The 72,089-nt window shown below is 43.0% G+C and overlaps 1 protein-coding gene across 1 annotated transcript; it reads right to left on the bottom strand.

Annotated features, from left to right (window-relative positions):
- Positions 1-15,105: 15,105 nt before the first annotated feature.
- Positions 15,106-50,536, bottom strand: E2F7 (E2F transcription factor 7). Its single transcript, XM_070408765.1, has 12 exons — positions 50,444-50,536; positions 41,091-41,366; positions 37,261-37,429; positions 32,453-32,743; positions 30,661-30,816; positions 29,110-29,244; positions 23,590-23,775; positions 23,032-23,101; positions 20,250-20,766; positions 18,906-19,161; positions 16,589-17,010; positions 15,106-15,276 (listed from the first exon to the last, which is right to left on the bottom strand). Exons 1-12 carry the CDS (start codon positions 50,534-50,536, stop codon positions 15,106-15,108), a joined length of 2,742 nt encoding a protein of 913 aa, XP_070264866.1.
- Between the last annotated feature and the right edge of the window lie 21,553 nt (positions 50,537-72,089).

Raw genomic sequence — 72,089 nt, 5'->3', positions numbered from 1 at the left:
CAGGGGATCAGGCCTAAGCTGGCAGTTAGACATCCCTCTGGCAGCCTGAGAGAGCAAATGCTTCCAAATGCTTCCAAAGCCTCTGCCAGGGATCATGTTTCTGTGATCATTCTTACACACAGTAAGAGCTCAGTAACAATTAGTTTATTCCCTCCCTCCCTCCTGTCCTCCTTGCTTTTCTTTCTCTTTCCATCATCTATTCCTCTATACAGAAAGCACTGCGGAGAAGGCGGGAGAGGCTCCAGCCACCACCTCTGCACTCGCAGTCGTCAGCCTGGCTTGTGGCTGAATGGAGCTCCCCCTGTGGGAGTGCACTGACCACCAGGGGTCAGCCCCCTGGTGGTCAGGGTGTGCTGTAGTGACTGGTTGACCGGTCGTTCTGGTCGATCAATCATAAGGGTCGCTTAGGCTTTTATATATATAGATGAGCTAAGGTAGTAAGTCTTACATCAGTCTGAACCCAATATGAGCAAGAGGCAATGTGCCATGATGATATTAGAGCAGCTGTGGGCAAACTACAGCCCGCGGGCCGGATCCGGCCCATCCCGTTTGAAATAAATAAAGCTAAAAAAAAAAGACCGTACCCTTTTATGTAATGATGTTTACTTTGAATTTATATTAGTTCACACAAACACTCAACCATGCTTTTGTTCCGGCCTTCCGGTCCAGTTTAAGAATCCATTGTGGCCCTTGAGTCAAAAAGTTTGCCCACCCCTGTATTAGAGTCTGACAGAATCTAAATCAGCCATTTACTGTAAGGCATATCATTTAACTTCTATTGGTCTCAGCTTTCCAATCTGGAAAATTAACGTAAAAATTAAAAAAAAAAAAGTTTAGGAATCACTGATGAATGGCTAGCTATTCAAGTTTTCTTTTTCCACTTCCCTTTTGTCAATAACACTTAAAAAAAAAATACACACACACACACACACACACACACACACACCTTGCACCCAACTGAATCTTATAGTTACTCTGTCCTGGGGTATAAAAATCTTCAAAAAATAGGCTTGTGTATTAAGAGAAATTATATTTTGAAGATTGAAAGAAATAACACATGTGAAGCACCTAGCAGATATGCGAAGTACCTAGCATAAGTAGGTGTTCAATAATACCATGATTTTTTGTTGTTGGTGGTAATCCTCACACAAGGTTATTTTTCCATTGATTTTTAGAAAGAGACAGAGAGAGAAACATTGATGTGAGAGAGACACAGCAATTGATCGCCTCCTGTACACGTCCCAATCAGGCCAGGGATTGAGCCTGCAAGGGAGGTACATGCCCTTGACTGGAATTGAACCCGGGAATCTTCAGTCTTTGGACCAATGTTCCAATCACTGAACCAAACTGGCTAGGGCCATGATCTTTTTAATAAGGCAAAGTGAACTCTGTGTTTGGGTATTGTGTCCAGAGTTGCTTGAGAATCCTGCGGATTTTTTTCTTGCATTTATCTACTGGGATGTGACTTGCTTTGCTATTAGCATAAGTCACAAGCATCCTGTTCTGTTTTTCAGGAAAAGGAGGTAATTTGGGCTGCAGCCATGTTCTCATTAGAGAAATTGAGGGTACTTAATGGTTAGTGTTGAAGAACAACAAAGCTCTTTTAGTTGCTTAGCAACTGAAGCTGGGGGTGGGGGTGGGCAGAGACTTTGTAAGCAGCAGAGAAGAGCAAAGCAGAGAGGAGTGTAAAAAATGAATTTAATGTCCGGGTTATTCCCAGGTGAGTGAAAAGAGATTTATATAGCGTTAGTATTTATAGCCTTAGCCTATTTGTTACATGACTGGAAAATTTAATGAAATAGTTTGAAATTCAGCAGTGATAAGTCACAGTGGACATTTATTGTTCTAATGCAATACCTAGACTATTTATTTAACATGTTGATTGCAAATGAAATATGGGAATTATTTAGCAGTCCTCTGGATTTGGAAACCCATCCTGCATAGACACTACTGCCACCGTGTGGACAATGCTGGGAGCCCACTGGGAGCTGAAGGATGAGGGATAGGCATGAGAAGGTCCATTTCTGGGAATAAGAGAGTGGTCTGCAGATGCTTTTACTCATGTCCCTTAGAATAATTAGAAAATTTCTGGTGCATTATTAAGTTGATATATAAAAATTTAAATTCTAAGTTAAATATAATTTCCTTAGTTTGTGAATATTGACATTCTAAAATAAAACTGCTATCTCACTCCTTTAAATGTATGCAATGGAATCCAAATGGAATTTAAAGGATTTAATACATACCATCAGTCATTTTGAAATCACATGTGAATGCTTTTTTAAATTAGTATTTTTTTTTCATAATTCCTTTTCCTCTTTAAACTTATATTGAATTCCACTTCCCCATCAGACTTAAATCCTGATGTTTAATACAGATATCTTAGTTATGTAATTATATAATGTTATACATATAATGCTACATATTACATTTTATGTGTGTATATTCTCTGTAACAAAAATAAAAAATAAATATATAAATTAGGATTTAAATTACAAATTTTTCTGTGATTATAAGGCTGTATTTATCTATACTTTTAAAGCACATAATTGATTGGAAAAAATACCACACAAATATTGCCTGGCTGGTGTGGTTCAGTGGTTGAGCATTGACTCATGAACCAGAAGGTTACCAGTTCAATTCCTGGTCATGGCACATGCCCAGGTTTGGGGCTCAAGGCAGCCTGTTGATGTTTCTCTTTCATCCAAATTTCTATCTCTCTCCCTCTCTCTAAAAATCAATAAAAAGCATTTGAAAAGCACAGATATTTATCAATAATTCTTAAACATTAGAAAGTAGAGCTTTATTTGAAAATCTACCTCCTAGGGCTTTTAAAAATATTAGTTCACTTACCTATGATGAATATTTATTATCACTAGAATGATAGAAGAGTACATATTGATACTATCTATAAATCTATATCATTTTTTCTAATTGTAAGCCTCAAGAAATTTCACTCACAGAAATAAGTAATGAGACTGGAAGAAAATTTTTATTTACTTATTTATTAATATAATTTTTATTGATTTTAGAGAGAGAGGTGGGAGGGATAGAGAGAAACATCAATGGGAGAGAAACATTGATTGGCTGCCTCCTACACAACCCCTACTGGAGATCGAGTCCACAAAGGCCCTGACCGAGAACTGAACTGTGACCTCCTGGTTCATGGGCCAATGCTCAACCACTGAGCCACACTGGCTGGGCTGGAAGAAATTTTATAGGCAACATAACTCAATTCTTTGAATTGTTTCTGAGTTACTTGCCAAATATGACCTAGTACTTTATATATATTTAAAGATCATTGAACAACTGTTTAGTTTTGCTTCAATGGTATTGAGAGCAAAAGAATTGGAAGCTACCTGACCTGCAAAAAGATTTGGTTCCCAGTCATGAGAATCATTTATTTTCTCAGCACAGGTACCAATGTTTAGAACTGTCCCTGTGATGGACATCCCATAGATTTCTATAACCTAAACAGTATACCTGTGCAGCCTTCAATTGTGTAGGAGGTAAGCTCTTCTTTTTCAATGGCTGAAAGAACTTTAAAAAGGGGGACATGGGAGCAAAGTACTATAACAGCACAACACAACATGACAGGTATACCAGCATTAGTCAGCCAGAGATTACCAAGGCTGTCAAGTTTCTCCAGTTTAGTAATTACGACGATGATCAGCTTTAGAAATGAATACAAATGGAATCTGAAGATACAAGGAAAGGATTCCCTCCAACTTATTTTAATATCTACCTGTCCCTTGAGAATTCTTTTTACACCTTAGGTTGAAATCACTTGTTTACCCCCAGAGCCAGTCTATGATGCAGCTTTTCGTAAGTCTGATGCCAATTTGGGTTGTGACAGAGCTGGTTAAGGGAGCATAGTTAAGTTTTCAGCCTGTTGAATTTGCTGTGTGGAAGTAACTTCCTTATTTTGCTATAATGTCTTCTGCATTAAGAAAAAATGGCGCTAGGACAGTGGTCGGCAAACTCATTAGTCAACAGAGCCAAATATCAACAGCACAACGATTGAAATTTCTTTTGAGAGCCAAATTTTTTAAACTTAAACTACATAGGTAGGTACATTGTTATTAACTTAATTAGGGTACTCCTAAGGCTTAGGAAGAGCCACACTCAAGGGGCCAAAAGCTGCATGTGGCTCATGAGCCGCAGTTTGCCGACCACGGTGCTAGGAGTAGTTCATAGTGACTTTGAAAACCCACACTGTGTTGACCCCCCATTTGTCATGCTTTTTAAATGGTGTCAGTTAGGATAGCCTGCATTAGGCTGAGGTAGTCAACAACCGGATCTCGGTGACTTGAGAACAAGCTTTATTTCTGCTCATGCCACATATTCATTGCAGGTTGGCGACATCTCTGCTCCTCGCTTACTGCAGGGCCAGGGCAGCCCCTCTCCAGTACATGTGGTGTCTTGGAAGAGGACAAAGCTGACATGACAACTATGAGCAGTCCCTTAAAGCTTCTGCTCCAAAGCAACGTGCATCACTCCTGTCTACATCTCGTCGGGAAAGGTAAGTGCATGACCTCTGCTGAGTTCCTCTCAGGGAGGATGCACACACTCCCTGCAGGGAGAGGCAGCAGACAGTCTGACCAGTGCTGCAGCTTCCCACACCCGTGACCACCACACATCTTGGAATCACTGATTTATCCCGAACAGAGAATAATCATTTTCTAAAGTTATTATCCTATATAATAATAGAGGAATATGCAAATTAGCTGGGATGCCATAACATCATGACTGAACAGCAGGGACCTGAGGCTGCATGCCCACCCAGAGGGGCTTGCCAGGGGTGGGGCCAGCCAGGTCTGGGTCTCCTGCGTTTTCGAAGCACATGCAGGTGGTGGATGAGGACTTGACTCTAGGTTCTGCAGCGCACCCCAGACTCTGAAAGGAGGGAGATTTTCATATACATTTTAGTAATTTTCTTTTACCTCTGACACTTCTGTTATAGAGAAAGGACAAATAGCAATATTAAAATATTTCCTCTAATTAATTCCCTTTTAATGTGCACGAATTTTGTGCACTGGGCCACTAGTATAAAAATATTTATTTTAATTTTAAAATGACAAAAGATTTCCAACATAGAGAATAGTACAGAGACGGACAACAAAGACACAAGCACCTATATCCCAGAATTAGCAACTGCTAATTTAACATCTGCCATACTGACTTCAGATCCTTTTGTGAAAAAAAGAAATAAAACACTGTAGATGCAATTGAAACACCCTCACCAATCCCATCTCATCCCCTTTTTAAACCCCTACCGTTCTAGGAGTAACCCTGTTCTGATGCTAGTGTGTATTCTTTGTGTCATTCTTTTATGTATTTATTACAAAAGTGCTTTAAAATCTACGTAATATAAAATGTATAACTTTTGACAACTTAATTCAGCATTATACATTTTAGACGTACCCGAGATGATGTATATATATGTGGTATGAATAGATCACAATTTATCCATGTTGTGCTTCTGGCTTGTTTATAGCTTTTGTTGTTACAAAAATGGAACAGTAAACACTTTTATATGTTTGTCTGTGTTTAAGACAGAGTTTCTCTGTGATTTATGCCCTCAGAATGATGGAAATTTACCAGGTGGCCATGCAGGGTTGACACCTAATTGCTTTTGTACATCAAATTGAAGCTTTATAAACAGCAGCTCCAAAGAGGTGGACTTACCAGGATATGGGGCTGTGGCCCAGTCCTGTTACCGACCAGAGGTGGTGGGTCCTGTTGCATAAAGAGAAGCTAGATTCTGAGGCAGGAGGGTCTTTGCCGAACAAAGGTATTCAGGAGGCAGCCCGATGAGGAGATGAGATGAGGAGAAAGCCCAAATTCGTCTCCCGGAATAAAGATTTGAAGCAAATTTTTAAAACAGGGATAAGGAGGACTATGCATATTCAGGAATTCTAATTCAGGGAAGTATTCTGATTGGATAGTCTTGGTACTATGCCGCCTAAGGTGAGGAATATGAAAGAGGCCGAGTGATTTCAATGCGGCGGAGTTTGATGGGTCAGCCTTACACGTGTCCATATCTGGTCTCGGCACCGGATCTTCCTCACTGGTGGGCCTCTCGCTTTTTAAAGGGTGTTGAATGGCTACAGTGGCACCTCTGTTACTCAGGTTCTGTGAATCATGCTCTGATGTGCTCTGGAGGGCAGCTTAGGGTCATTTGGCTGCTATTGCACCTGCTCAAGCTTCTGGGACAGGTTCTGGGTTGGTCTGGTAAGCTCTGGAGCACTGTGAGGTGATCTGGTGTCATCCGCCAAAAAAATAAATGAAAACACTAGAGAGAGAGGAAAAAAACCCCACAAAACACACAAATGCTTAGGGTTTGGTGTCAGTGTGAGGGCCTGCCTTGGTCTTACCTGAAACCATCTTGGCAGAGATAGTGAGAGACAGCCTCGCAAGACTTCCCTAGGCTCCTGCGTTGTGTGCAAAGCATTGGCAAGGTCACCATCCTAAAAACTAGCATTTCTGGGCTGTGCGTGGTGTGGTGAATGAGGCCTGAGAACCCACAGGCTCAGAGACTCCTGTGGTTGGGCGAGGAAGGCCCAGCAGGGGATGCCAGGGAGGGGACGAGGTGTCCATGGAACTCACAGTGGTTGTCAAAGGGATAACAGGGACCAAAGGGAAGGAGGCAAACTGTCCATCTCAGCTGATGTCAATTTGACCAGGTAAGGCCCGAGGCCAGTGTGTCCTTGCCCTGATGCCATGATGGCAGGGAGAGGGTTCGGCTGTTGTAGAGCTGCTGTTGCTAGCTGGCGTCTGTTTCCTGCTTTTCCCAGCCTGACAGAACCACATGGTGTTCAGGTGCCCACCCCTCCCTTACAGAGTCCGTGGGCCTCAGTTCCAGGATCTTCTACATCAGTGGTCGCCAACCTTTCAGACCTCACGGACCACCAGTGGTCCGCGGACCACCGGTTGGTGACCGCTAGTCTACAAGGAATCAAGGTTATCCTATGTCCCTTGCCAGTAATTGGTCCAGAAATGGACATGTGACACAATTTGGGCCAATAAGAACGGAGGAAAGATTTTCTGGGGAACTCTGAGAAGGTCCTTTCTTTTCTGAAAGAACATTCAAAAGGTTCTTTTCTCTCCTCCATTGATCTTGGCTCGTGTGGGGCTGTAATTGCTGCAACCTGTGGATAAAACTGGCCTATGAACTAAGGCAGAACAAAAAGGTCGGAGTGAGAATGAGCTGGAGTCACTGTCCTAGCTCTGTGCTTCAAGTGACGTTAGCCAACAAAGCCTCTTTTTATTTAAGTTTGCTTGAATTATGTTTTTAAATACTTGCTGCTGCAAGTACCACACCTAGAGAATGGCAGGAAATGTATGTGGGGAGAAGCGGGCTTAGTTGACTGATTTTATTCTGAATCGACTGAAATTAATTTCTGCCACAAGGTAGAATAGAGGCTTAGAATAGGAATTAATTTCAACCACAGAACATATATAAGCAGTCCTTACTTTGCACGGTTCTGATGAGCTTGCGTGTCAGTTACCATGGCTCAGTTAAATAGCACCAGTCCCCAAGTGACATGGTTCAAATTTCAGTTCCTATGATATGATATGTTAATTGTAAATAATTGCATAAATGTAGAAACTTCGCTGCTTCAGTCCACAAAACCCTACATCAAAAACGGTGCCAACACGACCAATGGCCAATCATGTCACTCCTTTCAAATCTTGTTGGTTTTGCACAGTCTTTTCATGCAGACAGCAAAGCATGGAGTGATGTTGCCTAGGTGCTTCCCAGTGATACGCACATGACCCATTAATACGGTGAATACTGTATTTTCCATCCGTGGTTGGGAATCCGCATGTGCAAAGGATTAAGTTAGATTTAAGTTATCTTTGGATTTTCCACTGCAAGGTGGTCGGCATCCCTAAACCCAGCATCCGAGAGTTAACTGTCCTTGAAAGACAGAACTGGCCAACAAAGAGAGAGTGAAGCAAAGAAACAAAAAGTGATCATACTGCATAGACAAAAGTGTGGTGATTGCGGGCATGAGGGAGTGATGGAGGTGGAAAAGGGCAAAGAGGGGTAAGTGGTGATGGGAAAAAGAAAATAAAATAAAATTTAAATTAAAATGAAAACATTTACAAAGTGATCCTACTGGAGGTGAACAGTGCTTGAACATAAGTGGGGTTAGGAAGAAATAGTTGATGGTGGGGGTGTTGATACTGCCACCATTTGAGAGACTCTACTGGTAGACATGCAGTTAGAGAAACTAAATGAAGGTGAATTTATCAACTTAATTGAGGAAAGCAATTGGGATGGAAAGGGTGCAATGCCCCAGAGAAAGGGAGGCCTCCAAAAACTTTACACCAAACGAACTCTTGGAGATATTTCACAGAATTGAAAGCATACAATTTGAAGCTGTCCCACACTTAGAAAAGAGTATAACAATTCATACATAACATGGAAAAGATGATCAGTACTTATCTAATTTATACAGTGAAAAGATGAGTACTGTTTAAACTATTATTGATAAGTTTTTAGAAAAGAAATCAAGCTCCTTAATTCTCAATGTTTCTGACGTTTTAAATTACATACTAAATAAATAGTAAGCGTTTTTAATGTTTTGACACAAAATATTAAAGATCAGAGAACAGTTGCAATTATGCATCCATGCCTTTGTACCAGCCATTCCTGCTGATGATCTTATATACATCTTCCCAAACCAGTTCAAATGTTAAGATTATTTTGCACAGTTTCAGCTGGCTGTGCAAAGAGAGGACTGCCTGTGTATTCAAGGCACACCTTTTTGCACACCTGTTTATGGTCTTAAAATTAGTACATCCTAAAAATTGGGTGGGTTTGCATGGACGACTCCTTCAACATTTTGTTAAAAGATTTTACCTTAGCTTGATAAGTGGCATGACTTAGGAACAAGTGTGCAGGACTGGGATATTGGGAAAATTGTGTTCTGGTCTCAGCTTTCTGATTAAGTAGCTGTATGATCCAGGGTGAGTCACCTAACTCCCTGGCTTCGATTTCCCCCTCTATAAAATAAGTGAGTGAATATGATGACTTTAAGGTTCTTTTGGGAACTACATTTCTATAATTCTCTACCATTATTTATTTTTTAAAATGTATTTTTATTGATTTCAGAGAGGAAGGGAGAGGGAGAGAGAGAGAGAGAGAGAATCAATGATGAGAGAGAATCATTGATTGGCTGCCTCCTGCACGCCCCACACTGGGGATCAAGCCCGCAACCTGGGCATGTGCCGACAAGGAATGGAACCGTGACCTCCTGGTTCATAGGTGGATATTCAAACACTGAGCCACGTCGGCTGGGCATCTGCCATTATTAAAGAGATAAAAATAGTGGAATGCTGCCCACCCCCAAAATTACTTCCATTTGCATGATAACAGTAAATGTTTATTGAGTGAATAAATGACGTCGGTGGATGCACATTTTGTGGCGGGAATTGTGAATATAGATATAAATCATCTGTGGTCTCTGCCCTTAAGAAGCTAATATTGATTCCTTTTCTCTTCAGTGAAAACTAAATAAGTTTTAGAGGCTTATATAATGGATTAATTCACTGCTTTTCATGGTACCTTCTGCAGGACCTTGTAAGATACACGAAGAAAAAAAGGCCCACTATCAAACCAGTTACATTTATTTTGTATACAGACTATATTCTTCTTATGAATTTGTCTCCAATGAATCTTCTGTTAAAACAGAATTAACTGTTTAATTTTGTTAAAGCAGTTAACTTTGCTTTACCAGAATGACCCACTTTTGAGTCTTTCAGGGCAGTTGAGGAGACTGGATGCTTGCACAGAAGGGCCAATCACACTGAAGACTGCCAGTGGGCCATTTTCAAAAAAGGAGTTAGATATGAGATAACAAAACAAAGCTATTTTAGTTTTAGGTATAATTTCTAAATTTCAGAATCATTTTCAGGTAAAAAGGAACATTGAATCAACCTGATTTTAACACTAAAAATAAACTAATAGCTACCAAAATTTATTTTTATGAAGATGAGCTATTAAGTGCCATGACAATCACACAGGAGAATACAAATCTTGGACAATGTTAGTTTGTACCTGTTTTCACAGGCTGTTAAATGTGAGTTTGGCCCCAGCACCAAATTAGAATAAATATTACATCCCAAAGAGTTGGCAGAGGAAGTTTTGCAACTCATTACATCACTGTTGAATCCCTTCACCCTCAAGGCCTGGAAGGTTCTGAGCAGGATTTTGTGGAGATTGCTTTGGAGGCTTATGCAGTGGTTTCTCACCTCTGCCTCCTTCGAGCCAGCCAGGAAAGGGAGGTGCGGGCTGCTGCTTGCCTCCCACCGCTTTCCTGCAAATGGAGGTGTGTTCTGGTGTGACCCTGGCCTGGGGGGCGTGGGGGTGTGGGTGTGCCAGCAGCTTTAGCACTGAAGGAAGAGGCTGCTGAGTTTGGCTGGGCCTTTTCTACAAGAATCAAGGTTCAGGACACGGATGTGGGCTGTGGTAGAGCAGCCGGGGACGGTTCTCATCCAGCCCAAGAACCTAAGACCTTGCTGGGGCTAGAAATGTAGACAAGTGCTCAGTGGAGACACAGGACCGTGCCCTCCTCTTCTGTACGTGAGCGCCAGGGCAGGAGTTTTAAATACTCCCGCACATGAATGGAGACTGTCTCTGTGGCTTGAAATGGCTATAGAACTTCTATGACTTATAGTAACAGATAAGTCATGGCACCTAACCTAATATTCACTCCAGGGCGAGTGGGTTACCCCCACTGACCTAAAGAAGCTTAGACAGATGCCTGGAGACAGATCAGAGCTGTTTTCACAATTCCTCCATGAGCCCTGCTCGTTCAATGCACGATTCACACCATTAAAGTCAACCAAGACGGGGCACATATGATATTGGCAAATGCCTGCAATACAGCAAGACGCTGTTATAATGTAACACCCACTACATATGTGCCCGTGAACCCCTAAGCCTGGTGCTGTGAAGAACAAATTGACCGTAGTTTAGTTTATGTCTTGTGAGACTAGGGACAGGGGCAAGAAGTGACATGTGAGAAGAGGTCACAGTATAAGGGAGGCACAAGCTGACTCTGGCCAAGGGGCAAGCCCTATTATGGGGTCCTGTAGTCCCTCCGTCCACCACTTTGGTGGCTTCTACTGGGTACCTCGCACTGGGCTGGATATTGCGATTCTAAAGCTGTTGTTTTCCCTAGCACCTCACAATCTAGCAGGGGAGACTAACAATGTAACATCATCGACTCTGGAGGTATAATGAGTTAGTGTAAATCAGATTAAGCCTGCTGGGAGGGTCATTTAAAAGTGAGGGTTAACAGCCCTGGCCAGTGTGGTTCAGTTGGTAGGGCATTGTCCTATGCACTGAGAGGTCAGAGGCTCCATGCCCAGTCAGGGCACATGCCCGGGTTGCAGGGGCTCCATCCCATTGGGGGTGTGCAGAGGCAGCAGATCGATGTCTCACCCTCATCGAAGTTTCTCTTTCTCTCTCTCTAAAATCAATAAAAAGCGAGGTCACCTGGCCAGCGTGGCTCAGTGGTTGAGCACTGACCTATGAATGGAGAGGTCACAGGTTTGATTCCTGGTCAGGGCACATGCCCGGGTTGCAGGCTCAATCCCTAGTGTTAGGCGTATAGGAGGCAGCAATCAATGATTCTCTCTCGTCATTGATGTTTCTCTCTCCCTCTCCCTCCCTCTCTGAAATCAATAAAAATATATTAAAAAATAAAAAATGAGGTTTAACAGTGGAATTTGGCTTTAAACTAAAGGTGGGCATTTGCTAGACTGAGAAACATTTAGCCTTTGGTCTGCATTCACTGTGATCCTTAATATTGCATAAGCATGAGTATCATCTGGAAGCTCCAGACCTCCAGAGATTCTAACTCAGATAGCATTCCGAAGTTTAGGAGCACCAGCCCTCCAACCTCCCAAGTATTCCTGACACAGTAGGTTTTGGCATTTGGGAACCACCAGGAGGTCTCAGCAAAAAGATGTGACTTGGGTTTATGAGGGCCTGTTGGCTACCCTGCACCTGGTCATGGTTTTCCTGAAGACGGCACTCAAAAAGTCCACCAAACAAACATAACTAACATCTTTTTGTTTTTATTGATATTTTATAAAGCCTAATATTTTTCTAAAAAGAAAATCAGTTTACATGTAGTAAGTTACAAGTAAACAGCTATAGGTAACATAGCCATTAGAAAAAAAAAGAACTAAGTATGAAAATAAAAGCAGTAAGCAGCAATAAAATTAACACCTACATACAACTAGCAGTGCAATAAGATAAGCAGAAAGCAGCTTTACATGGAAAGAAAAAGTGATTTAAATACAGAAATAGCACCTTACAAAAAGGAATTGAGACATGTAAACGTGGTAGGCAGATTCAAGTATAAAAGTTATACCCCCAACTCTTGTACCAGAATGAAAGGGTTTCACAAACCCTGGACAGTGTAGGGCACACACCCTCCTCAGTGCCAACTCGGAGCTGCATTTCCTTAGTAGGATCACCAATGATTGTTTTCTTCTTTTACTAAATCATACAATGACAGACTCAAGATGGCCACTGCCGCGTCACAGCCCCAAACACCCAAGTCCAGCTCAGCAGCTTCACTGAGTTGGTGGCTCTGTAAGAAACAGACGCATCATCCGGACAGAAACCGCCATGCATTGTTTCCACATGTCACACAGCCACATTATGACGTGGGTACTGAATACAAAAGGCACCTGTTCTTAGTTTTCTATCGCTAAGTATGGTCACAGAATCGTGATATTCCCATTTATGGGGTTACTTCCTAACACCCCTCAAGAACTGTGAATTCTCCGAGGTTTATGTGGTTATATCATGAACAGATTTTTTTTTAAAAAAAGATAGTAAAGTGAGGAACATCTAAGGACAGAGGAGATAATCAGTCTGTTTTGATTTGAATGCAGACCTCTCGAGTGAAAATATTTGGGGACAATCTCCAGCAGGGCAGCTCTGACCTGCACCCCCTGTGCAGGTTTATATCCGGAGTCCTGAAAAGGGCCTGTTTTCATTTGTTCCGATAGGGATCCCACCATATCCGTTCAAGGTAATCATTACCATGCAATGGTGGATGACTGAACATTTTTATCTGTTGAACTCCAGAGAAGGTTGTAAAAAAGGGGAAAAATAGCATCTTGTAAACTTTAAAAGTTTAGTGTTAGTAAAATTTTATATGGTAGCAAATTTACTTATTCTAACTATCTACTTTTAGTTTTTAAAAAAAATCTTATGGGGGTATTAAGGCTAATAATATCCGGTAGTTAATATAAAGCTACTTTACACAGACTCCCAGAGTCTCTTAAATTAATATTTTTATTCTTTCATATAACATATTATTGGGTCCAAAAATAAAAATAAAATAAAACCCTAAACCAAGACCCCAAATCCAAGATAGAAATTTAAAAAAAGAGAAAGGAATAAAGAAAGAGGAAGGGAAGGACCCATTTATTCTGAAGAAACAGGAGCGAGGTTAAACAGCCGTGGGCAAACTACGCCCCGCAGGCCGGATCCGACCCATCCCGTTTGAAATGAATAAAATACCCTTTTATGTAATGATGTTTACTTTGAATTTATATTAGTTCACACAAACATTCCATCCATGCTTTTGTTCTGGCCTCAGGTCCAGTTTAAGAACCCATTGTGGCCCTCGAGTCAAAAAGTTTGCCCACCCCTGGGTTAAGATCAATAAATTTAGGCATACAAAGATCTCCTCTGGCTATGTACAGAAGCCCTGAAGTAATCCGGGTTGACAAAGGGATACTGCATGACAGCTTCCCGAATTGCAGTCACAAAGCTTACTCTTCTGTCCTCTGAACATAACTCTGGTTTGAATGCTCTTGGGTACTCAACAACCTGTGTCCACTTTCCTCTTACCCTTCCAAACTGAAGACAAAAAGCAAAGGAAAAAATAATCACCTATTGTCCTATTATCAGTTTCTACATTAATTCCTCAGAATTCTACCAAAAGGTCCTATTCAGATTCCAATTTCCCATACAATTATTTTCCACCCCCCTGATTTATCCAATGAACAGCGATTGTTAGAAGGCATCCAGACCTGACATTTAATATTTAAGTAATAATAAAAAAGCACCCCACAGGGGCATGTAGTGAAGGACAGTGAACTCAATAAGGTGTGTTTTTTTTTTTGTCCACAGTTAACTGAGAAGCAGCGGCTCGGCTGCTGTAGTTCATCTAAGCTCTTGTGCCCAGACAGGGTTAGCACATCCGTTGTAGCAAGGTGTGCCATTCACAGTTATTTTGGTCTTGACATTCTGTCATGTGTACCAACATTATCCACATTATCTCTAAGTTGTAAAGTAAGTGCAGGGCTAATTATAGGGGAAAAGCACAAACATTCAAGTCGTCACACCCTGAAGAGCATGTTTTGCTGTACAGTGGGGCCTTGACTTACGAGTGTCCCGACTAACAAGTTTTTTGAGATACCAGCTGTCTCTCGGCCGATTTTTTGCATTGAGTTGATAGAGTAATTTGAGTTAACGAGCTCCTTAACGAGCTCGGTCTCCGAACGAATTAAACCCGTAAGTCAAAGCCCCACTGTACTTGTAAACTTTTTGCACTAAGGCCCATTCCGGGAACACAATAAATAACACGGTAGGATTCACAGCTGACGCTGTCTTCCCGATGAAGCCTAGGAAGCCGTAGCTTTTTAATCTGCAGGAAGGAAGGCTCTCTCACCACAGATCTACTCAGGGCGAGTGGAAAGACACGTCAGGGACACTCACCCTGGCTAAGTGCTGGACAGGCCCCGCCTTTAGGGAAACCACTGGCTCCAGTAGCCTGTTCCGATCTACTTCGAGCAAATAGAGAATTCTTGGAGCAAAACCACAAGTCAGCGGGCGCTTTCCCTGCGACACCAGGCACAGAGTCTGGGCGCTAACTGGTACTAAACGTGCAATTAGTAACAATGACTTTCAGGAGAATAGATGGTGATGGGAAGTTGACGTGAGGACCGGAGGGTGAAAGGCGCGATGGCGTGCATTCTGCTTCGCTCCAGCGCCAGGACCTGACCTGTGACGGACAGGGAAGCTCAGGCGGTCTGAGGCACACCATTGGGCAGAGCACCCGGCTAGTGGGCACCGCCGCTGGGTATTTCAAGTCTCCGCTGCGCCGAGCTGGCGTTTTGCGACTGCTTGCTCTGTCTTCTCCTAAGGACCCGGTCTCCAAGGCTGCCGGGCGTCTTGAAGAATGTCTCACAATGTGTGTGTCGGGTGCTCTTGGGGGTCCCTGGAGTTGGGGACTACAAAAGAAAATCAGAGTAAATAAAAGCAGAAGTGAAGTCAAATTGTTCTCAGTCTCTAAACTGGAAGCCCAGTCCTGTGTCATTATGGTCCCTAAGCAGACGGTCCCTCCTCTTCGCTTTTCTATCACATTCATGCGACGTATCTCCTCAACACTTACCACAATTGGACATTAACTTACCTTGTGTGCAGAAAGGCAGCCTAACAAAGAATTTATAAGCGTGGCACCTGGAGCCAGGGTCTGGGCTCTGCCATAATTAGCCGTGTGACCTTGGGCAAATGATTTAACCAGTATGTCCCCCAGTTTCTTCATCCATACAATGGGGATGATAAAAGTACTGACTTTAGAGGTTGTAAAGACTGAATAATATAATACTGATAAGGTACTTTAGAGCATGCCAGGCAAATAGTAAGTATATGTTTCTTGGCTCTTTTTGTTTATTGATATTTATCCTCTCCTGTTAAATGTTAAACATGTATCCCCTTAACAAGCTCTGGGAGGGCAGGACTATTATCCTGTTTACTGTTATACCCTCACTGCCTAGGTCAGTGCCTGGCACATAACTGATGATCAAAAAGTATATGTTACGTTTTAATAGCCTTGTTTAAAAACTACCATGCTTATTTCAACATCTACTAAACTTCTGAGCCTCTGAATAACATGTTTAAAATATTTTTTTGCTGCAACATAACTCTTTCTTTCTGAGAGAAAGCACTCTGAAAAATGCTTAATGCATGAAAGGAATTCAACAAATACTTATTGACTAAAGTATAAATAGAGTTTGGGGGAGAAATATAGTTTGATTAATTTATATTAATCATATACACTTATATATGTACATTTGCCTCTATTCTGAGTGTGTATGCATATAGATGCCTCCTAAACACTGCATTTTAAGAAATGACAGATGCTAAAAATCTTTGTGTCAGTATCAAGACTTCCAAAGTTTATCTTGTTTCTGCACAATTAAAATTCAGGGTGGTCTCCTTTATGGACCTAACGAAATGAAAACTTGGAGAATCTGAACATTCAGCACTCATCAAAAATTTACCTGAACTAAGCCTAAAATAATTTCCTCTAATTAAAAACAAATAAGAAACATTTTTTGTCTTTAAAGCACGGATCTCCTGCCATAGGTGTTTGTACTTTATAAGCAGGTAATGGGGTCTGTCGGGGAAGCTGGGAGAACCACACCCGGTGCCGCTGCCCTGCAGTCAGGTGACTAAAACCAAAGCTGGTGAGATGCAGGCACCCCCGTCCCAGAGCCATGAGCCTTCTTGTGCAAATGGAAACAAAACTTCAGGACTCACCTGCTGTAATTTCACCACAGAGCCTGGGTGTCCTTCGTACACTGGGGATGTGGGCTGGGTGGCGTTGTGCGGTCTGGACATTACTGGACTCTGGTTAAGTGAGTGGGGACCCTGAAGCTGAGGGTCTGCCGGAGGGAGTGTTGAGGAGTTTGGGTTAACCAGGGCTGCAGGGCCGATGAGAAGATGAGGCGTTGATCCGAGGCCTGGCAAGCGGAAACACCCAGGTCCCGTGTTTGGGACAGAGCCAGGGGCAGGGGAAACCGGCCCGGCCATTGTGGGAGAGTAGAGAACAGGAAATGGGCCCAGTGTCGAAGATGGTAAGACCATGCAAGGGACACCGAGGGGTGGCAGCTGACCCGAAGGTGGTCTCATAGCATGAGGGGTCTGACTGCCAGGTAAGAGCACATTGAGACCATTTAATCCTGAAACAAGCAGAACAAGGCGAAAGTCAGAATGTAGGTCTCATTCAAGCTCAAATTCCTCAGGGCACTTGCAAATGGGAGCCCCCAGTGAATCAACCCCACCTGAGCAGTCAGCCCCTCCCCTATGCTCTCCCAGTTGGCATTGCCTCTTTGCAGCAGCAGCTCTGGCTGAAACCCCCCATATTTCTATGTGAGAACTGGGTGGATGCCTGTGTCTTCCGAGGGGTATTTCAATGTGAACACCACTGCATTGAAATGGAGGAGGAATGGAACTTGGATGGGAAAAACTGTATCTTTACTTCTATGAACTGTAGCTGAAATTTATATTTCCCTCAGTTAAGATCATGGGCAACACATCACAACAGTGTTACTACTACCTTGACTTTGTCACTAGAACAAACACAGATATATTCATAGAACATTACAGCTATGGCAGATTTCTGAATAGACTGTTACGCTCATCACAATTTTGAAATTATGAGAGTACTGGATTTTCTGTCACATTTTTATTACTATAGTTAAAAAACATTTTTCTAACTGTATCTATAATAATAAAAGCATAATATGCTAATTAGACCAGACAGCCGAACGACCTTTCGGACATCCTTCCCGGTGACCTTCCGGATGAAGCCGGGGCTGTGAGGGCCAAGCCGCTTGTAGGAATTTCATGCACCGGGCCTCTAGTTTCCATATAATTGGCTTCCTTTGTAATCCCTGTGTTCTGTGCACTTGTAAGTGTGCTGAGGAGGAATCCCTGGGCTGTACCACAGAGGCAAAAGGCCCATGGCTGCGTCTGGGTTTTGTTCAATATATCTGTAACACTGAGAATCACGTTTAAACTCTCACAGAATACTTGCTAAAGGAATAAAGAATGTCTTCTAGAGGAGCGAATAATAACCAGTTCCTACCTACCTGTGAAGTGAACAAGGACTTGAGGAAAATCAATTTAAGTCTCTTTCCATCCAGAGCAGCTTCATGTACTCTGTGCATATCTAAATTAGGTGTCTATTATATTTCAGCTTTACTTCAAAATGGTAACAGCATTTACTGAGTCTTACTAAGTGTCAGACACTATTATTCTAAATGCTTCAGATGTATTCTTATTGAACTGCGTTTTCACAGCACCCCTCCCCCCATGAAGCAGGTGCTGTTGTGATTGCCGTTTTACCAATGAGGGTGGCTGCAGGCGCGCCTTTCGCTCCCAGACAACAGGTGGCTTTCACACCCAGCCCTTCTGCTGCAGCCCTGCCACCAGACCGGTCACAGGCTCCGTCCCTCTGGACATTCAAGAGGTCAGCACACTAGGTGCACACAGTGGCCAACTGGCCCATACTGTCACACTGAACCAATGCCAGACTCAGCCGAATTATAAAAAAGAATCATTTTTTGAATTTGTTGTGCCTTTTAAAATTTTAAATCCTCACCCAAGGATATGTTTTTTTATTGATTTTAGAAGAAGGGCGCGAGAGAGTAACATCGATGTGAAAGAGAAACATTGATTAGTTGCCTCCTGTAGGTGCCCCAACCGGGGATCGAACCCACAACCTACGTATGTGCCCTAACCAGAAATGGAACCCACAACCTTTTGGTATATGGGACAAGGCTCCAACCAACTGAGCCACCTGGTCAGGACTATTGTGCTTTTTTAGCAAATAAAGTTTAATACATTTTTTTAAAAAAAATCACTTGCGTAATTATTTCCCCATTAACCTGGAGGTTGGCGAAAGTCTAAGCAGCCTCTCCCTTCGTTTCATCAGTGGAGGAAACAAGAGGGCTGAGAGTAAAAAGAGGCTCATCAATGAACTGCTTTGGTCAGGTGACACAGAACAAGATTTAAAAATCCAACTGATCATCGATTACCCCAAGGGCCTTCGGGACATGATGACATTCCTTACCGGCTGGTGGCTGCACATAAAGACACTGCAGCAAAGAGGGCTCGGTGGTGCCTTCATTTTCTTGCAAAGGCTTTTCAATCTCTGTGTTCCTTGGAAGACTTCTCCACTCGGAAGAAACAAAGCCATGTGCTGGAGCCTTTCCCCAAACGCCCCTTGCAGCAGGCAGGTGGCTATTCAAGGGCATGTCTTCAAGGGACACAGACGCCCTGTTACCCCGCATCTTGGGAGAGGCAACATCTGAGGAATCTGCGGATTTCTAAGCACAACCAAACCAGGAACCAGAAAAGCAAGTCAAAAATCCCAGCAGCAAATCTTAATAACAGCTTTACCAAAACAACTACCATAGAACAGGAAGGTCAAACACAGCTGTGTACAACAGTGACTTGTGTATGTCTGTTGTCTCAGTCACGTTTTAGGAATGGCCTGAAAATCAGCGTCACGCCTCAAGCATAAAAATGGCGGAGATTTTCATAAACGGGAAAACGGGCCATGATGGTCAGATTGTGCAATGTTTCTGAGCTGCCAGCACAGGAAGGGTGATGATACCAGTCTTTGAGGGGCCTGGTAAGAATTGTGGGGAGGCCCAAAGCTGTCTTGGTTATCTAAGGCACATACCAGTCAGTCTTTCATTTCTGTTCTGCAACCCACACTACATACACACTTAGGAAAATTTGCCCCGGCAGCAGAAAGGGCCTTAATTAATGAACTGATTCCCATGAAGGGTGCCCAGCTGACCCACTACAACCCGCTGCAATGCCAGTGCTCCTGCTTCTGCGAGTCTCACTGGTCACGCCTCATCAACCTCTGCATGGCCACTGAGTGGGAGACGTGGACAGCTCCTGTGTTTGCTCTTTTCACTTCGTGGGGAGGGAGACGGGATCTCTGAGCAGAGATGAAAACTGACCAAGCACAGGCTCTGAAAGTGAAGTAGTGTCCGCATTCCGGACTCTGGAACTTAGCTGAGTCCTGGATTAAGACGGTTCGGTGATCTCAATGTATTTAAAACAAAAGGACAGCAACAAGACCAGGAGGAAATATACAGGCGTGTGAACAGTGGTGGCCTCTGTGTGGTGGCATTATGGGTAAAACTTTTCTTTAAACGTTTTGTCATTTTATACGAAGTGTGACTTTTATAAAAATCACTTACTTTTCTTACAGTACTACTTTACGGCAAGCCTTTTGGGGAAAGCTAGTTCAGGCCTTAAATATGCAAGTGGCCCATGAAATACCCCCTATTCCAGACTCAGTAGCTTATTAACCTCAGTGTGTCCTCATTAGGAAGAAGCTCTGGTAACGGGACGTCCCTAAACACACCCACCCAAGAATCCACCGGGACGCCCTTACCGTGGGCATGACCAGGGACAGAGGGCCGTCTTCGTAGCCCCTGCTTTGTCTTTTAGCGGCCGGCTCCTCCTCCTCCTCCTCCTCCTCCTCCTCTGGCAGCTGCCTCTCCTCACCCAGGCGCTTCTGGGCTGCAGGTGTGGACCACAGCGCTGCGGCTGAGGCCTCTGAGCCTCTGCTGTCCCTCTCGGACCCGGGCTCCGGGGGCGGTCCCTCCTGCAGGCTCCCGCACAGCATGAACAGAGAGGTGGAGGGCACGTACAGCAGGGGCTGGCCGGCCAGCAGGCCTGGCTTCAGGCTCTCCACATCTGAGGCCGCAGAAGCGAGGGAGACACCTACTTGTCTATTCAGACCATTCTGTGTGGAGAAGGCCTGCAAGTCCGTCTGAGGCACGGAAAACACCTGGTGGACTAAAGGATTGACACAGTATTCTGAGTCCACAGGGTGGACAGGGAAAGGAGCAGCGGGGTCCAGGCTGCTGGATGGAAGCGTCACCCCCTCTCCGTCCAAGGCTTTGCCCCTGTAATAAAAAGAAACAACAGGAACCACTGAGTTACCACATTCTACCAACTCCCGACTCTACTTTTCTGAAGAGACGCACCAAAGCAAGAGTGGGGAATACTGCTTGGTTGTACACACATTAGGTAACCTAACCGCAGAGGCGATGACCAGGTATAACCAGGATCAACAGTTGGCGAGGTGGGGGGTGGGGGAGGAGCTGATGGCTAATGGGGGAGTTGCTCTGGGATGATCTGTTTAGAGCTAATACTGGCCCCTTCCACATCTAATAGTTATCAATTACCCAGCAGGTACCGCTTACCAGGCACATGGGTACTACAATAATTAGCACAACATTATAATACTTTACACAACTGTTATAATATTAGTCGCCACTCTCATCCCCCCAGTTTACTAGGGAACAAAACTGAGGTTCAGAGGGTAAGCAATCTCCTGAAGGTCACCCAGAGGGGCCTCTTGCTCAGTCACCGTGAGAGATCCGGGCTGCTTAAGAGACTGGACAACTTTGATTTCAAGGATACATCCCATTCGTCTCAAATCCTCTGTGAGACAAATGAAGTGGGCAACGAGTGAGGAAATACACTCATCTACAAAATTATTCTTTTCTGTCATTCTTGTCCCATTCTGCTCAGTATTACTATAGACTTTTTAGGCAACGCATTCAAAATCAAGGCCCATCAATATGTGAGATTATAAACATTATCTGGCCTTTTATACAAAAAAATTTCCAAATACTAAAAAACAAAATGTTTATATGTTCAGTATATTTTTGGAAATAGATGAGGAAACTCCTTTAGAAACTGGTACACAGAGAACAGGGATTTCTGACTACTTTTCTGTTGGAATCACTGAGACCTGGGTTGCCCACAATCTCACTGTCCACTGTGCTGCTGGGAATAAAATGGAGTGCTCCGGGCTGCAGTGCTGAGTGACTCTCAACCACAGGCCCCTCTGAGTAAGCAATCGCTATTACTCAGCTCTGTGTCCACACTGAGCACATCACACACCTTCCTACCCCCAGCCGTCTCCCGTCAGTCTCTCCATCTCCACCACTGTCACCATCATCTGAGACCCAGGTATTTCTGCAATGCCTCCTCCTGCTCTGGTAGGTCCTGCTGACTCACCGTTCCCACTGCTTTCCACCTCTGGCTGCGCCAGCTCAGGCCTGCACCACAGAATTGCTGCAAATGCTCTGCTCTGTGATCTGCTCACCTAGAGGATATTCTCTACTTCCAATCCCACCTGCTTAAAGCAGCCAGAATGGTCTTCCCTGGTGAATCTGCAATAGTTTGCACCTTCTGTCTCCTAAATCCAAACCCTTCCACCTGGCTTTCAAAGCTTTTTGCCAACTTGGCCTACTTACCTCCAACACCCTAAGCTCTTCTTCTGAATGGTGTTTCCTTTCACTATCCTATTTGGGTAAATCATTATCGTTAATCAGCTTGCTGTCCCTCCACTCCCTGAGCCTGCCTCAGAATCTGTTTCTTCCCAAATCAGTCATTAAAAACGCCTCTTGTTCCTTCTTTAGCATTTCCTCTAATAACATGTGACTGCTGTTAAAGGAGAATAACAGTACCAACCTCAAAAGATTGTTATGACTAGCCCTGGCCAGTGGTTAGAGTGTCGGCCCATGCACCAAAGGGTCATAGGTTCAATTACCAGTCAAGGGCACATACCTGGGTTGTGGGTTCAGTTCCCAGCCCTGGTGGAGTGCATGCAGGAGGCAACCAATTGATGTGTTTCTCTCATATCGATGTTTCTCTCTCCCATCGATGTTTCTCTCTCTCTCCCCTCCTCCCTTTCTTCTATTCTCTCCCTAAAAATCAATGGAAAAAAAATCCTCTCGTGAGGATTTAAAAAAAAAAAAGATTGTTATGATTAGATGAGTTAATATACATAAAACTTTTGGATTAGTACCTGGCAGTCACGTGTTACAATGATGACAAAGTGACTCATGGACTATGATCCATCATTTTTCATGTCACACTAGTAGTGATTTGTCTTTCTGGGGGCATTTGTTTAACTTTTTTCCCTATAAGCTTTCATAGCTCAGGAGATAATTTTTTGTACTTTTGTGTCCCTGATGCTATATCATGCACATTGTTTTGCATAAAGGATAAACTTACAAACTTTTCAATAAACAAATGGCTGACTTAGGAGCAAGATTGCTAAAAGTTACCTTTGGGTGGGTAGCATTTCAATTTAGTCCAAGTTAACATTCGGAAATAGAGAAGAATAATACACCTGGAGTTTTTAAAAGACTTACTGTGGCTTGTCTTCTATTTGCTGTTGGTAAATAGCTGCCAGACTTCCAATTTCTAGGAAGCCATCTGGTCCTATAAAGGAAAAGGAAGGTCTCAGAAATACAGCAAGAGACGTATACATACCAGTTTTTTATAGCAGGATGCATTTTCACAGCTTAGGGACTCTAAGACTATCTCAAGTCTATTCTGGTTTTGATTCAAAGATAGACATTTTGAGAAGCTAGCTGTTACTGGTAAATTCAGGTCTCATCGAGAATTGGGAAGAAAAACAAAACAAGTGTTGCTTTGTAAGTCGGATGCATTTTTGAGATGCATCAAACAGGCCATCGTGGCAAGCTAATTGATCTTCCAGGCTGACTAGGATCAATATCAAGGAATAGGCCCCTGGTCACACCCTGTGAAGTCACCAACTCTCTACCCCCAATAGTTGTCCCATTTCAGGGTAGTGAAAAAACAGGCAGGGCCTAGAGAGGCGACTGGATTTAAAGTGCCAGCGCGTGGGTAAGGCTACGATGACATGGGCTGATGGAGTCCAGGGTTCAGCAAAGGCAGGTAGGTACCTTGTTCTTCCCTGGAAGGGCTGCTGGGTCCCGAGTTCACTTTCCTGTGACTCCTCTCAGAAGCTGGAACTCTGTTGAAGGAGCCACGTCGAGCCAGCTTCTGTGCAGCACAGACGTGAACTTTGCTGTAAGTTTCACTTTTCAGTTCTGGTAAGACAGATGCAGCAACATCCACTAGTTCTTCATCTACATAAACGGAAGATTTGGCAGTGTTGTTACACAGCTATCATTCCGGATAACTTTACCTTTTTAAGATACGGCTTGGAAAGCCTATCATTGTAATGGAGCTACCCTATAAATGAGAAACTGACACTCCAAGGAATTATATGAGCCTGTCTCAAACCCCAATTTCTTCTGATGTACAATTCTTTTTAAGCTAGTGGAGGACTATAAAGTGAGACTAACTCCATATATGTTCTAAAATTACCTAAACTGCAATACAAGTAGAGCAAGATGTTTTTCACCCCAAAATAGAAGGGACCTAACATTTTAGATACTTTCTTTGGGCAAAGTATCAAAGGGAAGCCCAGCTATGCTCAGCTCAATGTGCATATTTTGAGGTTTTTAACGTTAATTGAAATCAGTCTCTTATGCCATAGCTCTAAGGCAATGAATATAAAAATTTCTGGATTCTATTGCTTTATTATTTCTTATGCAGTAGGAGTCTCCGTTACCCAGTGACCAAAGGAATAAGGTCAACAGAAACCTCATAGTTGAAATGCTGCAAATAGTAAGGATAATAAAGGGCTGGGCCTGAGGGGCCTGTTTTATGCTTCAAGGAGCCGATATGAAGTCAGGACAGAATTTCTACATAGAACCAGGCCTGTATTTCTAGGTAGAAACAGTCCCCATTGCTGTTGCTCAGAAAGTTATTCCTACCCTGCTCTTCTGTGCTGTTTATTTTGGAGCTCAAAGCATGCCCATTTTAATAAGGCCGATTAAATAGACTGAAAAGTCCAGTCACACTTACAGTCTCTAAAACACACAAACATTGAAAAAGAAAATCACCTTTATGGGTTTCTATTTCTTATAAAAAAAAAGACAGCAAATGTTCTTTTTAGAAATTCAGAAATTACAGAATCAAAAAGAAAAAAATGGGTCAAGACAGTAACAGGGATCAGAGTTCCCCCTCCTTCCCGAAACAAAACACTGGACAATATATATAAATCAACCAGTGGCTCTCACGACACGGAACATCAGGACATGAAAGACAATGATCCTTTAGAGCCACGAATCAAGTGAGGTGAGCTCCATGACTGCCCCAATTCACTGCCTGAAGACTGCTTCCAGGTTGGGGTGCAGAGAGGGGAACCTTGAGAGAGCCTGGAAGTCTCTCCAGGTTGAGGATGGAGCTGGGAGGCCAGGAAAGCCAAGGCAGCTGGAGTCTGCATGGCAGAATATTAGAGGAGAGCCATACAGAAGGAGAATGCTGGAGATGGATGGAAGGTGCCCCTCGGGTACTCAGTGGAGTACTCACAGGTGAGAAAACTACCAAAGGCCAGCGGGGAAAGAACCACTCAAAAGGAGAAGGAATACTGTGTTGTTTCAACAGTGGGGACAATGTACATGCATATATATGTATATGTGTATATGTATATATACATGTGTGTGTGTGTGTGTGTGTGTGTGTGTGTATATATATATATATATATATATATGTATATGTTTTAATCCTCACCCGAGGATATTTTGTCATTGCTTTTTAGAGAGAGTGGAAGAGAGAAGGAAAGACAGAGAGATATTGATGTTTGAGAAACACATCAATTGGTTGCCTCCTGCATGACCCCCCGACTAGGGCCTCGGCTGGGGAGGAGCCTGCCACCGAGGTATGTGCCCTTGACTGGAATAGAACCCGGGACCCTTTGGTCTGCAGGCCAATGCTCTACCTACTGAGCCAAACTGGCTAGGGCTACATGCATATTCATTGTAGCTTTATTTGTAACAGTCAAAAAATGGAAATAATCCAAATGTCCATCAACATGTAAATGATTAAAGAATGATATAGCCATACAATGGAATACTTCTTAGCAATAAAAGGAAAAAACAACTGATAAATGCTACTACATGATTAATCTCAAAATAATTATGCCGAGTAAAAGAAGCCTGATAAAGAGTATAGGACAGTGATGGCGAACCTATGACATGCGTGTCAGAGGTGACATGTGAACTCATTTTTTTTGGTTGATTTTTCTTTGTTAAATGGCATTTAAATATATAAAATAAATATCAAAAATATAAATCTTTGTTTTACTGTGGTTGCAAATATCAAAAAATTTCTATTTGTGACACAACATCAGAGTTAAGTTAGGGTTTTTCAAAATGCTGACACGCCGAGCTCAAAAGGTTCGCCATCACTGGTAGAGGAGGTACAGCCTATTCTTGTTGTTTGTGGCTCTCATGTTCTGTAAAATGAGCAGGAACAATTAATTAGCGAACACTGAAGCACTGCTCCTAGAGGAAATACAGGGTTAGGTTCCTGCGTGCCTCTGGTCACAACATTTTTATCAACGGATCTACACATAACCCTGTTTTATGTGTTTCTGTTTAAAGACACCTTATTTAATACATATTGTTGATCCATCAGTTCTGAACTCATAGCAAACAGCACTAGAACTCATGTCTCAATGAAGCTCCTCTAACATGTATTTTCTCTGTAAGGTACATCACTTAGAAACACTAGACAATGCTTCAGCACAACACTTGGGTACCATTTCAAACAGCGAAATCACCAACTCCAAGCACACAAATGTGAAACATGGCATTAAAAGGACCACAAAAAGGCAGAGCACTGTCCAGCTTGACCTCAGTTGGCAACTCAAACTTTTTGCCACTCTCTGCATATCTGTGAACAACTTAGAAAATGCTGCAAGTATTACTTTTGGAGTGACAAATTTGAGTAGATAAATTCGCAAATATGGAATCCGATATAATAAAAGGCTAATATGCAAATCAACCAAATGGCAGAACGACTGGTCACTATGATATGCACTGACCACCAGGGGGCAGAAGCTCAATGCAGAAGCTGCCCCCTGGTGGTCGCTCATGGCTCATGGCTGGTGAGCGCAGTGGTGGGAACTTCTCTCGCCTCTGCAGCAGTGCTAAGGACCCCCCTTGGGGGATGTCCAACTGCCAGCTTAGGCCCATTCCCTGAGGGGACATCCCCCAAGGGGTCCCACACTATGAGAGGGTGCAGGCCAGGTTGAGGGACCCCCCCCTCCCCCCAGTGCATGAATGTCATGCACCAGGCCTCTAGTCTGTGAATAATGACTGTAGGTGACTCACTGATAAACATTTTTATAAAATACAAACAAATCTAGAGTGAAAGAAAGCAGATCAGGGGCTTCCCCTGGGGAGAGAGGAGGGGAGGAAGGAAGAAGTTTGAAGGGACAGAAGACACTCTGGAGGGTGATAGGCTCACTGTCTTGACTGCGGTGATTATTTCACAGATGCAGACGATGCAAAAGCTTATCACATTGTAACTTTAACCACATTCCACTTATAATGTGCCATGATACCTCAATAAAGCTGTTAAAAGGAAGAAAAGGCTATGATGGTGGGAAGGGAGATAGGAAAGAGACAACTATGAAGTTTAATTGTGAGGCACTGCTAATTAAGGAGTGAATTAAGGAATCAAAAGTAACTCGATGTTCCAAATTTGACAGCTGGCTGATGATGAGGATATCAGTAGAAACTAGGGAATGCAGAACAAGGATCACATTTCTGAGGGTAGGTAAGCAGCTACTTTTGAGGTTCCTGACCTGGTTCCACGCCCTCTTTCCCTCCTCAGATCAGAGCTCCCCCCAGTTGCTGTCCCACTGGTTATGCAAATACATGAACTCATTTTCTCAACACCAGCTCATTTCCCCAACGACCTCATTTTCTGCAATGATACCACCATCCTTGAACCCCTCCTCTCTTTCAACCTATCTGAAGACTAAAGACCCCTTGTCACGTCAGTCTATGCATCCAGTACAAATGTCTTGGCTTAACCTTTGAAGCCCAACAAAAATTCTGTTCCAACTGATCGCACTTCATGTCTCATCACTCTCTGCCCTATGCCCTTCACTCAGATCAGGATGGCTGATCTCTCCCCCACACACCAGACTTGTGTTTAGGTATCAGTTCCTTCAACTAAAAAGCTCTCCATCCCTCCAAAACCTAAAAGTCCATCAGAACTTCACCCATATCCTTTGATCTCCTACAGCACCACTACCACCATGTATAGTGCTTGACTGTTATTCTAAGTTTCAAATGAGTGCTAACTATATGACTCCAGTAGAGGCTCATTAACCAACGAAAGTGAGCAAGGCATGGCTCTGGGTACTTCAGGTAATCAAAGATGAACAAAGACCTCTTCTGCCCTCAAACCCACGGAGCAGGGACCACAGCATCACATCAGAATCACCAAGTACAACAGCATAATAGTAAAGTGCAGCAGTTCAGATGAGAGACGCTTTGCTCTGGGTGACGAGGGAAGCTTTATGGAGGAGTTGACATTTGTGACAGATCTGGAAAGGGGAACAGAGTATTTTCATGTACAAGAGAAGAGGGCATCACAGGTGAAAGGATGAAGAGAAGCCAAAGGCAGAGCAACAGAAAAGGGCAACGTTGTGTATTCCATGTAGGCACGGATGGCGTGCTGTATGCAGCTTTAGTCTCTCATGGCACGTGCACAGGCCACACGCAGTAAGTACTTGCTGGGTGGAATTAGTTACACTAGATTTCAAGTGGTTTCATCTAGATCCGAAGTGAATAATGTGCTACAATGAGGTAGAGAGCTGTATCTTCTATAGGCCTGGGTTAAGTGGCAGGAATTTATGCCACTAACACCAAAATTGCAAGGGTAATTTAAAAATAACTTTAATGGCTTTTTCTCAGGCAGCCTAGTTATATGTAAAGTAGCTGGTACGGTAGGATCCAGTCCCCAATTGCTCAGCTATCACCTGTGAAATAGGTAGAAGATAATACCCTCTTCTGCTCCAGGTTAGTAAAATTGACATTTGTAACCTCTGAAATAAATGATAAAAAACAGGTGTTCATTGCATCTATACTATATTTAGGAGTCATTTTTACCATATATTAGTTTCATGATAGCAACAGTATAATTTTTACATTATGTGGAATTTCAAAGAAAAACAATATTTTATTCCATTAATGTAGACATCACTCAAGTTTATAAATGCCATTTTAAATCCCCTGTCCCAAATTTCCAGGGGAAAAAAAAAATCTTCTGAATAAAATAGAACATGCTAAAGGGCTGTAATTACTAGTTACAGAAACTCCCATATCACAAGCTCTCAGTATTTCCCCTCCAACTGTGAGAGCCGACCAGCACGCACCATTTGTAGACTAATACTCACTGTCCCGAGAGTGACATCACAGTCTAATTTGAAGGTGACTTGGGTAACGGAAAATGAGGGAGAAGATCGATCTCACTCTGTAGTAGATGTAGGATTCAGAAAAGGATTTAGAAATGTAGCATTTTAAGTAAAATAGGTGCCTAACAAAACCATGCCTCACCACTGGAGGCGAAGTCCACAGGCCCGATCCACTTGAAGGCTGGCTTACGGCCTCGCTCTTCCGTCACGTGCACTTTCTTGATCAGAGCAAGGCTGGTCAGGACATTGGCGATGTCATAGAGACGTCGGACCTTTGCTGGAAGACATCAAACACAATTACGGTCATGCTGCCTGTGGCACCATTACACTGTAGTTTACGTGACAGGTCACTTTTCTTGGCCACCATATACACCTCAGGGGAGAGCAGTGGGGTGGGATGAAATGACCAATGGCTCTGTCATGAAATCACCCAGGATTTATGCCTCTGCAGCCACAGACCAAGGTCGGTGTGTCCTTCCGTTTCCACAGCTTCACACCTTTCCAAGACAAGCAGGGAGAGCCCTGATTGCAAAAACACCCGAGGGAGGGAAGCGGGCTGTAATTAGAGGCTCAGTGAATGTGATTCTGACGTGTGGCAGGTCGGAAGCTTGCCCGAGTTTCTCCCAGCAGGAGGCTGTGGCACCAGCTCCACCAGGCAGCTGGGCTGTGAACATGACAGGGAATCCCCAGAGCTTCCTGCAAAGCCGCACTCCTGGGCACAGAGGGTGTTCCGGGCCCAGGATTCTGAGGTACCGCTGTGCTGAAGACAGGCAGTTCCTCACCTGAAGTCCCAGCCTCTGGCCACCCAGAGGGGAGGGGGTGGGATGCACAATCCTTGAGTCTTAAGAGGTTTGGGGAGACACATTTGAAAATGCCTGGACTAGAAGAGAAATTCAGAAGGGGTGGTAACACAGTAAATAGGCAGGTGATGCCCAGAAAGTAATTTCTATTTAAGAAATCAATTTACAGGTAGGAAACCCACTTGACTTCAGCGCTAAGATAAAGCAAAGGATATTGATGATTGTCTAGAAATAGCAAGCATTCATCCCAGATGCAATTTTCTTCCCAACAGGGGGAGAGCTTAGATTTTATTTAGTCATTTCCCCCACAGGATGGCTATAATTCCAGCTGGAAACACAAACAAACAAGGTATGTTGAGCTCATGCCTCCCTAAGGCTTGAAAGGACTACCAGCAGCCAAGGGCCTCTGGCTTGGGACCCACGCTCGACAGAAAATAGGAAACTCAGAAACGCTCTCCTTGTCCGCAGCCATGTCCCACCACCCTTCCCCTACTCTGGTCATTCCGCTGCTTCTTACCTGTACACACCTTTCATCTCCACCCATCAGAAGAGGAAGCGGGGGGGTGGGTGGGGGGGAAGGGGAAACAAAACTCAGACATTCTGTCTTGGATGCTGCGATACTAAAGAGAAATGCAAAGTATCTTACACTCACCCTGACCTGCATTTGTGGATGGCACTCTGCTTCCATCGTCCACTCTAACCGCCAAGGAGACGTCAATGGGAATCCTAGCAGGTGACTAACTTACCTCTAACAGCCCCAAGGATTCTGGGATGCAGGAAGGAGTGCACTTCTCCAAAAAACCATTGTTCTTTTACTTTCAGAGGCAGAAACACCACCGTATGAATCCCGCCCTCCCTGGGCCAGCGAGGTGGGTTCAGGTGAGGGTGCTTACTTTTAAATTTACTGTGGTCCAGCACATTCTGGCTTCCTTCTATCAGGATTTTGGCAGCCACATCGAGAGTAACAATCTTGGTTTTAGAGACGAGGAACAGCATGACAAACTTCTGGCTCATGATTCTCAGAGACTTGTCTTTTCTGTTTACAGATGCTACAAAGGGAACGAAACAAAGGCATCAAAAAAGATAATTTACCACAAGAAAGACTCTATTTACAGTTTGCCAGAACGATCTGATTCTGCTAGTGAATGGAAAGATCACTTCTGTTACAGAGAAAAGCCTTCTGGACACACAGTCACAGACGATGGCTCAAAAAGACAAGGCGGATTCTCTTGCTGCTCATAAGATTTCCGTAGGAATAGACGCTGAAAGGCGAATGTTAACCCACTCTTAATGCTTTATACTCACACTGTGTGGAATAGAAAGCAGGAGGTGGTTTTCCTAAAGCAGCTCTCTGCCAGGATTGATGTGGGAGGAGAAAAGGATAGGATAGAGCCCTACCCGGTTTGGCTCAGTGGATAGGGCGTCAGCCTGCGGACCAAAGAGTCCCGGTTTGATTCTGGTCAAGGGCACGTACCTCAGTCGGGGCGTGTGCAGGAGGCAACCAATTGATGTGTTTCTCTCACATCGGTATTTCTCACTGTCTTTCCCTCTATCTTCCACACTCTCTCTAAAAATCAATGGAAAAATATCCCCGGGTGAGGATTAAAAAAAAAAAGTGGGGGGGGGGGGGGGGGGTAGGGTAGGGATGAGAAACTTTTTTCAAACATCCACTCTGACCTCAAAGGCAAGGATTCTACTTTAATTTCTCTGTGCCCACAATACAGGCAAACCTTGTTTAGTGCACTTCACAGATACTGTATTTTTTTTACAAATTGAAGGCAAGAACCCTTCACCAGCAAAAAGATTACAATGTGCTTTATTGTGGTGGTCGGGAACCAAACCCACACTGGCTTTGAGGTATGTCTGTATCCAGAATGTACTGTAATCACAGGAGGTGCCCACCTCTTCCATTTCTTTTCAGAAATAAACTGTAACTAAATAGGAGAACTGATGAGATGTGTGCTGCTGAGGATGGCAGGCAAACCACCCTGACAGATGGCTGTCTCCCCTGGTTATTAAGATACAACTGGCTCATGGGCTGGAACTAAAAGGCACGTGGCAGTAAACTGAATGAAAACCAGGCCCACCTTTCCATTCCTATTTCTTAAATTTGCAAGTGAAATGTGAGTGATACTTGCACTTGATCATCTTAGCAGGAGGGAGTAGGGAGAGAACGATGAGGACCAATGGTTAAGATAGGAAGAGGATAAAATGAGTCGGGAGGGGAAGACCAATGTAGACATCAGTGAAAAACATTCTGCATCCAATGTCTATCCTTCTAATCAACATTTGCTGCTAACGGGGTTCTTTTCTATATAATCTACTCCCATATGTAACTTGAAAAATTAATTTCATTGTAACGATAACTTCTTTCAGAGCAAATTTTCCTTAAAGGCTCACAAACAGAAACCAGCATGGGGCTGTCAATCTGGAATGGGAGCTCCGTCAGGGATCTGCGGTCCAAACACCAACCACCAAGTGATCTGCCAGTAGACAGGTTTTCAGTGAGGGTGAGTGGGCAACCCGGCGGGGGAGCCATCTGTCTGCCTTTCTTCAGTGGAGAGAGTAAGAGGACACCTCCCTCCAGGGTTGTCAATCTGGCACTTCCCACCTCAGCAGTGAGTCTCTTCAGAAGAGACCATCACTGCCTCTCTGCTATTACCCACGTGGTTACAATGAACTCACAGGAGGGACAGTCGGGCTCCGAGAAATCCAGCAACTGTTGATCGTGGGGATCTGCACAGCCATCTTTTTTACGTTCTCCGAATTTGTAATCCATCAGGTCCAGCTCCCTCTGTTGGAGGGATGCCATCTGCTCCTCGTACTTCTGCTCCTCTCCTAGTCTCTGGAGGTTCCGCAGGGTCCTCGGCAGGCTGTGCCGTCCATGCCAGCCATACTGGTTCTTGGCCAGCCGGCTGACCAGCTGCAGTGACTCCAGCACGTTCACAATGTCATAGATGCGTCTCCTTTCAACGCCTGTTTGAAAGACAGAAGCCAACCATCATCATGCAGACTTTTCTGAGGATAAATTCCTTGAGAGCCTGGACCATGTCTGTGAACTACTTTGCGTGATGCCCAGGGGAATGTCCATCAAGTGTGGCTGTGCCACAAATTCACCCCTTAAAAATGCAAGTAACAGAATTTTTTTTCTTTCCCTTTCTTGTGACCTTACCCCCAGTAGGATAAAACATCCACCCAGAGATGACCTGTATTACACGCAGCAGATGTCTTTTCTTTAACTCTGTTAGCCTGTTACAATGGGTGGGACTGAGCAACACAGGTGCTAGCACGCCTGATGGACACTTGGTGAATGCTGGCTGGCTGATTTAGACTTATAGTCCTAATGATGCAGACTATACAATAAACTGTGTCCAAGAACAGATACCTTGTCTGGACAATCCTTTCCGTTCCTGGAGTTTGAATGATGTAAAATAATTATCTTGCTAACTCTCTTAATGGTCCAATAAGGAAAACAGATGCCAAGTATTTTGTGTCCTATTTCACACTGGAAACTTAGTTTGGGCCCCTTCTCAAGATGATGGATGAAGCCACAGTTAGGGCTGGAACAACATCTGAGGATGCTCGGTTCACCATGGCTACTGACAACTCTCCGTGCTCTCATTCACCGCACCCTGCCAAGCAGCCCAGTGAAACAGAGACTTCGTGTACAGTACAGATGGACCATCAAGTTCATCAGTTCCCTAACCCTTGCCCTGCCGGGAGCCGGTCCATCCTTGCTGCTTGACACAGTCGCTGCAGAGAAGAAACATCTGCACAGCATGTGTTTCAAGGGACCTGGCATATATAGCATATTGTTCTTAATATGTTTGCTCTCCTTAGTGCCATGTGTTTTAACCAAGGTCACCTCTCTGAGAAAGGTTGTTTCCCCAGGTGGGGATTTTCCCCTGAGGTTAGGGAGGGGATACAACCCCTTAATTAAGTGTCAGGCGGGTAGTTAAGCTACATAATCTTTACTCCCTGGAATGGAGATAAGAAACACCTTAACCTTTGTAATAGAAATTGACAGGATTAAAATCGGCTGGTATAAATACGGATGTAACAAGACAATAATCATCAGATCCTCATCAGATCCTAACCAGAACCTAGCCAGAGAACATGGCAAAAGATCCTGGACAGAACCTGGCTACAGAACTTTACTGGAGAACCTAGAAAGAACATGGCAAAAGAACCTGGATAGAACCTGGCTAAAGAACCTGGTGACTGAACCTGGCTGGAGAACCTGGAGAACCTGGCTGGAGAACCTAGCGAGAGAACATGGCACCAGAACTTGGTTGGAGATCCAAACCAGAACTTCGCTGGAGATCCTGGAGGGAGAACCTCGCTATGCTGATGAACTGAAACCAATTTCCATGTCATTCATTCTTCGCCGACTCCGTCCATACCTTTGGGGATCCCTGGACCCGTTGGGGTTGGACCCCAACATTGCCCAATACTCTGCCCAAATAGCTAGGACTATGAGCCATCTACTGAATTTACCAAAAATATTTATGGTGCTTAGTGTGGGGATTTTGGGGTTTGACTGCCTAGATTTGAATCCCCGTGTTGTCTGTCCCAGTCGGTGACCCTGAGTAGTGACCTAACCTGTCTGTGGCTTAGTGTTTATCTCATAAGATGAGGATTCGATGCGACCACAAACATGAAGAGTCTCCAACACATGTTCACTGTTTGGCACTTCCTGTCTGGCACTGGGGCTACCTCAGGTCGCTGCTGGCATCAGAGGATTAGTGGAAACAGATTTAAAAACCTCCTGTGCAACAGGCCCTCAGGCTTCTGGAACCACCTCCCCCTTTGCGCTCATGTAAGTATCCATAACAGAAGCCTCTAGGCACCTTGGAGAAAACCAGCCCAGCTACAACCAGGCCCTCTTTCTGTGCAGTTGCCAGGAGCTGTAATATAATCCGGGCAGATTCAGCGAATGCAGCACGTGGCCCTGCAAAAACTTAACAGGAGAAACAGACTGAATTGCAACGAGAAGCCCGGAGCTGAGAGGAAGTTCATCATATGCATGAGGAGGCATTTCACAGCCCGTCAGAGCACTTCAGCTCCTGACCCTGAAAGGCTCCTCACCCCGCGTCGGTGCCAGATGTCTGTTGGAAGGTGGAGCAGGGCCGTCAGCAGCCCCTGTCCGACCCCTGGGTTCCTTGCTCCAGTCTGTTTTCCTATATTAACACATCGTGTTTAGAGTGTAACATTCTATAAACCTTCCCATTAGAAATGTCATGTGAATGCAACTGAAACACCCCAGGGCCAGCCATATGCCCGGCTGTTTTGTTGTTTTGTATTAGATACAATCTGTTAAGTCTCCATCTAGTGGCTCGACATCCCAAGAAGGGAAAAGAAAGGAAGGTTCTGACCACCCGGAGAGTAAGACACTTAATGTGCACAACAGGTGTGTAGTAGGTGATGCTGGTAACGCACCCACCTTGTCTGTCGGACTGAGTGTGCCTGTCCACTGGCTGGTGCACTGAAGAGTCCCATTTCCCAGGACTCCAGACGTGCCAGTGACTCTGGGCCTTGTCCTGCCAGGGCGGTTTTCCTTGGCACCAGCCTTCCTTTCCTTTTGTATCCAGGTAATCCTATTCACGGCATTAGTTATGCCATCAGGATTTACCAATTCTTACCAGGCTTCCCTTCATCCCCGACGGAGCTTACCAAGAACACCTCAGCCCCATACACTATTTTCTTGGGCCGTGCTATTTTCCATTCACTGAAGTCCTCCTAGTTCTTTGACTTCTTACCTATGATATCCATGTCCAATCTATATGGGACCAGAACCTAGGAAACTGCGCAGTTTGAATGCTCTGCACATCCTTGGTTAAAATATGGTCTTACAGCTTGTGACCCGGATGTAGCAGGGAGTTTAGACTCAACCCGAAGAGTCCGTCACCCCTGAAATAATTTCCGGGAGGGACCTCATTTTGACCTCACATGAAGAGAGATGGTAAGGTCATGTGGCAGGTCTGGGTGGTGTGAGGCATTAGCCAGCTGTTGCAAAAATCCCTGGTTCTGCCCCAGGCAGCCATGACGCGGGGATCTGCAGAATGACCTGCAGTCCCCGAGCAGGAGTCTATCTTGTGACACGGCCTTCCCACCTCCAACCGTTCGTCTTCTGCACTGATGTCAGTGCAAGGTCCTGGCTTCAGGAGTCCCAGTGAGAAAGATGCTGATTTGTTGTTTTACCCTCATCCTCTGTAAGACAAGTTTCCAGGATGCTGTGCCTCCAACGGGTCAAGCCTTTCCCTCCCTAGCTGGGTCACTCTGCCCTTCTTGTCTCATTGCCACCAGTGCCAAGTACTATATTCCCATTTCTGGATTTCAAAACGGCTCCCCAAGCAAAGCACTCTACTCCCCCTTCCTAATTGCAGAGGTTGAACAGACAGCTTAGGGAAGAGGGGTCACATCTAGAAAGAGCCGAGGGAAAGTTTCCATGTAACAGTAAGAGCCACCCATGCCAGGGCCTGGGTTAGGCACGTTACTGACATTATCCCAACCTGGCTAAGTTTCTGCCAGGTAGGTGCGATGGTCCCAATGAGAAAAGGTTGATTAACTTCCTAAAGCTCTCAGGGCCTGTCAATTGGAGAGCTGGGCTTCCAATCCAGCCTTCCCTGACCCAAAGCCCAGCCCGGGGTCTTCCCATCACAACCCATTGCATCCTCATTATTTCAGTTTCCAGCAAGCACAATCTCTTTAGCCATCGGTGTGAATAATTCAGACTGGCAATCATCTACTGGTGCATATTTCTCTGGGCTATGGGAAGAACTAGAACTAATAAACAAATTAAAAATATAATCTATCAAAATTATGTATGCAAAACCTCCTAAGGAGACACCCTCCACCTGCAGATCTTTGTGATTCCTGCTTATTTAATGATTTGTCAACGATATGTTCATCCAGAAACCAACTGCCATCCATGTCCACTAGGGGTCTGTATTCGGAAGCTGCTGGACTTCTTTATAGAACATACGGCGTTGCACATTGTACACACCCTCCCATGTGAACACATGCATTCCTTTGTTATAAGGTTGAGCTGTTTGAGTTATGACCAGATGTGCTTTCCTAGTTTGGCAGGCTTGTTGTGAATAGCACAGAAGAAGGCTTCAAACATCATGCTCTTGCTCTCAAATCTTGCTTTATAATAGAACTAACACCAATTCTGAACCCTTAGCAGCGTTATTGTAAAAATAAACAGCAGGATATTTCAAAACATTTTTTAGTCTGTCTGAAATAAGATGAAATTAAAATAGGAGATAGGGCTCTGTAATGTGAGTCTCGTCAAAGTGTTTTTTAAGCTCAAGAAAACCAAATTCTTGTTGACCCTCAGGCCTAGAAGGCCCCTGCAATCCTACGCTGAATGGTCACGGCAGAAGGAAGCTCTCCCGGCCCCTTCCTCACCCTTTGGGAGGGCCTGCCCCGGGAAACCAACGTCCCACTATACCTGGAGACAGACCTCCGGGTAACCGGACGATACATACCAAGACTGACAGCCACTTCATCTAGGGAGATGGTGGTTTTCTCAGCTGACAAGGGATAACTTGGATAGCGAGCTAGAAATTTCTGGCACAGGAGTCCTAAACTTTTCTGTTTTCTGCTCGGCCTGCGTTTCTCAAATTTCTCCACAGCAACGTCCCCCACAACACGAAGCTACAGAGGGCAGACAGAAGAAAGGGAGGAGACATCATGGTTAACATCCTAACAGAGAAATTGCAATGGGCAGTACTGGCAAGTTGGGGGGACATCCCATCCCATCCCATCCTAGAGCCTAGTTAAAATACACTTCCTAACCTAATTTTCTTAGCATTCTACCTATTACCTTCTCTAGACTGAATTTTTTGTCCTTTGCAATTTGAGGCCGAGCGTACTGGTTAAAAGCGTAAACAATGAACAGTGCGGTCATTTATAGGTTGCTAGAGTCTTGCTGACAGAGTGTCTGTTGGACTGTAGACAAGCATCACTAAGAGCTTTTGGAGATGCAGAGTCTCAGGCCTCATCCCAGAACTGGTCCATTAGAATCTGTCTTTTCATAAGATCATGGGTGATTTTTATTGACATGAAATTGAAGACGCACTGGTCTCCACTGTGTCATTAAACTGTTTTATAAGTTTACTAATTTCCAAGGGTTGGTGGAAGTGAACAAGAGCGGCCAAATCTTATTCTGATGGCAAGTACACAAAACTAGTGTCCCTGTCTCATCAACCCACATTTCAAAAGGGCTGAATTCAACCCAAGAAAATAAAACGTTTTTCAGTGAACATATTCAAGCAATAGGATGATCTCAATAGCTTCAGAAAAAAACATTTAATACATTTAACAACCATTCATGATTTTCAAAAATGCTCTTAGAACTAGGAATGGAGAACTTGAATAAAGTGTATCTATAAAAACCCAACTGAAAACAAGTCTTAAAGAGAAAACCTTGGAATTACCCCTTTAAAAATCAGGGACATGATAAGGATGCTCCTCTTCAGCACCACACTGGAGATAGCCAGTGGATGAGGACAAGAAAGAGAAACTGAGGCACAGGAATTGGGAAGGAATAAATAAGCAAAACTTTCATTCTGCAGAACACATGATTGTTTACATGAAAAATATAAGACTGACAAATTATTGATAATAAGAGAATTTAGAAAGCTCCTGAAAAGACGATACTCTTTTAGGAAAAAATCTAGCAAATATTTATTTGTATAAAATATTAAAATTTGCATCTTTAAAGAAACAGATTTAAAAGTTAGAGAAACACATATACTCGTGGATAGGAGGACTCAGTACCATAAACAGATTAATTCTCAAATTAATCTACATGCAATGCAATTACAATTAAAATCCAATCTAAAGTACATAGGGAAGGAAAAAAGGGCAAAGCATAGTCCACATACTCTGAAGGAAGAATTGAGGTTCCTGCTTTGCCTGATATGAAGGCTTATTACAACACTAGAGGCACAGTGCACGAAATCTGTGCACTCGGGGGTGGGGGGTCCCTCAGCCCGGCCTGCACCCTCTCGCAGTCCGGGAGCCCTCGGGGGATGTCCGACTGATGGCGTAGGCCTGCTGCTCGTGGGGAGCGGGCCTAAGCCAGCAGTTGGATATCGTTAGCGCTGCCGTGGAGGTGGGAGAGGCTACTGCCACCGGCACTGCGCTCGCCAGCCATGAGCCTGGCTTCTGGCTGAGTGGTGCTGCCCCTGTGGGAGCGCACTGACCACCAGGGGCAGTTCCTGCGTTGAGTGTCTTCCCCCTGGTGGTCAGTGCACATTATAATGACCAGTTGTTCTGCCATCAGGCCAAAACCTGCTCTCCAACATCCCCCGAGGGGTCCCGGAGTGCGAGAGGGCGCAGGCCAGGCCGAGGGAACCCAACGGTGCACGATCGGGGCTGGGGAGGGACGCAGGAGGGCTCCAGGATGTGTTCAGCCCATCTCGCTCAGTCCTGATCGGCTGGACCCCAGCAGCAAGCTAACCTACCGCTCAGAGCATCTGACCCCTGCCTGGTGGTCAGTGCACGTCATAGTGAGCGGTTGAGCATCCTTAGCCTATCATTAGCATATTACGCTTTGATTGGTTGAACAGTCAACCAGATGACCGGACACTTAGCATATTAGGCTTTTATTATATAGAATGGTATTGGTGGAGGGACGGACAAATTGGCCAATGGAACAGAAAAGAGCCCAGAAACAGATACTCACACAAGTGAAACTATGATATGTGACAGGCGTAGCACTGCCAACTCCAGGGAAGAGGAAGAACTGAATACATGATACAAGGACAAGTGATTATAAGAAGCAACATAAAGGGAAAGAAGGCAGGCACCAATTGAAATGTAACATGTATAACTGGTACAGGTTTAGTTTCACGAATATATAATAAACCTACAAATCAATAAAAATCAGCAAAGAACACAAACAGGTATTTCACAGAAGAGGAGAAAACATGGTAGCTAGTAAAGATATGGGAAAAAGCTTAACCTCATTAGTAACCAAGGAAAAAGCAAATGGATACCACAGTAATATACAATTGTACACCCACTGGATTGGCAGAAATTAATAAATTTGAGAATTTCAAGTGCCAGAGAGGATATGGATCAATATATGTTTATACGTTACTGGTGGAAACAAACAGCTCTTGGTAAAACCATCTGGCACGATCTTATGAGTAACTGAACATACAATAACCTAGTAATTGCACTGTTAGGTATATACCCTAGAATAGTTCTCAAACTTTGTGGTCACAGGATCCCTTTATATTCTTAAAAAATATTGAGAAATATCTTTTTAAAAATTGGTTTTCTTTTTGTTTGTTTACTTTTTGGTAGAATAGTTGGTCATATAAAATACACTTATCATGTATGTAATGTCTTTAATACCCATGACTCTACCTCCCAACCAATCCCCAAACCAGAACAATACTATTAATTTACATTTTTATAGATTTTTAAAAAATCCACCAAAATGAAGAAAACTGGAAGAGAAATAACATTCCAATCTGTGAGCAACTTTTCTTAGCAAGTCTGGGAAAAAGTTTGATGGGAGAGTGAAAATTATTGACCACTGATTTTTTTTTAAGTATAGATATGCAGCTTATTTAATAGCTCTGGTTCACCACAGGAGATGTAATTTAATGATAACTTTAAAGCCCAAACCAACAAACTGAACATACATGAGAATAATAAAATTTCCCAGGTCAAAGACATTTAGATTAAAATTATCCTTGCCTGGCCTGTGTGGCTCAGTGGTTGAGCATCAACTTATGAACCAGGAGGTCATGTTTTGATTCTGGTCAGATTGCCCCGCCCCCCTTACTCCCTCCCTTTCTGAAATCAATAAAAATATATTAAAATAAAAATTCTTAAAATTGGAGCAAAATTAAATCCACAGCAACATTTATAATAAAAACACAAATTCCCCCATTAAATCAAAGTTATTAAATATCATTGCTTAAAAATGGATTTTTAAATGTGTATTGGTTAAGGGAGTTTTATAAAAAAAAAGTATTCCCTATTATCTGTGTCCAGACAATAGGGTGCTGAAGGCCTGGGGTGGGGGCAGACTAGAGGGAGTCAATGGGGGAAAAGGAGACATATGTAATACTTTTAACAATAAAGAATTGTTAAAAAAAGAAAAAGAAAGCGTTCATTGTGAAAAATGAGATACAGAGTGAGAATTCCATTTCAGCTATATAAAGAAAAGATATTAAGCTTAATACTGCTTTTGGCTCAATAGTTAGCTGAAAAATTGAGAATTCTATGATTTCTTTAAATAATCAAGTAAAAAATTTTAATTCTATCAAAGCTGCTAGGAACACAGCCTGTTTACCTGCAGAGAGTCTGTAAACACTTCATCCTTGTTCTCAATGGGTCTGAACAGTCCCTTTTTCTTCTCCCAATCTCTTATGTCAGGGCTGGCAGCACTAATGAGCATCTTCAGGTTAGCTGTGGGCGTCCATGGTTCTGTCTGCTGTCTGTCCACAAGCTTAACTGGAGTAATGGGATTTCTTTCTGGAGTGAAGATTTTTTGCTTCGATAAATCAATTGGTTCATTTTTTATTGGAGTTTTCGGGGCCATCCTTGATCGATCAACAAATATATTTTCCTATTTTAAAAAAGAGACCTTTTAGCAAGAATGAGACAGGTCAGCTATCAGCTAAGAGAACTGTTTAGTTCCCACCATGAAAATACAACCAGACCATATGTTCAGGGCTGAAAAAATAGTAGGATAGGACTAATAAAAACAGACAGAGGATTCATGGAACTCGAGGAGAAGCTCCAACGGGAAACGGGTTATAATCTGCTACTCCTTTTATGCGTGTTTTTCATGGCATCGCTGTGAAAGAAGTCATGAGTGTATCTATCACTGGTGGATGCTTGTAATAGTTGCGGATGAAAAGGGCAAATATGAATTGAGTCCATATACTCCTAAGTGCCATGTTTTTTAAACACTGTAAGTTTGCACTAACCGGTGAAGAAAACAAATGCTTTTGTAGCTCAGTGTTCAACAGTGCTAATGTAACAATTAGCAGGACCAACGGACACAAGTGCATGCAACAAAATGCCACATATAAAACGAACCTAGAGAGCAGTCTTACTTCAAAGGACTCGTATGCCACCCCCACCCTATATGATTCCCCGCGTGAGAGTACCAATCAAACTGACCTACAGCCTGTTCGATAAGAAGAGACCACTGATCACAGGCTTAGGTGTCATGGGGGCGATATTAAATTGCTATAGAGACTTCTAAGTGCTTACCTCTCAAGTTCTGTTCTTGATTTTTTCCAGCTTGGTAATAGTTTGTGGAGTAGAACCTACCCTCAGGCCACACTTTGAGATTAATGATGGGTCCATTATGTCCCTTGTAAAAAAGGACTGAGTATAGAGAACCCACATTTGGAACTACCGAGTAATTAAAACAAATTTCTTTCCCCTAAAATCAGTTTTTGGCATTCAAAAACAGAAAGATTCGGCTCTTATTATAGCAGAATTCACCTCCAGGCAATAGCGTCTTATACAATTATGAAGGTGGGTGGTTACATGTTTGTCACTCCCTTTCCTGTTCAGGTAGCACTCTATAGCTACTGTATGCTTGGATTTTGGCTGAACAGTGGTTTACAAAAAGTGCTTTCTTATAAACAAGCAACATGTGCAGAGGGAAAAGACTGGGAGAAACTGGAATCTGTGTTAGCACGCCAACTCTTGTTCTTGAATTGGCAGAAGCTGCCCACTAGCCATGGTGGTCCTGTCCTCCTGTAACAGGAAGGAAACGGGTGGGGATGGGAGCCTAGGTTTCTCCCGCCACAAGCAGCAGTAAGCATCCAGCCTGGGGCGCTGCATCTACCGACTTCTTTCTCTCTCTCTCTCTGTTTTTTATCATTTAATTCTTTTCTTTTTTAAAATTTTTATTGTTGACTCTATTACAGATGTCTCCCATTCCCCTCCTTTGCCTCTCTCCACCCCACCTCTGCCCCTCCCCGGCCTTCACCACATTACTATGTCCACGGGCTATGCGTACATATTCTTTGGTTGATCTCTTCCTCCCCTCTCTACCGATATCTCTTAACAAGTTCCTGCAAGTGTGCAATTCTGATGAAGTCTTCTATCAGGGAACCCTCCAGGGAAAGTATTGAGGGTTTACCATGTGCCACACCGTGTTTCATGTACTTTATGGATAGTAACCTCTTCTAATCCTGTGACCTGGGTGCTATTATTTTTCCAGTCTACAGCTGAAGAAACTGAGGCACAGAGAGGTTAAACAACTTGCTCGAGGTTACATACAACCTCATTCCGTAGAAAAGTAACTGGTATGCAGGACATACTGAAAGCCGGAGTTTCTGAAATTCTGCCTCTAGAAATAAGCTTGTCCTGGGTGCCCGTTGGAAGAAGCTGTCTTTTTCACAGCTCCAACATACAGTACCCAGCAGGCCCCCCAGTATTGATGGAGAGGTGGGATGGGGAAGCAGTTCTGCATGCAGGCTCTGGTGCCCGCTACTTAGTGTGAGGGAGGGCACGTTCCTTCTCCTCACCAGGCTTCCATTCTCGCAACTGAAAATGAAGTTCGTAAAAATACCAACCTCAGGGTTATGAGAATAGTTCCTGGCATATGGTGAGCATGCAATAAAACTTAGCTATTGTCTTTTCCCCTTTCCTAGTCTTTATTAACATTCATTCTGACACTCAGAGCTAATAGAATTTAACTTCTGGGGTGAATGTCTTGTTCATTCACGTGACTGTGCACTTCTGGAGGAGAGGGAGTAAGTATGTGTCTCATTCCTCACGATTGTTGGCACAATGCCTTGCCCTGTACAAGTGCACACAGAACACGGTGCCTTGATTATCTGGTTATTCAAAAAGGTATCCCTACAGTAGAGGGTGTGGCCCAGGCTGACTGAGCCAGAGAGAGATTCACCCGCCTTCTCTACCTTCCACGGCACCTGCAGTCACAGAAATGATGTGTTCTTCCTTCTTTCTGCCAAGGAGCAATTATGATAGACTGCCGGAAGCCGATCCACCCTTGCTGCCTGACGCAGTCGCTGCAGGGAAGAAACATCTGCACAGCTTATGTTTCAAGGGACCTGGCGTATATGGCATATGTTTGCTCCCCCTCTTAACCCTATGTGTTTTAAACAGGACCACCTCCCCGAGAAAGGTTGTTTCCCCAGGTAGAGATTAAGAGGACTAAGGAAGAGAATAAATCAGTAAATCCCCCTAGTGTTACAGAAATACCATGTACTACTTATGAAGAACTTGGACTAAGACTGTTGGCAATAAATTTGGGACTTGTTGAGCCCACATTCCCAGGGGTCTGCCCACCAGGGAAAGCACCAAAGCCTATACCCCTGAAGATCCACCGACACAGGGCAGTCCCAGGGAAGGCAAGCAGCGAGGCTGGGAGGACATAACCTTTACTGGGTAGGATAAACCCCTTCATTCACTTCCTTGTAGTTTATCAGTAGAGCAGTGACCTTGGAATAGCCCTTGTAATGGAACACAGAGATTAACCTACACAAGATTAAAATCAACAGAACTAGATAGAGACAGGATTTTTGGCTAAGGTCAGATAAGAAACAAGGAATTGTAGAACATGACCCAAAACATACCATGATGTAATTATAGAGGCATGCTTATGGGATCAAATAGTATAAATATAAATGTAATAGGACAATACAGAACCTGGCTGTGATATGACCAACTGAACGCTGTCTCCGTGTCATTCATTCGTCGCCGACTCCGTCCACACCTTTGGGAACCCCTGGACCTGATGGGGCTGGACCCCAACAATAGACCATTTCCTCCAACACTTTGATATCTTTTCGCTACAGTTTAAGTATTACAGATGCACCTCGACTTATGAAGTTATGTCCTGACAAACCAATTGTAAGTTGAAAATATCATAAGCTGAAAATGCATTTACTATACCTAATCTACTGACACTCATAGCTTAGCCTACCCTACCTTAAATGTGGTCTGAACACCAACATTATAGGGATGTAACCCCATTATAAGTCGAGGAGCACCTGCAATGGACTTCCTCTTCTTCTCACCAGAAGCAGGAGACCCAGATGGGCGTTTTGTAGACGTGATGGGATGCGAAAACACAAAGCACAAGATCCAAAAACACTGGCAATGTATTACACTGTAGAGCAGCGGTTCTCAACCTGTGGGTCGCGGCCCCTTTGGGAGTCAAATGACCCTTTCACAGGGGTCGGCTAAGATCATCCCGCACATCAGGATATTTACAGTATGGTTCATAACAGTAGCAACATTATAGTTATGAAGTAGCAACGAAAATAATTTTATGGTTGGGTCACAACATGAGGAACTGTATTTAAAGGGCCAGAAGGTTGAGAACCACTGCTGTAGAGTATGGGTTGTTTACCCCTTGATCGTGTGGCTGACTGGGAGCTGTTGCTCGACACCTCTGCCAGCATCATGAGTAATTACCCTACTGCATATCGCTATTTTGGGAAAGAGCAAAATTCTAAATTCAAAGTATGATTTCTACTAAATGCGTATCACTTTCACACCACCATGAAGTTAAATAATTGTAAGTTTAACCATCTTAAGAAGGGACCATCTGTACTTAAAGTAGGAGGAGAGTTAGGTTACCTGATATGTTGTGATTGTATTACACCTCTATTTCAAAAGAAAAAAAAAAGTCTAGCAAATTGTTTTTCAAGGTCTCAGCAGGTGGGTAGAAAGTCGACTGCTATCTAGTCGACCCTGCTCCATCCGACTGTTTATCCTGCAATCCTGACACTATATAAGGCAGTGGAAAGGGGATTGAAACCAGAATTTGGAAACCTGGTTTTTGTCTCAGCTCCGGATCTTTTTGATACTGAACAAATTGCTCATTCCGTCTGGGACCAAGTTTCCTGGTCCATAAAATAAGGAGTTCAGACTAAAGTCTCTATCTCCAAGGCTTTCCAACAAGGCTGCCCAGCGGTATGGGTAGATGCTTGGATGCAACCAGACCTCTTCAGGAATGAATCATTCCCCGCCGCTGCTGGAAATGATACCAACAGGAAGCCCTTAAGTGGAATGCCTTAGTCGGCCAAAGAGGGCTGACTCATCTGGGATCACCCCCTCCCCGGGAGGCCTGACATGTAAAAGTCAGGCCCCCTTGCCCTACTCCAGGGGTCATTCCAGACCTCCCCTAGGGTAAACTCAGACTTCCCCTGAAACTGTACTGCAGATCTGCCTCTTCCTCTGTCCATTTCTGCCGCCTTCCCTTCTCTTCCCTTCCCAGGCACTGATTCCTAGAGCTCTCCCTAGAAACCTCCTGCACACTACGCTCCCTGTCACACCTGCTTGTCAGGAAATCTAAGCTGCAACTTCCTAGAAATCACTTCCTCCCTCAGACAGAGGGGAGAAAGTAATCCAGGACACAGGTTTTCTTGTTTTCATATGTAAATGGAAGTAACACACACTGGAGAGCCTGCCCTGCCGCAGAGTTACTGTAAGGAGCAGTTCAGATAATGAAGGTGAAAGCAGTTTTAATGGTGAAGTACTATGCAAGTGTTCATCATTATGGACTATACCAGCGTCGAGACTATGCTGTACGCTGCCACAGAGAGGGGTTGGTAGTCAAAAGATCTTGGGTTTAGTCTTGCTTTTGTTTCAGATACAGCTTTGATCATGTGACCTCAAATAATATAGTCATCAGCCTTGTCAAGGCTTTTGGCCTTATGCCATCCTCTTTTCCCGTTCCATCTTATGCAAATTCCACATTTTGCCCCAACAGTCCACTTGCTTTTCTTAAACCTGCCCTGCACTTCATCACATCTGAGCTGCTGTTCACACCATCACTTGGTCTTTTTATTTTCTCTTTACTGATTAAGGTATTACATGTGTCCTTATCACCCCATTGCCCCCCTACCCCCAACCCCACCCATGCCCTGGTCTTTAATGCCATAGGCTAAGCCTTGCCTGTCGTTTAAGGCTCATTGCAAAGACTACCCGTTAGGAAGTTCCCCGAGCTACTGACTAACAGCTCTCTTTCCCTTCAGAGCACTTCTAGAATGAGTAATCCACACTGAGGGCTTTCTCCTGATCATATCCCAGGGGTTTCTTAAATTATCAGTGTGTTCTGGTCCACTGCTTCTGACTGAGGTCACCTTCCAGGAGCCAGATCAATGGCAGAATACCTCACTTGACCTCACTGCAATGGTTAAGACTGTTGACTGTTCTTTGCTCTATAAAACTCTTGGTCCTGAGATAAGTCTTTCTCTGTTGGTTCTCTTCCTATTTCTGTTTTCTCTCAGTCTCCTTCATTGGTTCCTCTTTTCCCACTCTTACAAACCTCAGCCTGATACTTGTCTCTACTTTCTCTCTCTTGCGTAGTTCATGACTCTCATGTACATTGATTTTAAAACCAACGTGTATGTTGATAATTCTCAAGTTTGTGTTTGGCTAGTACCTCCCACGAATTCCAAAGTCAGACAACCAGCTGCTTTCTGCACATATTTATTTACCTGTAATCATACAGATACAGATATGTATTTCAAACTGAATTCACCATTCTTAACCACTCCCAAACGAGATGAATGACCTTCCAAAAAACCTGTGCTCACTAAATCTAGGCATTGTCCCCAAATATACCACTCACTTCTACTATTTTTTTAAATTGATTTGAGAGGGAGAGAGACATTGATTTGTTATTCCACTTACTTATGCATTCATTGATTGCTTGTATGTGCCCTAACCAGAGATCGAACCCACAATTTGGCATACTGGGACGACACTCTAACCCACTGAGCTAACCAGCCAGGGTCTCATTTCTACTTTTACTAGTTCCTCTCTACTTGCCTAAGTTTTAACCTTCATTCCTTTAAGCCAGCGGTTCTCAACCTGTGGGTCGCGACCATCGGTTTAATATAGTTCCTCATGTTGTGGTGATCCCCAACCATAAAATTATTTTCGTTGCTACTTCATAACTGTAATTTTGCTACTGTTATGAATTGTAATGTAAATATCTGATATGCTATATGTGTTTTCCGATGGTCGCGACCCACAGGTTGAGAACCGCTGCAAGTTTAAGCCCTAGCTCAAGTGTTACCTCTTTTACAAAGCAGCTCAATCTCACTGCTCATCTTTTTGTCCCAAATCATCCATTTTCTATTCGTCATGATTAAATGCAGTGTGAACAAATTAGGAGAGTTGTTTATAATCCCACAACTGGGCACAGTAAATTTGGGTAGCCAAGTTGAAAACTCCTTTATGTTTTAAGTTTCTCCCTGAGAAATAAAAAGATGCATGTACTTTAAGAGTTCTTGACCAATCAAGAAAAATAAATGCTCTATATGCCAAATGATGCACAGGACACTGTAGCAAGCATCCTTCAGAGGGTCTTAAGAAGGAACAAGTCAGCACTATGCGTTTGTGGCCATGCTGAATCTCTTGAACATTTCTTAAACACCCACACCTCATGTTGTTTCTCCTGCCTAAAATGTCCCTCTTAAACACTCTTGTTTTCTTGTAGGTTGAACATCCTCAACCTTAATGTTAGCTCCTTAGAAGCCTTCAACTCTCTCTAGACTCCCCATGAATTTATTTCTTCCTCCTCTGTTCCCTGGGGACCACTTTGTTCTCACTATTATAGCACTTATCAAATCATAGTGCAGTTGGTTAGTTTTACATCCGAGTTCCTGAAAGTCTCTCAAATAAAGGAGGGCAGGGCCTGCATCATATTCATTTTTGGGCTATTAATTTGAGTACAGTGTGAACAGTGTATGTTGCTGAGTGCTCAACAAAAACCCAAAGAGGGAGGTGCTATTTATTAGTTGCAATTTATGGAAGAAACAGATTTATTAACTACTAATAAACGACTGTCCCCTTAGCACCTTTGACATAAATATTTGTTTAAAGATTAAATAAATATATGTTTGAGGTGACATAGCGAATAGCAGAACAGAAACTCAAACCCAGATCTGACTCCAAATCCCATGTTCTCACTATCCCTAGAAATCCTTCCCAGCAACAGGAAAAGAGACAAAGCCCCTCCAAGCAACCAGCAGAAGCACTCTGTTCTTATCCCTTGCCTTCTCTTTAAGAGGCGAAATAATTCCTGCTCAGACATTCCTTTTCGAACATTGTAACCACTTTTCCAATCACTCTTGAGTCACTTGAGTTTCCCCCCATATCCATTAGAATGTGAACGCTCAACTGGACATCGCATTTACTGATGCTAACTAACTACAGTAGAAGTTGAAGGCACTTGATAAGAAGTCATTGACCCAGCCCTTGCCGGTTTTGCTCAGTAGTAAGAGCGTCGGACCGAAGGGTCTCGAGTTCGATTCCCATCCAAGGACACTGTACCTGGGTTGCAGGCTCAATCCCTGGCCCAGTTGGGTGCGTGCGGGAGGCAACCTATCGGTGTTTCCCTTTCTCTTTCCCTTTCTCTCTCCCCACCTCCACTCCCTCTAAAAAACAAACAAACAAAAAAAAATGGGAAAAAAATATCCTTGGGTGAGGATAAAAAAAAAAAGGCCCAGAAGAAAAAAAGTGGACACTGACTTAGGCTTTATATAAATGTATACATATTTTTTCAAGGCTGCCCCATTCAAATTATAAAAGATAACAGAGTTTTGCTCTGAAACTCCCAAAGCCAAAATTCTAAAAATACAAAGTCTGGGCATTTTTACCCTCATATAGCTTGGATAATTTTTTTAAAAGTCCTCTTTAAAACAATAATGCTTTGGTGTACTTCATTTCCTAACAACAACAACAAAAAAAAGTGAATGCTAAGAGGGAAAAACCCTACTTGGGAAAAGCGTACAATTTCACACCTATCTAAAATTAATGGTTGTCAAATGTTCTTCAAAGGGCCACATAACAGATTCTTTGCAACCAGTTTCATTGTTGACACTAAATCTAAAATTTAGACCAAAATCCTAGAAAAGTTCAAAACCCAAGGAAGTTGCTATGCTCAGATTTATATTCAAAGTTTCTACATCCAGGTTTATTATATGTATTTGCCTAAAAACACTTAGATGCTTGCTACTAACAAGCTCTTACAGCTTTTCGGTAGGGCACTGGTTGGTGAACATAACTGTGCTGATGTGGGTACAGTGATAGTTTAGATATTGCTATGGGCAGTTTACTTGGTAATGTTTCTTAAAGACACCACCATGGTCTTACAAATCACAGGGCAGCAAAAAAGGGGTAATGACTCAGGGCAAAACCAGACCAGCAGTAGCTCTACAGAACACGCAGGGTGTGTTGGTGGGTTCAGTCACTTCTCTCCCTATATGGGTGAAGGGAACTGCCTCTAGAGCTGATTAATGCATGGGCATGAAGAACATTTCACAGTACTTTAATAATCCAGCATTTATAGCAGAGAGTCTTTCTTCCCGGGTACTCAGGTTTAACATTCCTGCACAGCATTAGCTAATTCCAATGTTGACAACTACAAGTATTACAAACTTTTGATTGAAGGGGTCAGCATATCTTTGATTAATATAAATTGGTTCCAACACTACATCTAACCTAGTCTCTTTCCACTGCACAATGACTGAGAAACTCAATTACTAATGGTTTGGGTGACTCCATTAAAAAAGTATATTTCTACAATGTTCACCATATTCATTAGATTTACAAGACAAATACAAGTGGCATATTGAAACACTTAATTGAATTAGACATCACTATCCCAAATATGTTAGACCTTGGTGCACTTACCTTTTGTGCATTTTCCCCATCTTCAGTGGCAAAATCTAGTCTGGGCTGCCTGGGGTTGATCAGGTCTTTTAGTGTTAAACAATTCACTTCCATCTGCAATGCACAATTACATTAGAAACGATCTTACAATTAGATGCTTTCTCCTCCAACAAAAATATCTATTCATTATCTGCTCGACGTGGACATGAACTTCCCCTTCCTAAACTCATCCTGGGAATTTCAAGGAGCGTAGCCACCCCCAACTCTCTAAAACGCACACGAACGAATACAAACACCCACTAGTGACTGAAAACTTGGGAAGAAAAAGTCGACAAAAGTAGTAATTGTTTATGGAAAGCCACAGAGCAAAGTAAAGTTACAAGTCAGGAAGGTGTAGGGCAAATCTGTCAGAAAGTACAGGGTCTCCTCAGGTCAGTTAATTTTGGCGCAAAGAACTGGGAGGAATTCGGCTTTAAAGAGGTTTGAACGGGGAATGGGGGGCGGGGGGGGGAGGAAACCTGATCGCTAGACCAAGTCCATTCTGCGCTTGGCGCAGCCCCTTTCCAGGCTCCCAAACAGACCCCAGGGATAAACTCTTCCAATGTGACCCCCAAAGAGTGAGGAAAGGCAAGTGCCCGGTACTGCCCGGCTGGCGGAGGGGCTAGACAGGACAGCCCACGCGGGCCCGGTCCCGCGGCACACGTTCCTCTATGCCCCGCCAGCCGAGGAGGGGAGGGTGGCAGGCTGGCAGCCGCGGCGCGAGGTTCCCTCTCCCCCCGATTCCCGCCAGCCCCACTTACTGCTCCCGCTTTGCGAAGGAGGTTTCCAGCCTCTACGGGACCTCTACGGCCTCACGCCCGCGTGGGATCAGCGGGGCGATGCGATCAGCAGCCGGGTGGCCACATCGGGCGGGGAAGGCGAAACGCGCAGACCCCCGCTCGAACGCCCTTGGCTGGCGGGGCCTCCGCGGCGTCCCGACAGCGCCAGCGTCCCGCCTCGCGGACCGCGACTGCAGCCCCGGGTCCCGGTCCGGGTCCCCGCTAAAACACCTCCTCTGGCGCCTTGAGACCGAATTTGAGAACCCACCAATCAGCGGCGGCCGGCGGCGCGGCCCCGGCCAATCACGCTGCCGCACGGCCGGGCTCACCGCCCCCTCGGAGCCTTGGCGCTCCGGGCCGCGCGTTTCGCCCGCACCCGCCCAATGGTTGCGGCTGCGGCCCCCTCCCCCTTCCGGGCACCTGGAAACCTGGCTGTCGGGAGCCGAGTCCCGCTGTGGGCGCGGGCCGCGCGGCCGCGGGAAGCCCAGGTGGGGGCGGGCGGGGCGGCGGAAGGCGGGGCTCTTTTGTTGGGGACGGGAGACCCGCTCGGGTCCTCCCGGCTGGCGGCGCGGGGAGAGCGCGGGCACCGCGGGCGGAGGGGGAGGCAGATGGAGGTGGGAAAGCGATACGCACGCTGATGCGGCGCCCCCTCCCCCAGCACCTGCGCCGGAGCGAAGCCGTCCGGGCTTGTTGGGCAAACTTGCTAACCCCGAAGCTGGGTGACGTGTGAGCCATGGTTACTGCGCCTCTGCGAGCAGATGGCACGCCGGTTAGCCTTGGAAACCGGACTGCAAGCCCAGCCAGCTGTTTTTTTTTTTTCTTCTTTCTTTCTTTCTTTCTTCTTTTCTTTTTTTGCAAGTCCGGAAAAGTTTCTTGGTGGTGTTCCCATTTCAGAACGTCGCCAATAATCAGAGGGGGGAAAAGGCTTTATTAAATAAATCTTTGCAATAAGGACTAGTGTTCTGGGAAACAGTCGAGAACACTTCCTCCACATTACCGATTTGTATTAAATATCTCACTCCCTTCAACTTTAGTTTCTTATTTAAAATATGAATATTGATCGAGACAGTCTTGTGTGTGTGCACATGTGCCTTCTAATAGACGTTATTGTTTAGATGTACAGAAAAATTGAGAAGATAGGATAGAGTTTCACCAATTTATTAACATTTTATGTTTGTGTAGTACTTTAGTGAAAAGTAACGAACCGATATTGATATGTTATTATTAACTAAAGTCATTACCTTATTAAGATTTAATTGTTTCCTAGTGTCCTCCCCCCTTCCCCTCCCCGCAAGATATCCTACATTACATTTAGCCTTCCTGTCTCCTTAGGCTCCTCTTGGCTGTGACAATTTGTCATACGGTACTTTCCTCATTTTTGATGACCTTGAGAATCTTGAAGAGTGCCGGTAAGTCAGTAGGGTGTCCCGCTGTTGGGATTTGAGACAGCCTTCGGTAAGGCATGTCTAGAGACATTTCCTTACAAACCATATACTTTATAGCAGGAATATCTTTCTCCTTTTTATCCTTTCTGTACCAAGGGCTCCACTTTCCATCCCTCAACTCCCCAATATATATATATATATATATATATATATATATATATATATATTTCTAAATGAACTGTCTGTAGAATTCAGAATGCTCAGCCTAGTTCACTTTGTACTCTGTTTAGATTGCTAAAAATCACTGCGAAGTCATGTGTTAAAAAGATAAATAAGTATGGAAACCTTAAACATAAAGAAAACAAAAATTTGACATTTTATATTAGAGGTGATATTTTGAACTGAAATCTGTCTTGTAGGTAGAAGCATAAGGAGAGAAGTGTAAAGAATAAAACTGCAATTTATTAAATTTTGCACTTACATGGAAATAAAATTTAGATAAGGAAATGTGTTGTTGTTTTTCCAAACTGTATTAATTTACTGTGGCTGCTATAACAAATTACCACAAATTGGTTGGTTTAGAACAACAGAGATTTATTATCTTACAGTACTGGAGGCCAGAAGTCCAAAACCAAGCCCCACACTCCTGGGGTGTTGGAGGAGAATCTGTTCTTTACCTCTTTCAGTTTCTGGTACCTGTAAGCAATTCTTTTATTTTATTTTATTTTTTTTATTGATTGATTTGAGGTAGGGAGAGAGAGAGAGAGAAAGAGAGAGAGAGAGAGATTTTGTTGTTCTACTTATTTATGTATTCATTGGTTGATTCTTGTATGTGCCCTGACCAGGGACCAAACCCTCAACCTTGGTATGTGGGGACAATGATTCTCTAACCAATTGAGCTACCTGGCCAGGGTCTGTAAGTAAATTATTACTATTTTTTTGTAATCCTCACTCAAGGATATTTTTCTCATTAATTTTCAGAGAGAGTGAAAGGGAGGAGAGAAGCGAGTGAGAGAGAGGGAAACATCGATGTGAGAGAGACACGCATCACATTGATTGATTGCCTCCTGCATGTGCCCTGACTAGGCTAGGGAATGGAACCGGCAATCCAGGTGTGTGCAGGAATCAAACCCATCAAACCAGGCATCCTTTGGTCCACAGCTGATGCTCTAATCACTGAGCACATCAGCCAGGGCTGTAAGGAATTCTTGACTTATGGCTGCCTCACGCAGATCTCTGAGCTCTCTGCATCAGTGGTCACATTGCCTCCTCCCCTTCTGTCTGTTAAATCTCTCTGTGTCTCTTACAAGGACACTATTATTGAATTTAGGTTCTACCTGTATAATACAGGATAATTTTATCTCATATTCCTTAATTACATTTGCAAAGATCCTTTTTCCAAATAAGGTGACATTCACAGGTTCCAGGGATTAGGATGTGGATATACCTTTTTTGGACCACCATGTAGCCTTCTAGACACATATTAAAATGATTAAAAGTGTATTCATTTTTCTGATATTTCAAAATAATAGTGGTTGTTTCTTTGAGGTCAGTTTTGTTACACACCTTTTCCTAGAATTTTCAGAGTATTTTTTTTTTCTATTTCAATTCAGACGTAGCCACTGTTCAAAACAAGAAAAATTCAACATGTAGCCTCAGGCACCTTATAATGCCATTGATTGTTTAAAGTAAGATTGATCTTAGATTGGGAGGAAAATTGGAAAATAAATGTTTTATGGGCAAATTCAGAGACATTACTCCAGCACTCTTATTTATATTGACGTTTTCAAGTCCTGGAATTTGTAAATAATCCATCAATGTCTCAGTTATTTAACTGACACTGGTGGTGGCTGGGAACTTGGGTGGCGCATCAGTTTCTGCATGTGTTTCTCCGTGTGGCCTGATCTTCCTTACAGCATGGTGGCTCAGGGCTCCAAGAGTGTCCAGCCCCTGAGGGGAAATTACATTGCCTTTTGCGATGAAGCTTCAGAACTAAGGTAGCATCAGTTCTGCTGTATTTTTATGGATGAAGCAGTCAAAGATCCACCCATACTTATGAAGAACAAGGAGAGGGCATACATCCTACCTCTCAATGGGAGAAGTGTTGAAGAATTTGGGGCTGATTTTAAAACCGCCATACCAGGTTTCATGCTAATTTAAGTATATTTCAGTTCTACCTCAACAATCTGCTTGAAAGGTCGTTAACTTGGGCACAGCATAGTATTATATATATGGCAGCAGTCCTCATGGCTCTGTATTTTGCTAGTGCCCTAGTTCTGAGTCCTGTCTAGACTTTAGAATCACCTGGGAAGATTTTTTAAAATACCAATATCTGCACCCTACACCCATAGATTTCGAGTTTACTTGATCTGGAATTGGATTTGGGTTTGAAGCATTTTTTCAATATGTAGTGTCTTGTTCATTAGCATCATGCCTATTGTATGCCTATTCATCAATTCCTTTGGATGCTTCTGACTCAGTGGTTTTAGAATGGGATTCTCAAGTCCTGTTGATGAGAACAGGAAGAATTGGGCAGGTGTGCTACCTTCTGGAGTAGATGTAGAGGTTTCAGAGGGCCGAGTCTTGCTGATGTGTGGCCATGTCACTGGTTTTGGAAGGAGGTGAGGTTGTCCATGAGAAATATGATGAGCAGGCATGTGATGGGGGTATAACGGAAGAATGAGCAACAAAGGCTGTGCTCAGGAGAATATGTATCCACGATGTCTGCATTCCTCTGTGCAAAAGGCTTCCTCCACAGCTTCTCAAACTTGCAAACAGCCTGTTACCCGTTCTGGGTTCCAAATCTCAAGATTTACCTTACTTTATAGAAAGAATTGCACTGTAGTGAAATATAATTCACGTCAGACAGTCCAAGTTGTCCAGTTAATGGATAAGCTTCCTCCGATATTTTCTTGCACTACTGCAAGCACAGTCATCTTGATGTATCATCTGTTCACAAAAGTGCAACCACAGGAGGGAATTAGAAACTGAGTTTTCACCACGTGGGTAACAGAGGGACCTTGGTTTCACATCCTGGCAATTCTCAAGTCTCCTTGAGTGGATCAGTTTAGCAGTTCTTTTTCACCTGAGGGCTGTTATTTAAAATGGACTTTGTTTTCAGCCATTCATGAGCCTAGGAATATGACACATTTGCCTCTCTAACTGCTAGTAAGTTCAGAGAAGGCAAAAATTAATTTTTTTCTTTTCAAGAACTTTAAAAAATTTTTGTTTCTATATTATTTTTTATTGAATTTATTGGGGTGACATTGGCTAATAAAATTATGTAGGTTTCAGGTGTACAGTTCTGTGATACATCATCTGTAAATTATATTATGTATTCACCATCCCAAGTCTAGTCTCTATCCATTACCATTTATCCCCCCTTTACCAAACTCTTCTGCCTGTCCCCACCCCCCTTTCCTCTGGTAATCACCGTACTGTTGTCTCTGTCTATGAAGTTTTTGTTTGTTTGTTTTTTTAGAAAGCAGAAAATTTATTCTTGACTGATCCCAAGTAATGTCAGATGGAGAATAAGTCCATGATTATTTCCTGCTCATGGCCTTAGCAGCAACAACAACAGATTAATTCCAAAGGGCAGTCATGGCTCCCATTTCAAATCACATCCAGATGTCCAGCAGTTCAAAGGGAGGTGCTTAAGCTGTGATTCCATGTCCCACAGGGAACAGAGGGAATTCATTCTTTATCTTTACAGACACATTTTCATTTTTAGCACTATGGAGCAAGGTCATTTTCCTTAGGGAGCCTGCCATTAGCATTCTCACGAAAAGAAAGCATAGCGAATTTGGTGTGCATGTGTGTTCTTGTGTATGCATACTGGAGGTGAGAATGCAGAAGGGGACTGTGTTGTAATAAACATTCCAGACCACAACAGATAGGATAGATTTTGAGCTGGGTTGGGTACTTCTTGGAACAATGGGATAATGTGTCATGGGGTACCCCTTTACATGGTGCCGTTTATATGCTGCAGGTTTGGGCCTGGTTTTTTAGAGGGACCTGGTTTTTTGGAGGGACCTGGTTTTTTGTTGGGACAGTAAAAATGAGGATTGATCACTGTCCAAAAACAGATTCTGGAGAAAATGGGGACAAGTTTCTCCTTAATCTTCTAACCCAGAAGGGAAGGAATTAACTTGAGGAGTAGGGAGACATAGTTCTAGACTAAGCGTGGCTCTGAACTTGCTGGAATAACAGGTTTGGCTCACCTAGGTTTCAGCTTTCTCTTACGGCTGGTAGTAGGCTGATTGCAAGACCTCTGGAGAACCTGTCAATTCTGTCATTCTAAATGCTCACTGGATACTGAAGATATCCTCTTAAAACTGTTTGCTTCTGACTCCTAGTCACTCAGTGTGGATATGTAAGAATATAGCTGACTTTTTCACTTGAAAATGAAATTGCTTTTTAAACTCCATATTTGGTGAAACTAAACACATCTGTATTCATTATAATACATATGTACATGCATGTATGCACATACATACATAAATAATGAGAGTGATTAAAAAATATCAGGCCAAAAACTAACCTCTGTCACCTTCATTTTTCTAAGCTTTCTAAATGCCTGAATGTAACTTTTTATATCTACCTAGTAGTATTATTTTAATAGCATTTATTCATGATAACTAGAGGCCCGGTGCACAAAATTCGTGCACTTGGCGGGGGGGTGGTGGGGTCCCTCAGCCCAGCCTGTGCCCTCTAGCAGTCTGGGAGCCCTCAGGGAATGTCCAACTGATGGCTTAAGCCTGCTCCCTATGGGAAGTGGGCCTAAGCCAGCAGTCATACATCCTCAGTGCTGCCGCAGAAGCGGGAGAGGCTCCCGCCACCACCGCTGCACTCGCCAGCTGTGAGCCCAGCTTCTGGCTGAGCGGCGCTCCCCCTGTGGGAGCACACTGACCATCAGGGGGCAGCCTCTGCATTGAGTGTCTGCCCCCTAGTGGTCAGTGTGTGTTATAGTGATCGGTCATTCCGCCATTTCGTCATTCTGGTCAATTTGCATATTAGCCTTTTATTATATTGGATACTTTGTATTATCATTAAATGAAAATATTTTCATTGTGCAGTGGAAAGAGGAGTTTGGGGTTAGGGGCTCAGGGACTAAAAACTTAAGTTACCTTGCCTATGCAGAGCCTCCCACCTTGGGAAAGCTAGAGAAATGGAGTATTGAGCCCAGATGGAGATATATTAGCCAGATATTGACTAAACAATCAGGAAAATGTTCATGTACAAAGATTAAGGTATTGTCTACAAGAAGTCCCTGTTAAAATGCACATGGTTCCTGGAAAGACTAATCATTTAACCAATATCACCCATGTAACATTAAGACATTTTTCCTTATACCATACCTGGGGGTGAAAATGGACTTAACCTTTAAGTATAAAGCATTGCTTCTCTGTAATATCTTCTGTAGCATACTGGACTTCCTAGTCTTGTTCAAAGACATCTCTGCCTCTCCAGTGAATTCCAGGCGACCCCAGCCACACATACTGTCAAACAAGTCCTTCCAACTTTCCAGGACAATCAAGGCCTCCATTGCCATATGCTAGTTTCTTTTTGTTCTTACCAGTGATGCATGGCATCAGGTATCTCCATGTAGTATGGCTACATCCTGTCAACAAAGCTGTTGGCACTCCAAAGGTCAGGGTTGCTCTGAGATGCCACTGTGCCCTCCCTCAAAAGTGCCAGCTACCGCTGCTACCATCAAGTAAAGCCAGACTGGATCTTGGCTGCCTCTAAGACTGGTGTTTCTGCTGCTAATAGTTCTGCAAGGTGCTGCTGCTACAGAGTATGGGAAATGGCCTTGGCCCCCTCTTGTGCTCCTCCCGCCCCCCAACAAAGTCATATCAGTCCAGTGCCTCTCTGTGCTGAAATAGGGAGCCAGAGAACATTCTCATTCTGTTGGTGGTTATTTTTGACTTCTCATCCCTTTTCCTAAGCATTCGGTCATGGGGCCTGAACTGGGGGCCAAGTCTGGGAAGCAGACACTATGTTATATTCATAATTCCTCCCCTCCCCCAGTGGCTGAGACATTGTAATTGGACCAAATTTTAGTCTCTTTGGATGAATTTCCCATGATGCTACTCTACTCCTTAAGATGGTCACTTCTTGGGCATTCACTAATGGCCTCAGTACACTCAAATGAGTTTATCAGTGTGGCTGTAGAGAATAGGACATTAAAGCCACAAGGCCTGGGAAGAGAGAACTCAGGGCAGGCTTAGTTGAGTGGGGCAGATGTGAGCGCAATCAGGTAAGATTGGAAATAGTTGTTCCTCCAGTAGGAAGGCTTGAATGGGGGTCATGCTACATTTCTAATGGGGTAGGAAGAGGGAGTGTATCCTGTTAAAAGAAGAAAGATTCAGAAAGGAGTGTGGAAAAATGGAGGCTTATGTGACCAACTTGGAGTATTGCTTGGGATTCCTGGATTATTATTCTTGTCAAAGATTGAATAGATGTGAATGAAATTTACAGTGAATAAAATATTTAGATAGAACATACCTATCACTTCCAAGATGGTAGAACATAGACTTGTTTTGTTCTTATATTCAGCCATACACATATATAAAGAATGATACCATCTAGCACAGAGACCCACAAGGCCCTACAAATTAGACCGTATTCTTTTTTAAAAAATATATGTTACTGATTTCAGAGAGGTAGGGAGAGGGAGAGAAAGATAGAAACATCAATGATGAGAGAGTATCATTGATCGGCTGCCTCCTGCACGCCCCCTACTGAGGATCGAGCCCACAACCTGGGCATGTGCCCTGACAGGGAATCAAACCGTGACCTCCTGGTTCATAGGTCGATGCTCAACCCCTGAGCCACCCTGGCCGGGTAGAATGTATTCTTTTGGTCAACATTTTATTGACATGTGTTAAGTTTTCTTTTTCACATATTCTTTTGGTCTACATTTTGTTGGCATACTTTAAGTTTTCATTTTCTTGTCTTCAGATGTCTGTTGTAAAAGTTCCATCGAAAATGTTTTGGCCAAAGGAGTGCCAAAAATTATGTTTAATGTTATTTTTAAAAATTGTAGGTTCTTATCCATGAGAACATAGCTTCCTTTATTTTATCTTATACTTTATGTAGTTTAAGGAAGTAAAGTATGAATATCTTCCTTTTCTCTTTTTCTTTCCTTTTTTTTTGCAAAATATCTAATATTTTGTTGCATTTATTTCTTTTCTCTCATGCCTCCAATTATTTGGTAAACTGGTCTAATATCGTGTGTGTGTGTGTGTGTGTGTGTGTGTGTTGAATTCCTCTTTCTTTTTTTAGCTGATGCAGTTAAATTCTACTTATCCTTTTGACTCCTTCTTCCTGTATTTGATACCCAGTTTTACTGGATTTCTTATTACTTGATTACTGGTATGTTCCCATGCAGCCACTTCTGCTATTTTCTTAAGCTTGCTAAAATTTACTCTGGAAAGTTGTATTTTAGTTTTGCTAATTTCTTCACTTGTCTCATGGTTGTTAAGTATTTTATTGATGTTTGCAATTACAGTGGCATAATGCTAGAGCATCTGCTTAGGGTAATTTGCATTTGCACATTTCTTAAACTTTTTGTAATCTTGTGATTTTTATTTAATAATTAAAATTTTCAAAAAGAATCCACTTTAGTCAGTATCAACATAAACCAAGCAAAGTTGTTAGTTGAAGAACAGTACAGTTATGTAAATGATTCACCCTTTTTACAGTGACCCTGCTAAAGGAGTAAAAAAATTACAAACTCAGCTGAAACATATGATAAAGAGAGGAAAGCAGACAGTATTGTCAGGGGGGATAGCCCATGTTTTAACTATAGGGCTAAAATTAACCTCTTGCTTTTGCAAGAGATGAATTAAAATTTTCCCAATAGTAAGAAAATAATTTCACTCTCATTATTTTCTAATGATTCTCTTGTTAAACATGCAATTAGAAATTAAGAGAAAGGAACCTCGATATAGTCTGCGAAGGCCAGCTTCACCGAATTTCACAACTGTAAAACTGACGTCTTGATAGTTTTCCTATTAAAAATGGCAGGCTAATTTTTGTGTTTTTTGTTTTGTTTTGTTTTGTTTTTGCGCAAAGTTGGCTGTTTGAAAGAACACGGTGCAATCTTGTCTCTCAGGCCAATGGCAATCTCATGGTTGATATTAAAGATGGCATTGAGGACGAATATATTTTAATAGCATTAAACCTCATTGTTAAGTTTTTATGGGCTGGCTAACTCAGAAAGTGTTCATAAGACTTTAGGTTAGTTTCATTCATTTTTTTTACGCATTAATTATTAATACCTGTAATGAAAGAATAATACTATTATGCATTGGCAGAGTCCTTTTCACTACAGAGGACACCAAGCTCTTTAGGAGCCAATTTCTGCTCTCAATGCACATGCAGATCCCTGACTTGAGCCAGCCAGAGCGTGAATATTACATATGCCTGCATTTCAGACAAGGACCTATGGCACTACCTTAACAGTATGTCCAGACTCCAAACACTGCTCACCACCTCTACCACAACCTCCCGGTTCCAAGCCACTTTCACTTCTTCTGTGGATTGTTTTAATAATGTCAAAATTGGTCTTTCTTTTTGTTGACCCTCTGTAATTTGTTCCTAAGTACCAGCTACAGTGAGCCAAATTATGTCACATCATGTGCTCCTTCTTCTCCCAATACTCCAGTGTCTTCCCAATTCATTCAGAGTGAAAGCCTAAGTCCTTACATGTTCTACAAGGTGTTCCGATCCCGCCTCTTTTTGCAGCTGTGATCGTATCACCTTCGACTTTCCCACTCATTTGGTTCAGCCATGCTAGGCTCCCCGCTTATCTTTAGACACACTTATTCTCCTGCCAGAGAGTCATTCATTTACTCTTCCCTCTGCCTAGAATGCTTTTTGTCTAGAGAGCTGCATAGCTCTCTCCTTCATTTCTTCCAGGAGCATATTAATTAGGGTAATGTTAGCTTCCACAGCAAAGAAGCCTTAAATTTTCAGTACCTTAACCAAACAGAAATTTATCTCTGCTCATGTGACAGTCTGATAATGGTGCTCCTGGATGGCAGGTGGCTTTCCTGTGTGTGGCAACCGTTGGGCCCAGGCTCCTTCCATTTTCGGCTCTGCGATCTCTTTAGACAGGCCTCTGAGTCCTCTGCTTCTAGCTAATGGAAGGAGAGACAGACTGTGGACGCATGGTGTACATCACTTCTATTCACATTCTCTTGAGAAAACAGCTAGTCACATGGCCACCTGGATTCAAGGGGGCTGTGGTCATAATCACTGGCTCTGGAGCACATACATCCCAGCAAGACTCTAACTTTGGACAGGGAATAAGAATTCATGGGACAACTAGCCATTTCTGACATAGAGTACCCTCTGGCCACCAAAGTTCCATCCAGGTGCCACATCCAGGATGAAGTCTACGTACTCAGTAATCAGTTCCTTTGTTTCAGAGACGTAAGAATTCAAACACAAGCTGACTGCTCACTTCCCTCCAAAAATACTCATAAAAAGTATGGACCAAGAACAGGATAACCATAGTAGAAACTTTTATTTGGAAAAGTGTAGACTGGGAGATCCATGCAGTGACTGGTCCACAGCAGTGAGGGATCCAATGGGCAGGCATTAGGAAGGCTCAGCTCTGGAGGTGGGGCAGATTCCTTCGTTAGACTGTGGTCCTGCTCAGTGGACAGAAGGTGCTTGTTCACTATTTGCTGTGGTCCTTGGCTCTGCCCTCTGGGTTGTACTTTGTCCATTAATCCTTCCTGGCAATACCTGCTATCAGCAGTGAGGAATATGACTTCCTGGGAGCTTGCACAGCTTTCACAGCCTGCTTCCTACTGGTGGATATTTGAGGCCCCTGGGAAGATATTTTACAGTCACAGGCGTTTTAAGGCCCAAGTCACTATTCTTTGGGAACATTATTCCCTTGATTTCTAGTTAGTACCACATGCCAGTAACCATATCAAAAGTTCTTTCCTATAATGGATTTTTAAGTTGACTCTATTTCTTTCCCTTCTTGCCCTTATACGTCTCTCTCTTACTTTGATGGGTCTAACTTGAGGGCCCTTCAAACAGTAGGTTTGGTGGGGAGAGGCTAACTTACCATGATCTGTGTTTCAGCCTTGGACATCTCTGCTCTTAACCAAAACAACTTAATGGGTGCATTTGCTCAGAGCATTTCAGGTCTGATCTCCTACTGCTAGCTGCCCAGAAGCAGTCAGCTTCCAAACCTGCAAACCCTGATTTCTGGATTCTCTTTGTCATTTATTTCTGCTTGCAAACCAGCTGGTTCTTTCCTGAACACATTTCTTTATCATCTTTGTTCAGTGCAGAGAGGAGCATTCTGTAACTTTTATGAACTAAATTGTGTCACCCAAAATTCACATGTGGAAACCCTAACCCTCAGTGTGGCTATATTTGGAAATAGGCCCTCTAAGGAGGTAATTAAGGTTAAGTAAGGTAATAATGGTGGGACCCGGATCCGGTAGGACTGATGTCCTTATAAAAAGAGGAAGAGATTCCCACAGTACATAAGCACAGAGAAAAGGCCACGCGAGGACACAGCAAAAGCTCTCTGAAAGCCAAGGAGAAGCGTTCTCACCAGAAACCAACCCTGTTGGCTCCTTGATCTTGGACTTCCAGCCTCTAGAACTGTGAGAAAATGATTTGCTGTTGGATAAACCACCCAGTCTGTGGCATTTTGTTATGACAGCCCTGGTAAACTAATATAGCATCTGTAGACATTCTGGATCTTCTGAGCTAGTTACTCTGATGCCACAGGATCACTAGGTTCTCGTTCTGTCTTACAGGCATGCGTGCGCAGCTTTACCATTACATATCACAGGTCTCTGATTTGCAGCTTCTAATGTCTTTTTGTGCTACCTGTTACCTGATTGCTAAGACAGTGCTGTACATGGCAGTTTTTTTGTTTTTAATACAGCATTTCCAGGAGTCAGTTTCTGTAACAATGGACCTCCATTTTGGAAGATTGGCACAAAAATTTTTATTTTTCTCTCATATAATAATAACATATAGGTGTGCCTGTTTAATGGGTGGTTGCCCTCAGTATGGAGATTCAGGGACCCACCCTTTTTTATCTTGTGGCTCTACCATATTCTAGACCTGTGCTGTCCAATGGTGCCTCATGTGGCTTCTGAATTAAGGTGGGTAATGGAACTTGAAACTGTGCTGTAAGTGTAAAATGTATGCTGGATTTTGAAGAAAAAAAAAAGAGTATAAAGTATCTAATATTTTTTCTATTGAATACATGTTGAAATAATTTTTGGAAATATTGGGTTCAAAATTGCATTTATTAAAATGAAGTTCACCCATTATCTTTTACTTATATTAATAATTTACATTTATATTAATAATAATACTATACTTATATTAATAATATTATACTTAATTTTATTATAATCATGTGGCTACCTGAAAATTTATTTATTAATTTTTACATTTATTTATCTTTATTTGTTGAAAGTATTACAGATGTCCCCCATTTCCCCCTATTGATCCGCTTCACCTTGTTCCCGCCCCACCCCAGGCCTTCACTGCACTATTGCCTGTCCATGGATTATGCATATATTGCATATAAGTTCTTTGGTTATTCTCTGCCTTGCCCCCCACCCCCCTTCCCTCTGATATCCGTCACTCTGTGTCATGCTTCTATGCCCCTGGGCCTGTTTCGTTCATCGGTTTATTTTGTTCATTAAAATAGCACACATGGCTTCCATTACAATTCTCTTGGACAGCACTGCTTCAGTTGGCAGAAAAGGAAAGAGACAGTGGAGAAGCCATATCAGATTCATGAAAACCCTGGCTCAGAAGTAAGATAACGCACATCTCCACTGGTGACAAGTAGTTATGTGGCTGTGTCTACACACAAGAGGAGCTGGGAGATGTAGTCCTGGCTCAGAGGTCACTTAGCAACAATTCTGCTCTCAGAAGGGGACCCATGAATGTTTGTGGACAGCTAGCTCTCTGTGACACCAGGTCTTTGCTCAAACATCACCTCCTTGGTGGAGTCTTCCCTGCCACTGCAACCACTCCGGCATTCCCTGCAACCACCCCGGCATTCCCTGCAACCACCCCGGCATTCCGTGCAACCACCCCGGCATTCTCTTTCTTTCTTCCCTGTTTTGTTTTTCTCCCGAACACTTCCTCCATTTGGCATATCATGTGTTTTGTTTATTTGTTCAGTTTCTTTCTTTCTCACTGTATGTAAACTCCTTGAAGGAATTTTTTCACTGTAGTCCAATATGTGTAACATAACATCATTTTAACCATTTTTACATGTACAGCTCATTGGCATTAAGTACACTCACACTGTTGTGCCACCAACACCACTATCCACCTCCTGTCATCTTCCCAAATGGGAACCCCACACCCTTAAACAATAGCTCCCCGTTCTCCCCTCCACCTCTCAGTCCCTGGCAACCACCATTCTGCTTTCTGTCTGTATGATTTGACTTCATTAATTACCTCATATAAGTGGAATCATATTATCTTGTCTTTTTGTGACTGGCTTATTTTACTTGGCATAATGTCCTCATGGTTCATCCATGGTGTAGCATGGGGCAGAATTTCCTTCCTTTTGAAGGCTGAATAACATTTTGCTTATATGTTCCTCTGCCTATGGACATTTCCATTGCTTCTACAGTTTAGTTACTGTGAATAGTGCTGTGATGAACACGGGTGTACAAATCTCTCTTTGAGACCCTGATTTCAATTCTTGTGAGTTTGTACCCAAAAGTGGTATTGCTAGAGCATATGGCGATTATATTTTTAACTTTTTAAGGAATTAGTTCTCCATAGCAGCTACACCATTTTACATTTCTAGCAACAATGCACAGGGTTCCAATTTCTCCACATTCTTGCTGACATTTGTTATCTGTTTTTTTTGTGTGTGTGTTTTTTTAAAAAATAGTAGCCATTCTAGTGAGTGTGAGGAGGTATCTCATTGTGGTTTTGATTTCCATTTCCCTGATGATTAGTGATGTTGAGCAACTTCTCATGTGTTTATTGCCCACCTGTATATCTTCTTTGGAGAAATGTCTATTCAAGGCTGAAGGCATTCAGTTTTGTCTGTATATTCAGTGCAGTGTCCCCAGTGCCTGGAACTGTGTTACTGCACACTCAGGATTATATGTGAACAAATCAGTGATTGAGTCTTATTGCCCTGTTAACCCACAAATAAAGCATTGAGGAAGGAATTTAGGGTCCTTGAGATGACATAGATCAGAAACTCATTACTATAGTCAAGGTAAATAATATATCACATTCTATCAGTATGTAGGTATGGGCAAACCAGAGTTAGACATAATAGACAACACAGATTTTTAAACTTGAGTTGAAATTTGCCACCCTGGTGTTTTTTTTGTTCTGAACAGTATGAAATAATTTTTTGGAGAATTTTTATTTCTCATTTATGTATTTTTATTAGTATCTAACTTTAAAAAATTTGCATACTTTTACATTTAAAAAAGTCAAAATTTTACTTTTTTATTCTCCTTTTTTTTAAGTTATACATTCTTTAGTCTCCTAGTGGTTGTATTTAATTTGTATCATATCAGCATCCAGTAATAATAATTATAATAGTGATAATGAATACTTTTGGGGGTTAAAAAGAAAACAGAACCTAATTCTTTTTTGTTGTTAATCCTCAACTGAAGTTATTTTTCCATTGATTTTTCAGAGAGAGTGGAAGGGAGGGAAGGAGAGAAAGACAGAGACAGAGAGACAGAGAGAGAGATTGGTTGCCTCCCAAATGCGCCCCTGCAACCCTTTGGTGCACAGGCTGATGCTCTAACCATTAAGTAATGCCAACCAGGCCAGAACTTAATTCTTGACAATAAATGTAGTAGGTAAGCCAGGAGGGAGGATATCAGAGTTAAATTTCTAAGCTTTTTTATTGTTTAGAGCAGTTAACTGTAGACTTAGTTGTTATGAATGCAAGGTATTATTTAAAAGATAATAAAGAGAAGACATAGAGTTTGTAATCTTCAGTCAATAGAAGGAAAAAATCAGAGAACAAACCATAATTCTACTCTTAGTTATACCCCCACAATAATTGAAAGCAGGGACTTGGACAGGTATTTGTACACCCTTGTTCACTGCAGCATTATTTAAAATAGCTGGGTAGTGGAAACAACCCTAATATCCATTAACAGATGAATGGATAAACAAAATACAGTGTATATGTACAATGGAATGTTATTCAGCCATAAAAAGAAATGAAATTCTGATACATGCTACAACACAGGTTAACCTTGAGGATAGTATGCTAGGTGAAAAGTCAGACACAAAAGGACAAAGATTGTCTGATTTCACTTATGTGATATATCAAGATTAGACAAATTCTTAGAGACAGAAAGTAGGTTAAGGTTTTTACCAGGGGCTGGAGGGAGGGAGGACTGAGGGAGTTATTGCTTAATGGTTATAGAGTTTCTGTTTGAGGTGGTGAAAAGTTTTGGAAATAGTGGTGATGGTTGCACAATACTGTGTTACTCATTCATACACTTAAAAATGGTCAAAACGGCAGATGGTATGTTATACATATTTTACCTTAAAAATATAAAAAAGCAAACTGACAATTTACCTGAAGAAAGAATAAAGAACCAAAAAAAAAAAAAAGGAACAACAAAGAGAAAAAACACAAGCAAGAAGATAGAAACAAGTCTAGGTAATAATATCTATAAATCAACTGAACTCTGCAGCTAAGAGATTATTAGATATAAAAATGCAAAATCAACCCTGGCAGGGTAGCTCAGTTTGTTGGAGCATCCTCCTGTACACCAAAAAGTTGTGGGTTCATTGCCAGTCAGAGCACATTCCTAGGTTGTGGGTTTGATCCCCAGTCGGGTGTGTATAGGGGACAAGAATGGGTCTCTCTCTCTCTCTCCCCCCCTCTCTCTCTCAAAAAAAATTAATAAACATATAAATGTATCCTCGGGTGAGGATTTAAAAAAATGAAAAATTCATTTGCATGTTTATAAGAGAAACATCTGAAACATAAGGACTAAGAAAGCTTAAAAATAAAGGAATGAGAAAAGATATCCCAGGAAAATGCTAGCCAAAAGAAAGTTGAGGTTTCAATATTAATATTAAAGTAGATTTTAAAACAAAAATATAATTAAAGATAAAGAGAGACACATGTAATGATAAAAGGTTTATTTTAGCAGGAAGTTTTAATTCAAAAATGTCATAACTCAATAAAAAAGATAAAATATACTATGAAATTTATAAACCCTCAAAATATATAGAGCAAAATTAATATAATCATATGAGAAGTGGGCAAGTGCAATATTTGAATGGAAGACTTCAACAGGTCTCAATTATTGATAGTTGTGTAGATTAAAAGTTTAATGAATATAGCTCAGCCTGTGTGGCTCGGTAATTGAATGTTGACCTAAGAACCAGGAGATCACCATTCAATTTCAGGTCAGGGCACATGCCTGGGTTCCAGGTTTGATCCCCAGTGTGGAGCGTGCAGGAGGCAGCTGATCAGTGATTTTCTCTCATCGTTGATGTGTTTATCTCTCTTCTTTCATCTCTGAAATCAATTAAAAATATATTTTTAAAAATGTTTAATGAATATTTGGAAGACTTGTAACCCACATTTAGCAACTGTAAGTTAATAATATATATAGAATCATGTTTACAGAATCAATGATTAAAAAATACATATTCTTCTCACAAACATAAAGAACATCAAAACAAACAAACAAATCTGATTATGTGCTAGGGGTGGGCAAACTTTTTGACTCGAGAACCACAATGGGTTCTTAAACTGGACCGGAGGGCTGGAACAAAAGCATGGATGGAGTGTTTGTGTGAACTAATATAAATTCCAAGTAAACATCATTACATAAGGTCTTTTTTTTTTAGTTTTATTCATTTCAAAACGGCCGGATCCGCCCGCGGGCCGTAGTTTGCCCACGGCTGTTAGACCATAAAACAAGCCTCAACAAATGTCAAAGAGTGGGTGTCCTACAACTCATAGTTTCTGTCAACAATGCAATCTAGTATAAATTCAATAACAAAAATATTTTTAAATGCAGAACCCCACACATTTGAACATTTAAAAATACCTATTTCTAAGTAACTCTAAGTCAAAAAGGAATAATAATGAAGATGAAAATAGACTTAGAACTCAATGATAATGAATATACTAAATATAAAAATTTTAGGGATGGGCAAGAAAGTATTTAGAGAGAAGCATAATAAATGCTTTTCAAAGAAAAAGAATGTAGGTTGAAAATCAAGAAGTTAGATATACATTTAGAAAAAAAAGGAATAAACTCAAAGAAAGTAAAATAAGAATAAAAATGAATGTAAAAGAAAACAGATTCAATGGAGAGGATAAACAAAGTATATATGCTAGAGAGATTCTTACACATGTGCATCAGATAAAAGATACATAAATGATAATACATTACAAAAATTTGAGATAAAGTGGACATTAAGTGAGTCACAAATAATCAAAATTTACACAAAAGAAATAAAATCCGAATAGCATTATATCTTTTAAATAACATGAATTTATAAGAAAAAGCCTTCCCACAAAGAAAATTCTACTCTCAGAATTACTAGTGAATTTAAGCAAAAATTTAAGAAATAATACCTGTCATACATAAGAGCTTCTAGAAAATATAAGAGAAAGGAATACTTTCCAAGCCATCTTATGAGGCCAGAATTTCCCTGGTAACAAATATATTTAAAGATAATAAAATTAAAGCCCAAAATCTTTCAGGAACACAGACAGAAAAATTATTAAAATATTATCAAATCAAATCCAGCAATATTATGACCATATTAGACCAATTCCAGACATGCAAGAATGGCTTAGCATTCAATAATCAATGCAATTCATCATATTAAAGGAATAATAAAGGGGAAAAACATCATAGGTATAGTAAAAGTACTTTTAAAAAATTCAACACTCATTAATGATTAAAAGTAAAAATAACCTGAAAAACTAGATATAGAAGAAAACTTATTCAACCTGAAAAAGGAAGTCTTAAGAACCTTCAAATAACATCATATTTAATAATGAGAACTGGCTGTCTTTCCTCTAAGACTGGAAACAGGTAAGGATATATGCTTTCACTACTCTTCTCAGCATTTTTCTGGAGATCCTAGCTGTTGCGGCAGGCAAGATAAAAAAATAACTGGGATATAGATTGCAAAGAAAAAAGTAAAACTTTCTAGTATTTGCAAAAGATATGATAGTATATGTAAAAATTCCTAATAAATCTGCAAAAAAGCTAGTAGGAATAATAAGTGAATTTAGCCAGATGGCATGATACCAGTTCAATATGCAAAACTCTATTGTATTTTTAATACTAGCAATGAACATTTGGATAATCTAATGAAAAGAAACAAATACTATTTAAAACTAACACTAAATTTAACAAAATATATTTAATATTTTCACTTAGAACATTACCATATATTGCTTAAGAAAATTAAAGAAGATCTATATAAATGAGACTATATCATGTTCATGAACTGCAGGAATCAGAACTATTAAAGTTTCAAAATTTTCCAAATTATTCTATTGATTTAACATCTCAATCAAAAATCCTATAGCCGATTGAAACTATCAACTATGAAGTAAACAACCGCCACTCAGAACCATGGGGAAGTTGGCCCAGTGGGAGATCTACAACTGGAGGAAAAGAAAGAAGCGCAGTGAGACTGAGTGGGAGCTACAGAGGCACCAAAACCAGAGGTACGCAGTCACACGCCACGCGGGCTGCAAATGGATTCTCGGTTTTTTACGAACCCTCGAATCCTCTGGGCTTGCTTGGGGCGGGTCTCTGAGGCCCCAGATCCCACAGGGAGAGGCGGCCACGGCCTTGCAGTGGTCGGAGAGCGAGGGAAGCTCTGACACGCGGCTGCTCGCCGGCACCGAGGGACAAGAAGTCCTGGTGTCCCGGGGAGGCGAGGGGCGCGGAGACGCCGCCATCGCTATTTCATCCACGCTGGCAACTCCCTGTGACCCCACCCTACCCTCAGGGCTGTGCCAGAGGCACAAGAGGGAATGACTGTGCTTTTACAAACTCTCAAATCCACTGAGCTGGTTCGGGCGGGTCTCTGAGGCCCCAGGCCCCAAGGCGAGAGACGGCATGGCCTTCCAGCGGTCAGGAAGCGAGGGAGGCTCTGGCGCTCGGCTGCTCGCAGGCACTGGGGGACGCAAAGTCCTGGAGTCCTGGATAGGCAAGGGGCCGCTGAGTCTCCGCCCCGGCGACTCCCTGTGACCCCACCCTACGCAATTTACATTCCCATCTGGGCTGTGCCAGACCCACAGGTAGAAGCTCCTTTTCTTCTGCAAACTTTCAAATCCACTGAGCTGGTTCAGGCGGGATCATGAAGCACCAGACCCTATGGGGAGAGGCAGCACGGCCTTGCAGCCATCAGAAAGCGAGGGAGACTCTATTGCACAGCTGCTCGCCGGCACTGGGGGACACAAAGCCCTGGCAGAGAGTCAAGGGGCCGCGGAGACTCAGCCAGTGCTATTTGCTCCGCCATGGCGACTCCCTGAGTCTCAGCCTTAATCAATTTACATCCCCATCCAAGCTGTGCCAGGTGCACAAAAAGACCCTGCGCTTTTGCAGCCTATCCCAACAAATTGCAGACTTCAACTGCTCGCAGCCATGAGAGACACACTCAAGAAGCAGACCCAGGAGAACCAGGATGGCGGCATAAGGAAGAGACCTGTGCGTGCTACCTCGCACAACAACATCGAAACTACCAAATATCAGACAAACACCTATCATACAGAACCATGGGAAACTTGGCCCAGTGGAAGCTCTACAACTGGAAGGAGAGAAAGAACATTGAGACTGAGTAGGATGTGACACCAAGTACAGAGCCCAACCCAACAAACTGCAGATTTCAACTCCTCGCATAGAAAGAAGCGCATTGAGACTGAGTAGGATGTGCTGAAGCACCAAGTACAGAGCCCATCCCAGCAGGCTGCAGATTTCAGCTCCTTGCATCTGGGAGGGACGCAATCGGGGGGCAGAGTCGGGTCCGGGGCCGGCCAGGGCTGGGCCTGACTCGGCCGGCACTGTGGAACTGCTGTACCGGCAAGCGCACAAACATGCCCACTGGTCCCAGTCTCTGGTGGGGCACTGCGGGACAACAGACAGGCAGTCTGTGCACTTGGTGGAGGGCAGGAGCGCTGGATGTGCAACCACCAGGAATGCCTGGAGATTTTGTTTAGTGGGGAGCCGCCGGCAGGGGACAGAGGGCCAAACTTCCTGTTTCCCCGGTAAGGCTGGGTTGGCCCCGGTGAGGTTGAAACGGTCCCGGTGTGGTAGGGACAACCCCGGTCAGGTTGAAACAGCCCCGGTGTGGTAGGGACGACCCCGGTGAGGTCGAAACAGCCCCCGTGAGGTAGGGACGACCCCAGTCAGGTCGAAACGGCCCCGGCGTGGTAGGGACAACCCCGGTCAGGTTGAAACGGCC

Source organism: Myotis yumanensis, unplaced genomic scaffold, assembly GCF_028538775.1.
Source record: "Myotis yumanensis isolate MYYU_CA2020_CCGP unplaced genomic scaffold, mMyoYum1.0.hap1 SCAF_3, whole genome shotgun sequence".
Lineage (NCBI taxonomy): Eukaryota > Metazoa > Chordata > Mammalia > Chiroptera > Vespertilionidae > Myotis > Myotis yumanensis.
The sequence above is the reverse complement of the archived record's forward strand: the minus strand, read 5'-3'. Positions and strand labels throughout refer to the sequence as shown.

Coding starts and splice junctions, on each gene's coding strand:
- E2F7 (XM_070408765.1), bottom strand. CDS start 50,536: ATGGAAGTGAATTGTTTAACACTAAAAGACCTGATCAACCCCAGGCAG. Junction 37,430..41,090: donor TGTTTACAGACTCTCTGCAG/GTAAACAGGCTG, acceptor TGCCCTCTGTAG/CTTCGTGTTGTGGGGGACGT. Junction 32,744..37,260: donor TGAAGTGGCTGTCAGTCTTG/GTATGTATCGTC, acceptor TCTTTCAAACAG/GCGTTGAAAGGAGACGCATC.